This window comes from Lolium perenne, chromosome 2, assembly GCF_019359855.2.
Source record: "Lolium perenne isolate Kyuss_39 chromosome 2, Kyuss_2.0, whole genome shotgun sequence".
Classification (NCBI taxonomy): Eukaryota; Viridiplantae; Streptophyta; class Magnoliopsida; order Poales; family Poaceae; genus Lolium; species Lolium perenne.
In genome coordinates this window covers 75,025,721-75,097,809 of record NC_067245.2, presented here as the reverse complement: position 1 = coordinate 75,097,809, position 72,089 = coordinate 75,025,721, and the positions used below count along the sequence as shown (strand labels likewise).

At 47.1% G+C, this 72,089-nt stretch overlaps 3 protein-coding genes, 1 long non-coding RNA gene and 1 pseudogene across 4 annotated transcripts; 1 reads left to right on the top strand and 4 right to left on the bottom strand.

Moving 5' to 3' along the window:
- Window positions 1–18,430: 18,430 nt before the first annotated feature.
- Window positions 18,431–29,058, bottom strand: LOC127328656 (primary amine oxidase 1-like; annotated as a pseudogene).
- A 1,039-nt stretch (window positions 29,059–30,097) lies between these two features.
- On the bottom strand, window positions 30,098–31,111 carry LOC127330074 (uncharacterized). The gene is made up of 3 exons (XR_007869112.2): window positions 30,970–31,111; window positions 30,684–30,740; window positions 30,098–30,197 (listed from the first exon to the last, which is right to left on the bottom strand). It is a non-coding gene; the product is annotated as an uncharacterized lncRNA (long non-coding RNA).
- Window positions 31,112–44,511: 13,400 nt separating this feature from the next.
- On the top strand, window positions 44,512–45,223 carry LOC139835518 (uncharacterized). Its single transcript, XM_071825375.1, has 3 exons — window positions 44,512–44,618; window positions 44,687–44,882; window positions 44,981–45,223. Exons 1-3 carry the CDS (start codon window positions 44,512–44,514, stop codon window positions 45,221–45,223), a joined length of 546 nt encoding a protein of 181 aa, XP_071681476.1.
- A 3,397-nt stretch (window positions 45,224–48,620) lies between these two features.
- LOC139835517 (uncharacterized) lies at window positions 48,621–50,029 on the bottom strand. Its single transcript, XM_071825374.1, has 2 exons — window positions 49,944–50,029; window positions 48,621–49,860 (listed from the first exon to the last, which is right to left on the bottom strand). The coding sequence occupies exons 1-2, from the start codon at window positions 50,027–50,029 to the stop codon at window positions 48,621–48,623; spliced, it is 1,326 nt and encodes a 441-aa protein (XP_071681475.1).
- Window positions 50,030–51,056: 1,027 nt separating this feature from the next.
- LOC127332975 (MEIOTIC F-BOX protein MOF) lies at window positions 51,057–54,316 on the bottom strand. Its single transcript, XM_051359286.2, has 6 exons — window positions 54,166–54,316; window positions 52,919–54,077; window positions 52,278–52,433; window positions 52,003–52,189; window positions 51,722–51,778; window positions 51,057–51,247 (listed from the first exon to the last, which is right to left on the bottom strand). The coding sequence occupies exons 2-5, from the start codon at window positions 53,543–53,545 to the stop codon at window positions 51,768–51,770; spliced, it is 981 nt and encodes a 326-aa protein (XP_051215246.1). The 5' UTR covers window positions 53,546–54,077; window positions 54,166–54,316; the 3' UTR covers window positions 51,057–51,247; window positions 51,722–51,767.
- Between the last annotated feature and the right edge of the window lie 17,773 nt (window positions 54,317–72,089).

The window sequence follows — 72,089 nt, the reverse complement described above, 5'->3', positions numbered from 1 at the left end:
GAAGTGGGTTTTCCCGATGTCTTTGTGTATATATGCAGAACCCTTGTGCGTCCAACGTGCCCCCATGCGCGTAAAACCAATCCCTTGACCGCTGGTTCCATTTCCGTACCTCTGGCTGGATCCCGTTCTTAATTAGGTCATTCTCCCATTTCTCCCACTTAGGTCTGCCAGCCTTGTAGCCTCCTCGCCCCATGGTATGGAAGTACATCTTATTAGCAGCATTTTTCTTGTTGGTGTCTGACCTTGTCTTTGCCCTCTCCGATGTCTTGTACTTCACAAATGCCTCCCAGTGGTCTTTTATCTTCTCATAGGGGCCCTTGAAATCTGGAGTCTTCTTTTTCTTGACAAAGGAGTTGTCCAATTTCTTCTTGTAGTCGTTGAACTGCGTTGCCATCTTCTTAAGAGCCCACTTCTTGACTCTTCGTTGTATGCTATTCAGCTCGGGATCCTCAGGGTCTGGCCTTTTATTATCACTATCAGAGTCAGCTGGCTCCGGAAATGTGAAATTTACCATGAGTTTCCTAAACATCAGATTTTTGGATCTCGTATCGACGTAAGTAACTCCTTCGTCCTCCTTTGCAGGTTTCTTCCATTCTTGAGTGGTGATCGGGATGGTGTCCCTAACAATAACTCCGCATTGACTTACAAACTTTTTTGCGTGATCCTTGGGAGAAATCGGTTCGCCGTCTATAGCGATTTCCGTGATGATGCACCTTTCATGCTCTTCCATCTTTCTGGCCGCGCCTCGTTTAGTTCTGCCAGTAGAGTGTGTTGATTGGGAGGTCTAAAAGAAGAAACAACGTTAATATATGTATATGCACATATCTGTAGGCTTGGTTAATTAATATATATACACCTCGACGTGGTGAGCTTCTCCCTCGCAGTCGTCACCTTCTCCCTCACCGGAGCCGTCTCCACGGTGGTCTTGATCATCTTCCTCATCGGAGCCGTCTCCTCGGGTTCGCTCGTCTCCCTCGCCGGATTGGTTTAGGTAAAGAGAGGTGATATCGTCATCATCACGGATAATCTCCTCGACGAGGTATTCTTGTTCTAGGTCTCTTTCCATAGTTTCTGCAAAGACTTAAAAGTTATTCTAATGCTATAAACACAACGAAGCTAGATTCTGCAAAGACTTACAAGTTTCTGCAAAGACTTACAAGTAATTAAGAATAATGCTCAATACATGATCAATAATAGTGCTGAAAGCAGATAGTGCAGTTACATGCATACATAGATCGATAATACATCAATCACTACTACAAACACTCAACCACTCAACCGCGCAGACCGGGTCCTAGAGGGCGCCGACCGGGTCCTGAGCCGCGCTGGGTGTACCCCCAAAGCCACGGAACAACAACGGGAGCATAGCTAACATGAGATCCCTGCATAACGCTCCATCCGGTCCTATACATGTTGTCTAACGCATACATGTAACGGCGAACGTGCTGGTCCTCCGCTTCAATGCGCTGAGCTACCTCCTCCGGCGGGGCCGGCTCCCTCTGAAACGAACGTGGCCCATAAGACCTCCACCAGAGAATATCCGGGTCGACGACGGGACCCGGATTCCGCACCAAGGTGCGCGCCCCGGAAGATAACACCTCCCAGTGCCACCCCGGCGGAGCCCAGTCCCGGACTTCCCCCATCTGCTGCATCTCCTCTAAAACTGTCCTAGCTCCAGGACGCGGAGGCCGCGGCATCGTATGCAAACTAACAAATATAATATTGAATTTGAATAAAGTACTTATGAATATGAATCAAAGTAATTAAAAATTTTCTAACACATACTAATATAGTACTGACATATTCCATCTAATTTTTTTCTAACACATCTAAAATAAAGTACTTACATATTTCATCTAATTTTTTCTAACACATACTATTTAAAATCTAACACATACTAAAATTTCCTAACACATCTAACACACTAAATTTTTTCTAACTAAAATTTCCTAACACATGTAACACACTAACTTTTTTCTAACACACTAAATTTTTTCTAACTAAAATTTCTAACAATTTCCTAACTAAAATTTCTAACAATTTACTAACTAAACTTTCTAACAATTTCCTAACTAAAATTTCTAACAATTTCCTAACTAAAATTTCGTAACTAAAATTTCCTAACTAAAATTTTCTAACTAAAATTTCCTAACTAAATTGTTTCTAACTAAAATTTCCTAACTAAAATTTCTAACTAAAATTTCCTAACTAAAAACTAACTAAAACAAAAAAAAAGGAGGGGGCAGGGGCGGGCGGCGCAACTCACCTCGAGGGCGCCGTGCGGCGGCGGACGGCGCGGAGGGAGGAGCAGGGCGGCGCGGGCGGCGGCGGCGCGCGGCGGCAACGCGGAGGAGAGGAAGAGGAGCAGGCCGGCGCGGCGCGGTGTGGAGGAGGAAGAGGAGGAGCAGGGTGCGGCGCGGGAGGGCGGCGGGCGCAGCGGGCGACGGCGCGGGCGGGCGCGGGCGACGGCGGGCGACGGCGCGGGTGGGCGCGGGCGATGGCGTGGACGGCGGGCGACGGTGTGGGCGGGCGGCGGGCGACGGCGGCAGGGCGTGCAAAAATTTGGCAGCCTTCCAGCGTCCAAAATCTCCTCGCGCGAATGGGGAAGAAGGAGGGCGCGGGCAGTTAAGTAGAAGGTCTTTTGCACCGGTTCGTGGCTGGAACCGGTGCAAAGACTCTTTGCACCGGTTCCAGCCACGAACCGGTGCAAAAGACCCGAATTTAGGCTGAAAATTTTGCGATCTTCCCGCCTTTTTTCTCTGTTTCGCGCGGGATTGAGTTCCCGCCACCCGCCACGACGCTGCGCGGGTTTCCGCCTCGACGCCGCGCGGGATATGTTCCCGCCACGACGCCGCGCTGGACATTTCCCGCCACGACGCTGCGCGGGTTTCCGCCAAGACGCCGCGCGGGATATGTTCCCGCCACGACGCCGCGCTGGACATTTTCCCGCCACGACGCTGCGCGGGATATGTTCCCGCCACGACGCCGCACTTGACATTTTCCCACCACGACGCGCAGCGCGGAGATTTCCCGCCTAAACGCCCTCTATAAATAGTACTCCCCCGTGTCTCCCATTTCACTCATCACTGAACCCTAGCCCATTGCACAATGCCTCCAAAGCCGCACCCACCGCCGGTGGAGGACCCGCAGCTCGCGGAGATAGAGGAGTGGGAGGAGCTGCAGCAGCAGCTGCGGCAGGAGGCGGCAGCCAGGAGGGCAGCAGCGGATGAGGTGGACCCGCAGCTCGCAGAGATAGAGGAGTGGGAGGAGGCGGCGCTAGCGGCTACCATAGAAGCGTTTGAGAGGCAGAGTCTCCAGGAGCTGCATAAGCGGCCGCGTGTGGCGGATCTGGATAGTGAGGAGATGCATAAGCGTCATCGTGAGGAGGAGCTGCGGCAGGAGGCGACAGCCAGGAGGGCAGCAGCAGATGCGCGGAAGAACTAGTAGAAGTTGTTATTGTTGAATTTCAATAAAGCAGTGTTGTCGTTGTTTTAGTTTAAGTTTAGTTAACGTATCTTGTTAAATTTCAATAAAGTCGTTGTCGTTTTATCCCGGTTAATGGCTGGAACCGGTGCTAAAGACGGTTGATTAGTTTATATACCCCTTTTATCCCAGTTACTGGCTGGAACCGGTGATAAAGATGGTGGATTAGTTTATATATCCTTTTATCTCGGTTCCTGGCTGGAACCGGTGCTAAAGATGGGGGGGCTAAATCTGGGGGAGGCTTATCTGTTATTTGCCTTATCTGGGGTGGTTTCATCTCGGGGAGGGGATTATCTGGAGGCACACACCGCTATATATAGCCCCCTCCGGGGAGAGTAGAGAGAACAAAGAGAGAAGATGCAACGACCAAGAAGGAAAGAGCCTCTCCGGCGAAGTTTCTCGAAGATGTCTTAGATGGCTGGCCGTCTTAGACATCTTCGGAAACTTCGCCCGAGAACTCTTCCCGCAAGCTGCTAGTATACACCCAACAAATAGTAGCTCAGGGTAAGGAGGGGAGAGCATAGAGAGCTTCCAGGGAGCTGGTATATAACCCGACGATGGCGACCTCGAAGGAAAGAGCCTCTCCGGCGGAGTTTCTCGAAGATGTCTTAGATGGACGGCCGTCTTAGACATCTTCGGAAGCTCCGCCCGAGTAACTCTTCCTGCAAGTCCCGCTCGGAAGCTGCTACTATACACCCAACAACCAGTAGGTGAGGATAAATTTCCAAACATGTGTATCTAGAAAAATAATAAACTTGGATAATTGCATTTAGTTAAAACGACCAATGTTACAGATACATATCACAACAAACGCTTCACAATATGAGCTCAAGGTACATGATAATAATTAATACATTATGATCGCTTCGACCGTAACCATGGAGTATCTTCAGCATTTAACGCGATGGTTGGATCAATGTTCACTGTGAAGGGCGGAATTTCAGCAAACTTATTATAATCTTCTGACATGTCTGTCTTGTCCTCGACTCCCACGATGGTTCTTTTCCCTGAAAGAACTATGTGACGCTTTGGCTCATCGGATGAGCTCGTTTCCTTATGTTTTCTTTTATTCGGTCTAGAGGACATGTCCTTCACATAGAAAACCTGAGCCACATCATTGGCTAGGACGAATGGTTCGTCTCTGTAACCAAGATTGTTGGTATCCACTGTTGTCATTCTGTACAGCTGGTCTACCTTTACCCCTTTTCCATCCAGCTTGAACCATTTGCACCGAAATAAAGGGACCTTAAAAGAAGGTCCATAGTCAAGTTCCCATATCTCCTCTATGTAACCATAATATGTGTCCTTTTTACCACTGCTAGTGTTTGTTGCATCAATGCGCACACCACTGTTTTGGTTGGTGCTCTTTTTATCTTGGGCGAACGTGTAGAAGGTATTTCCATTTATCTCGTACCCCTGGAAAGTCACTATAGTCGAAGATGGTGACCCAGCCAACATGTACAACTGATCTACAATATTGTTGTTATTAATGAGATGTTCTCAGAGCCAACCGCCGAATGTCTGCATATGTTTATGCGTAATCCAGTCTTCAGACTGCCCCAGATGTTCTGAGCGCACAATATTCTTGTGATCAGTGATATACGGGGCCACCAAGGTGGAACTTTGTAGAACTGTGTAGTGTGCTTGAGTGAAAGAAATGCCGTCCCTACATATCATTGATTTCCTTCCTAGCGTGCCTTTTCCACTTAGTCGCCCCTCATGTCGCGATTCAGGAACACCAATCGACTTAAGGTCAGGAATGAAGTCAACATAGAACTCGATGACCTCCTCTGTTCCATAGCCCTTGGAGATGCTTCCTTCTGGCCTAGCACGGTTATGAACATATTTCTTTAAGACCCCCATGAACCTCTCGAAGGGGAACATATTGTGTAGAAAGACAGGACCGAGGATGGCAATCTCTTCGACAAGGTGAACCAGGAGATGTGTCATAATATTGAAGAAAGATGGTGGAAACACCAACTCAAAGCTAACAAGACATTGCACCACATCCTTCTGTAACCTTGGAAGACTAGCTGGATCGATTACCTTCTGAGATATCGCATTAAGGAATGCACATAGCTTCACAATGGGTATTCGAACATTTTCCGGCAGAAGCCCCCTCAGTGCAACCGGAAGCAACTGCGTCATAATAATGTGGCAGTCATGCGACTTCAGGTTCTGGAATGTTTTCTTCTCCATATTTATAATTCCCTTTATATTTGAGGAGAAGCCAGACGGGACCTTGATACTGTAAAGGACTTCAAAAAAGATATCCTTCTCTGCTTTGGTAAGAGCGTAGCTGGCAGGACTTAAGCGACTCCCTGTATCCTTGTAATCCTGTTCTTGCTTGTCTTTTGGGACTTTCATACGATACTGGTCCTCCTGTGCTTCTGGTGTATCTTTTGTCTTCCCATACACGCCTAAGAAACCTAGCAGGTTCACGCAAACATTCTTCGTCACGTGCATCACGTCGATTGAAGAGCGGACCTCTAGGACTTTCCAATAGGGTAGATCCCAAAATATAGATTTTTTCTTCCACATGGGTGCGTGTCCGGTAACGTCGTCATTCGGAACAGATTGACCGCCAGGACCCTTTCCAAAGATTACTTTTAGGTCCTTGACCATATCAAGTAAAGCATCACCGGTACGGAGTTCAGGCTTCACCCGGCGATCTGCCTCACCTCCGAAATGATTGCCTTTCTTTCTGACGGGGTGCCTCTTTGGAAGAAATCGACGATGCCCCAGGTACACAACCTTCTTACATTTATGCAAATAGGCACCTTCGGTCTCATCTAAACAGTGCGTGCATGCATTGTATCCCTTGTTTGTCTGTCCTGAAAGGTTACTAAGAGCAGGCCAATCATTGATGGTCACGAAAAGCAACGCTCGTAGGTTAAATGACTCCTGTTTGTACTCATCCCATGCATGTACACCTGGTTTGCTCCACAACTGTAAGAGTTCTTCAAATAATGGCTGTAGGTACACATCAATATCGTTGCCGGGTTGCTTTGGGCCTTGGATGAGCACTGGCATCATAATGAACTTCCGCTTCATGCACAACCAAGGTGGAAGGTTATAGATACATAGAGTTACAGGCCAAGTGCTATGACTGCAGCTCTGCTCCCCAAAAGGATTCATTCCATCTGTACTTAGGCCAAACCTTAAGTTCCTCGCGTCATCTGCAAAATCCGGGAACTCTCTATCGATTGTCCTCCACTGCGACCCATCAGCGGGGTGTCTCAGCATCTCGTCTTTCTTACGGTCTTCTTTGTGCCATCGCAACAACCTGGCATGCTCTTTATTTCTGAACAGACGTTTCAACCGTGGTATTATAGGAGCATACCACATAACCTTGGCAGGAACCCTCTTCCTAGGGGGCTCGCCCTCAACATCACCAGGGTCATCTCGCCTGATCTTATACCGAAGTGCAGTGCATACCGGACATTTTTCCAAATTTTCATACTCAGCGCGGTAGAGGATGCAGTCATTAATGCATGCATGTATCTTCAGCACCTCTAATCCTAGAGGGCAGAGAACCTTCTTTGCTTCGTACGTACTGTCAGGCAATTCGTTATTCTTTGGAAACCTCCTCTTCATTATTTTCAGTAACTTCTCAAATGGCTTGTCACATATACCAGCCTCTGCCTTCCATTGCAGCAACTCCAGGGTGGCACCGAGCTTTGTGTTGCCATCTTCGCAATTTGGGTATAACTTCTTTTTGTGATCATCTAACATGCCCTTTAACTTTCGCTTCTCGTTTTCTGTTTCTGCATCTCTGTGTGCATCGGCGATGGCCCGACGAAGATCATCATCAACGGGCTCATCTGATGCCTCTTCATCTTGATCACCTCCTCCTGCATCTTCATCTTCATCATGCCCTGTTGCAGTATCACCGTAGTTAGGGTACATATCATCATCCTCTTCTTCTTCTTCGTCGTCTTCCATCATAACCCCTCTTTCTCCATGCTTGGTCCAACAATTATAGCTGGGCATGAAACCTTTCCAAAGCAGGTGTGAGTGAATGACTTGCCATTCAGGGTATTGCTTCAAGTTATGGCAATCAACACATGGACAACACATAAAACCATCCGCCTGTGGGTTTTCCTGAGCCACACGGATAAATTCTTCCAGGCCCGATCTGAACTCGGGTAGACGTCGGTCAACGTACATCCATTGCCGCCGGTTCATCTACATCAAATAATTAATTAAGTTTATCAATAAACAATTACAAAACATCATAATATTTATAAATAGTGGAAATTAGCACCGTACAAATGAAAGGGTTAAGTTGTTGCTTAAACCTTGATCGAGGAGGAAAGAAAGAGGAGAAAGCTTAAGTGTCGCTCCGGCACCTCATCTCATTTTTGTTGGGTGTAAAATCAAGCGGCATCACTCTCTCACACATTTCATCGAGCACCTTATGTGCATGCCAAAGAGAAGCAACTTAGCACTCAACACACACACCTTCTCCTAGCAAAAATGAAGTGAGTGGGCTGTTTGGCCGGTAGCTGAGCTGAAATAGGGCTGGGGACCTTTTAGCACCGGTTCGTGTTACGAACCGGTGCAAATGGTCTATCTTTTGCACCGGTTCGTAACTAAAGGTTCCTCGGCTGACACGTGCCTGGCGACGAACCTTTTGCACCGGTTTGTGTTACGAACCGGTGCAAAAGATAGATCATTTGCACCGGTTCGTAACACGAACCGGTGCAAAAGGTCCCTCGGCCGGCTGCTCCCCACGAACCGGTGCTAATGACCCCTTTTAGCACCGGTTCGTGCCAAATCCGGTGCAAATGACATCTGGGGCAAAAAAACCAAAGCCCTTGTTTCTACTAGTGAGGAGTGAGGACCTCTTAGTTTGGGTTGGCTGTGGGTTTTGCTCTTTGCCCTGCTCTAGCTGCTAGTTCAAGAATTGTTTAACTCTCCTTTTTACTGATTTACGTTTAACAAATAACATATATATCATATTTTTTTAAATGCATCTTAAGTCGTGCTTTCCCTCAAAGGTGTATTTCTGGTGGTGGCACTGAAAATGCGTACCGCACAGCTCATTTCCGTGAAAATCTAATAAAACCCGAAACAAAGAGGTTTGAAGATCTTTTCCACCTTATGAGCAGAAAGACCCTTCATAGTTTCCGCGCTGGGATCTATTTTAAAAGTTACCGACCTTTTGGTAAAGTGTAGCCGATACAATTCGTGTCAAGGGTAACAATTAATGCTACGAAAGAAGATAACAGATTAGTCTTGGACTCTTGGTATATGACTATCTCCTGCTAGGACAATGACCTAGAACATATAACACCTCGGTTGGGCGAACGGCCGCGGGTAGTCGCTACCTAGCGGATCTGGTTCATCCGTATACAAGATTCATTAAGTTACATTGACTCTCGTATCGTACAAGTTACGTGGTACACATCTGAATTTAACAATACAACCAAGAATTTTTTTGGTGTTAGGGTATGTACAATGGTAGAGAAGGCTCACCTTCTTTTAGCAGTCCATATCATTTAGAATAGACACTAAATATAAGTGATACAATGCATTATCTCTTGTTGTCATCTCTAGCAATTAATGAAAAATCAATTAATTTTAGTAAAAAAATTGGATTTATAAAGGAAGACACATGGTACAATGGAGAAAATTGCATTCTCTTATTTTCTAAGGATCATCACTTAGCTAAGAGAAATTAACCTTCTCATTTTCTATTCTTTTTCTTCCAACTAAGCAAAGGTCCGACGTGGCAACCATAAGACAAGGCTGAGGTGACCCTATTGATCATGTCCTTACAATCTAGCTAGTTGATCCACTCATTTCCTATCACCTTTGGATTAGCTTTCCGCTTCCGTGGACTAGCAGCAGGCACCACCGTATGCCTCTGATGAACCTGAGATGTAGCGCCATAAGCACTCCACAATCTTGCCCCCGCTGAAGTCATGTTGGATGCTTCCATCCAGCAGATGGTAGGCATCGATTTTCGGCCAGCCATTAGCCCACGTGCTGCACCTGTAGACTATGTCAGCACTGATGGACGAGGACAGGCCGACATGCACCGAGAGTGCCCGCCCATTGTCGCCTTGGGCGGCGCTGACGAACACGGCACGCCCCCTAAGCCCGTGGGTGGGTACGGTCTTGCACGCGTGCAGATCCACCCGGTGCACCTCATACTTTGTGGGAAGGTCGGTTGCCCCTTTGCTCTTCACCAAAATCAGCTCGCCGTCGTTGTCCACTAGGTTTACGGTTTCTTGGTATGGGCACTTCTCCAAACCTTGCTCCTCCTCGGCCGCCATCACTAGCCGCAAACACTTGCCGGTGACGTCCAACACCATGATGTCTTCCTCTGTGACGCAGTAGAAGCTGCCCGCGAACGACAAGGATGCACGGATCCAAGACTTGATATACCCTAGCGTTCTCCACTCTACAGCTGCTGGCTGGGCGACGGCTATACGGCGGACGCCGAAATGGAGCACCATTGTTGATGAGTCGTCAGCGTGGCCAGCGCCGGTCACTTGTATTTCCTGGAGGCTATTGCGATACATTATCTGGCTCTTCAGCGGATATAGCATGGTGGTCCCATCCGGGAAGATGGTACGCTGGCGTGTCAGCGGGTTCAGGAGACGGACGGTGTACGTCCTCTTGTCGCACATCACGATGAGGCCGTCGGAGGTGGGCCCGAAGACGAAATGGCGCCGGAGCTCCGGAAGGTTCACCCATATGCGCTCTCCGGTGGAGATGTTCAGGAAGTCGCGTCGCTTCCGCGCGGCGCTGGAGGTCTGTGAGAGCATGATCCATCGCCGAGGGTGGAAACGGCGATCCAGAGTGCCGTGCGCGTGCGGGGACTCGGTGGATCGGCGCCACGAGCTGCACACCGCGCGAAAGCGGAGGTAGTTGGCGACGTCGTCCGCCGGCCCGGCCGTGAGGTTGGCCCAGTCCCTCCTACAAACCACATGTAAGGAATGTCAAGTCTAGCGTCGAAGTTGTAGTTCTTTTCATGGAAGATGAAAGATCGACAGGAACACAGAAAACGTAACTGTACATACCAGTTACAGTTTGGGTAGGTGGCATGGGTGGGCATTCGGTTTTAACCGAAATTTCGGTTCGGTTTTTGCGGGTTTTGAACAAATTCGGTTTTCAAAAATGGTAACCGAAATTGGCATGAAAATTTAAGAAACCGAAAATTCGGTTAACCGACAAATTCGGTTCAGTTTTCGGTTAAAACCGAATGAACCTACTCACTTGAACAAATAGTAGGCATCACCGAAGAAAACAAATAGTGATTGACATATCAAGACAAAAAGCATCAACTGCGCAAGAAATCGACAAATGAGCACCAATCATGGAGGGATGCTATTTGGTAGGTTGCGGCACTCGTGGTACAGGTGCATCACTCGTGAGCGATTAAAAGGGGTAGCTAAGACTTCAAGCGACGTGTTCTATTATGCAGGCTACACGCTATATTCAGAAAAAGCAAGTACATCAAAGACCAAAGTCATACATTGAGTGAACAATTTTTGGAACATCAAACGCACTTGGGCTTCTATGGAATGATCAGTTTATGCACCAATTGATGGTAGGTTACTCAATTCGGTCTATTCGGTCTTGTTCGGTTGGTGGGGCTAAAAACCGAATTCTACCAAATTTAATTCGGTTAGTATAAATGGAAACCGAAAAAAATAGCGGTTAATGAAAAAAACCGAGATTTCGGTTAGTTCGGTTTTGGCTTCGGTTCGGTTTTCGGTTTCACGGTTTTTATGCCCACCCTGAGGTGGCAGGCATGCCGAAGGGCGCTCGCGGCGGGTCGGCGATCTTAGTGCACGCCCGCTTTGCGCTGTTGCAGTATGTTTCTACGTTCGTGATGTTAGGCGCCGCAGCCGCCGCCATGTTCTGCAAGTCGTCGGCGTGGCTGGGTTTAAGGTTGTACAATTTGACTATTTGATGTCGTGGTTTCGCGGGTGGGCTGTGATTTCACTTGGGGGCACGGGAACGAGTTTGTCGTGGATTCTTTTTCTTTTTGACATGATGGTGATGAGTCCGTCATGGATACAACTTGGAAACCATACTGCCATGGAAAAAGAGAAGCTGCCACGGACCACTTGAGACATAGTTGGATACTACACCGGTTTGAAACATAATTAAACTCCACATAATACTTCAGAAAGTTAACTACTCCAGGCTGTCTAGTACAAAAGTAAATTAACTAGGTTTTTGCAAAAAAAAAAGTAAATTAACTAGGTGATTGATTCAACATTCTTACTTTTTTCGGCCGACCCAAAGTTCCATGCTGATGCTCGTGTGGGGGTACGAGTATGAAACATGAAAATATATATACACAAATGGTCACATGTACTCATGAACCCGAGTTTTAAAGGTGAAATATCTTATTTGATAGTTTTATTACCAAATTTTCAAATAAAGACATATTGACCTCAAACTTACTCGTGTAGGTTCTCGAGAAAAAAATACTACACTTGTGGCCTCCACGAAATAGGGACTCTTCAACGGTGACAGTTTCCTTCGATTTTTTTTTGAAGTTTGCACAAGTTACATACATTATTTTGTATATATAAGTTTCAAATTTTGCATGCAAATACATGCACACCGTCTCTGAATGATTTTCTCGAACTTGCCGTGGATCAGGAGAACCCATTTCCTAAAAAAATCGCAGATTACATTACAACTACATTCTCTCGGCTCAACCACATTTGCATGCACAAGATTTTATTTTGCAAAATATGTGTGGTGCTCTAGATTTTACCACCGTTTTATTGTTTCTGCAAAGCGGTCCATACTACAGAAAAGATGAAACTTGAAGGCAGCGACCATTGCAACATAATTGAAGGCTTTGATCTTCAGACTTGGCACACAGATGACTAAATATTTTCCGAGGCCCCACAAACCAAAACTCCACTCCACGTACTGACCATACTAGCAGGGAGCCATGGACTGCAAATAAGGGGAAATGTATCTGTTATATATGATATCAATAAAAATAAGCAGTCAGCCAACCTAGCAAGTAAATATCGGCCACATTCCGTAGTCGTGCGATCCACTCGGCCACACTCTCGTCATCGCGCCGGTGCAAGACTCATCGGCACATACTAAAGTCCTAAAGTACGACCTTAGAAATAATATAGACTCCTTTATAAGAGAACTTAGAGTTTAAGTCTCAACTTTTAGGGTCCCAAAATGGGACTTTGTAAATATGTTGTAACTCTTATTATTTTAATTTAAGAGCTGTAGGAGCCTCTCCTGCTGTAGTTTCATCAAAAAAAAAAGTTGTAAAGTCGCAAAGGTAGCCTCACCCTTGTGTCGCGCGCCAGCCATCCACGGACTTGCAAACTTACAACATTGCAACATTGAAAAGGGGCATATGCAGCAAACCAAACCAAAATTAAAAATCATATGCAACAGATGAAGGTCAGAAAAAAATATGTTTGCATATCTTTTTGTATGACATTGTGAGATCATATGTACACTGCAGAATCATGACATCACATTTCCTGGATTGCTACGAACCTTTTGTGATATCAATAAAATACACTTGTGCATTTTGCTAATACGGAGGGGCATGTATTTGTAAGAAAATTAACAAGTGTGTGCACCAATATACAACTATGTGTTTATTACAACAACAAAAAAAAGCCAATGTAAAATAACTATTAATTGTATGTAGAAGATCATGATATTTGCTAGAGAGGCGAATAGGGATCAAGATTACCTTAATGAAACTTTGATAAAAAGCAAATTGCTTACCACAAGTTGGCTACAAACACCTTAGCATGCATTTCTACAAAGATAAACTTGTGGAAAATTGGACTGCATAAAGTATATGAGTTTGGTGTTGAGAGGATCATAAACACAAGGATATGAGGTTTAGATTGTGAGCGGAATCCTAGGCGCCATGTTAATTTCTATCTGTAGAGTTGATGAACTATAGCTTTTTCTTTCACTGGAAAACTAATTCCTTCATATTTGCAGTGGATAATGTATTTCATACACATAGCTAATCAAAATTATGTTGCATTGCTAGCTGAAATCCCCAACAACTGTCTTTTGTAAGTTTATCTTGATGTCGTAGCAACATATATTTTGTATTAACATTTTTTGTTTGTATCATCGCATATATAATCCTTAAAGTTTATTTGATATGGTGGAAAGGGGATGGAGCCAAAGGGCATGTTGAGATAAAGAGTAGAGCAAAATGAGATCTTGTGTTCTTATGGTGCGGAGGTACGTTGAGAATGAGATGCACGGTAATTAGACAAGGGAAATTGTTTACTACTATGTTAATATATCAATCATGCATCATATGTTATATCTATTGCGTACTTCTTATACATGAAACTCTACTAACTACAATTATGATATTCTATCTCTTCATGCAAGTTATCAACATCATCAGTTTGTTTCAGCCCGTTGATTTTATCTTATCCATGGCTCTAATTAATTTGTATGCAACATCAATCTATGACCAATTAAGTATTACGTATGCATGTTAGACAACTTTATGTTTTATGTGTTTTATACTTTTATAGTACCTTTTTACTTACAAAATCGAGTTTGGAAAGAGAATCCTGCTGCAAGGCACATGGCGGCATCCTTCTAGTTACATGGTATTCAAAAATCATACACTGCCAAAGGAAGTAGCGTTTACTACTTTACAACCTGACAACCTGTTGTTGAAGGGCTTACTAGTGAAGTATGTTCTTCGTATATTGTAAAGGCGACTGCTACGCGTCGGTCGGCGGATGGAAAGGCCGAAAATCGGTCGTTCTCCGCGCCGTACGATCATGATCCGACGTCCAAAATCTACCGCGGTGCGAGATTTGCATTTTACCCCCTATTTTTCTGAAACTTAACCCGCTTACAACAAAATATGTACTATTACAACAAAAAAATTACAACAAAATATCTCACTTCGCTTACAAAAAATATGTACTACTACAACAAAAAAATTACAAAAAATACAAACAAAATAGTATTATAAAAAAATGATTAAACAACAATTGTTTTGCTATAGGTTGGTTTACAACAAAAATTGACAACAATTACAATAAAAAAATCAAAAGCTATAACAACAAAAAACATGTGTTCGTGGCTGTGAAAATTTGATTGAAAATAACACATTATATATATATCAAATTACAACAAAAATCACCAGCTATTTTTACCAAAAATTATTAGCGATTACAACAAAATAATTTATAGCAAACGTCCAGGTAAACATTACAACATCTCTGACATGCTTTCTCTATAACTTTTATACGCATTTGTTACAAAACTAACGAACATATACAATATCTCTACGAAAAAAAGTGTCCATGACTAAAACAATTACACCAAAAATCACAAATAATTACAACAAAAAAGTCATCCGTTTACAACATATCAAGAAACACACATTTTCGTAACATATCACTTAGAAAAATCTTACAAATTATGTCGTGTGGGTTTACAATAAATTTTTTATCTAATTGTTACAAATCTGGAAACAACACTGTACATTTCTTTAAAAAAAAAAGCAACACTCCAGTTTAGGCCGAAAAACCAGGCCCATATAGGGCCGCGCAGGAGCGGGGACGACGACCGATCGCTGGCGAGCGATCGGTCGCCGGATGCGAAACGTTTTCCTATTGTAAAATATGACCTCAGGATGGCTGCGTGTTCGTAAGGTACTATATATAGCTCGAGGTTGATGGTTGAGAGTATAATAGATAGAGATGATAGCATGGAGGAAGAAGGGTTCGTGAATAAGTGAGTCGTCCGTCTGTAATACGGTCTAGCCGTCCCGTGGTGATGCCAACTAGTTGACCCACTCATTCCCAATCACCTTTGGATTGGCCTTCCTCTCCCGCTTCATCTGCTTCCGTGGTCCATCAGCAGCAGCTCTGACACTGCGATGTAGCGCATCAGCAGCCTCCACACTGCGATGTAGCGGCGCTGGCACCACAATATCCTGCGACCGACAGACGAACCGTGATAAATAGTCTATAATGCCGCCCGGGGAGACCAAGAAGTCATGTTCGAACCATCGCCCATCCGGCACAAGGAAGACGTCGATTTCGACCATCCCATAATTGTCATAACGGCACCTGTAGATTGCGTCGGCCATGATGGACGAGGATAGCCCGGCGTGCACCGACAACGAGCGGCCTCTGCCTGCGCCATTGTCGCAGACGAAGATGGCACGCCCGCGCAGGCCGCGCATGGGCACCATCTCGCCTGCATCCAGATCGACCCGCTGCACGTCATACGGGGGCTCTATAATGTCTCTCCAGCTCGTGCGGAGCAAAATCAGTTCGCCGTCGTTGTCCACTAGGTTCACGTTCACGATTCCATCATTTCCATGTTGCGACCAGATATCTTGATCCACTTTGACCGCAACCAGCTGCGGCCGCTGGCCGGCGTCGCTGACGTCCACCGCCTTGAGGCCCTTCCTGGTGACACAATAGAAGCGGTTCGCAAACGACGCGGTTGCCGTGACAGAGTTTAGGGTCTCCATAATAGAGCATGGCCGCACACGGCGGCTCCACCGCTTGTCATTGGGCTTGGCAACGGCTAGGTCTCGATCATGGTCGTCAAAATGCAGCGCCACCGTTGAGTTGTCAGCGAGGCCAGCACTGAACCCTTCTAGTTCCTTCAATTTCCTTAACCCAGTGGTCGTCTTCCACCTCTTAATACACAGGTTTTCCACCGAATATAACATCGAGGTTGCATTAGGGAGGGTCGTGAACTGGTGGGTGAGTGGGTTGAGGAGGCCGACTCGGCCGGTGCGCCTTTGGCACAGCACGATGAGGCCTTCGAAGGTGGACCCGATCACGAAGTGGTAACGGAGCTTTGCGATGTCCACCCGGATGCGCTCCCCGGTTGAGACGTTGAGAAAGTCGCGGCGACCGATCTGGCCGGCGAAGACCTCGGGGAGCATAATCCACCTGCGGGGGTGGAACCGGCGGTCTAAGACATCGTGCGCGGTTGGGGACGGGGTGCATCGCCGCCAGGAGCCACAAACTGCGCGGAAGCGGAGGTAGCCGGCGACGTCGTCCGCGAGGACTTCCTCGGCGATCATGCCCGCCGGCCCGTCCGTTAGGTTGGCCCAGTTCCTCCTGCAAGTCACGATGAAAATCTTCAATGTGCCGGACTCGGACATCAATGGGAGAAATATGCATGTGTATGCTTTTCATGGATGATGAACTGATGATGGATCGAGATTATAACAGGAAACCATACGCACGCACCAGTTGCTGGTATGGGCGGCGGCCATGCCGGATAGCGCATCCGGCGGATTGGTGACCTCAGCGCGTGCGCGCTTTGCACGGCGGGAGCGCGATTCTACGACCGCGCTGTTAGGCGCCGCCGCCATGTTCTGCAAGAGGCTTTTCACGTGTTTTCCTCGCGCGGGACGGCGCGGGGTTTGGACTGGTGTGTTTTCGTCGCACGTTTCGGCCGATTAATATGGTGATGATGGGCCTGGTGATCCTGATGATTTTGTTACGGGATTTGGAAGCAACTCCCTGGGGAACTCCGATCTGAAGCCCAGCCGACTCCGGATCCCACACCAAGTACCTGCCAAAAATATAGACGTGCACGGTCTCGTAGAAAAAGAGACGAAAGATCTGCAGAAAACATGACGGAGACCGGCATTGTCCTGTTGTGCTTCTTCTGGTTCCTTTTGTGTTACAAATATTCACTTGAATGATCTCAATAAAACCTGAAACCATTTCAATAACTCCAGAACACTTACGGTACTCATATTAAAGACCTAGAATAATTACGATGATATTTCGAAACTATTCCGTCAACACCGGAAGGACTCCGAATCTCCGATACTTCACCCAGGAGTGTGTCGGGGCACCCTCAACTGACTAAATTTATGGATGTCTGGATCGAAGATGCGCCCTTCAATGACACTAGATATGAAAATCTTTTCAGTTGTCTAAAAAATAGGCGGTACATGGAGTCATGCGGTTTTATTTAGACTTGTACTTGAGCTTCCTCGGCGCCCGAGGTCGCGACACAATTACTGGCGAGATCATCTATGATTCCTCATTGACGATTGGCACCCAAGCCCTGCTGTCAGCCTGGCATCGCTATATTGCTTGGCTGATGCAACACATAACTAGCAGAGTGGAGAGGTGCGCCTTAGTTCCCGGGCGTGACGATGCCGAGAACATTGTTGTATACATATTGTTTGAGGAAGTGATGCAGGGAACAATGTCGAGTGGAAACCATGACCTCCGCATTTGCAATTATCTAGCACCACACGAGGGCTCCCTTGTTTTAACAGACTCAAAATCAACACAATGCATTATGTCTCTCATTGTCTCGCTTAGACCCCTATTAGGGTCCGATGTCGGCTGGTTTTGGAGCCCAATAGAAGCGTCGACAACCCCATGCCACCCCCTATGCACAATGCGCCGAACAGGCGAGCCGGCACCCCATACCACGTTGGATTTCAGGTGTGGGATCGGCATAGCAGCGACTCCGCCGGAGGCTCCATCTTTCATGCGACACATAGGATGCTTGGCGGTGGGTCGCCTTCTTTCACAAACCCGTTGGTTCCCACGCGGAGAAGGCCCAGCGCTGCCGGGAAGCTCCAGCGATGTTGCATTGCTAGATGCATGAAGGGTGGAGAGGCGGGTGCCGAAACATGCGGCGGCCAAGGGAAATAACAATGATGAGGCATGCCTGCCGCGCCCCGACCGACGGCAGTAGAGTAGGGTTTAATTTAGTTTAGTTTAAATTTCATTCAAACTTTTGTAAATAAATCTAAATTTGAATGAAATTTCAAAGTTTGTTTAATCTTGTTTGTTCAAAATATTTTGGGAATTTTCTTATAGGGATTGTCGGTATGGGCAGCCCCTCCCAAAATAGAGGGGACAGGTGTGCCGGCCCGTCAGAGATGCTATTATATTGCGTGGACTCGCTCCAATGAGAGCGTAAATCAAAAAAAAAATTGGCGGGTAACATAAATCAGACTTCAGATTGCCACATCCACGGCTTGGGGAAATCAGTTTGTTGTTCGCTCGGTGCCAATTAATCTGGGTTCGCACGGTTCCCGCGCGTGCATCAGCTGGAATCACCGGCGCATGAGCAGTTAGGGAAAAGCAGCTGGTGACGCATGGGGGGTCTTGTTTTGAGCAACGGGTTCCGCTCGAAGAAGTTTGCCGGCCGGAGCTCGAACCCGCCGCTCACCGTCGGCATCACCGGGAAATCATCCTGGTACGGTATGTGGTGGATGCCCACCGTGTACCACAGCACGATGTCCTCGTTCTGTAATCTGTATCCCCCTGTCCCTCCCGCTCCAGGCGGCCAGGCCGTCGTCGCCGGTGCTCTGGTCAGCGTACAGCCCGGGCGCCCACTTCTCGTCCCTGTTGTACGGCGTCACCCACAGCTGCTTCTTGCTATAGCTCGCTCGCCGCTGCGGGTAGTCGTCGTCGTCCAGCATCGACGCTGCCGTCGCGCCGCCTGGGACGACACGGTAGCCGACCTCGTTGCCCATCCTCGTCCTCTTGTTCGGGTTCACGATCAGCAGGTCCGCGGGCGCCGCGTTCACGTCCACCTGCGCATCCGCCTCTGTCTCGGCCACCTCCCGGGGCACCGTCCAGTAACTTTTCCGTGGCGTGCCGGCGGTGTTGTGCCTGGTGGTGATGATGTTCTTGACGAAAGAGTTGTTGGTGCCGTCGACGTCGAGGTCGAGATGGTAGGTGACGTAGTGGTCGTGGTAGACGGCGAGGGTGTTCTCCGCCACTAGCGTGCCGTGCGCGTCCTGCCTGATCTGATCGACGTGCGTGTAGTCCGTCCCCTTCACCTCTAGGAGACCTGTCAGAGATACCTGCAATGGCAACGTATCAAACACTACACTACACACCGCGAAACTAGTTCTTCTCTTTTATTTATGATTTGCTTCGAAGCATAAAGCGAGGCATGCATACCACGAATTTGATGGAGCCGCTCGTCTTGAACTCCCAATCCAATATATAGTCATAGTTCCCGCACGACACCACCATCCTCACAACCAAGCTCACATCAGGCGATCAGCCGATCCAAGCACATCAGACCATATATCATGCGCGTAGAGCGGAAATGGACAATCGGGCTGATGTGGTTACCAGTCGGTCGGGGAAGCCGGCCTCGGTGTGGCGCCACGCGACGTCGCCGGCGTACCGCTGGAATACGCAGATCATGTTCTTGTTCTCCACGGGCTTGCCGTCCTGGCCGGCGTAGTAGCCGTCGAGGTACGCGGCGTTGGCAGGGCAGTCGGCACCGGGCTGGAGCGGGAATGCCCAGAGCCCCAGGCCGTACTCGCCGGCGTCCAGGAACGTGCGGTAGTACCACTCTTCCGCCGGGTCCATGTACGGCACGAAGACCTCCGACACGAACCCGCGGTAGAGAACCCTCCGCCGTGCGCCGGCCTCGGCGTCGTAGATGGAAGCCAGTGAGATGACCGTGCCGGCGCGCATGTCAAAGCCCACGTGAAACTCCCAGTTGGCCCACCTGTGGTATTTGCAAAATGTATGTGAGCTAGTCGGCTGAGCAGGTCACTTACCGCCAAGGTGCTCATCTTACAGAAAGTTTAAATACTATAGTAGAGTCCGCGGTGGGGCTCCTGCGGCAGACTTATATGTTAAAACTAGCCATATACAATGGGGTGGCGTTACGAGTGTGGCGTTTTCGGGGGTGTAAATGAATCGGATCAGATGGATTTCGCTCATACCATATACTTTATTACATATTTTTCTTAGATTCGAAACGGAGCGGATATTAACCGGTTTCTAATTTGAATGCGGATATACCAAACTGCAAATTCAAATCGGAAACAGGGCGGATTCGGACCGGAAACAAAAAAATATTAGGATGTATGCTCATCGGTTGATAGATATAATTTTTACAAACCTTGAGAGGGATTTGAACTTTTAATCTTACGTAGTTAAGAAAAAAGAGACACAATTTATGCTAAAACTCAAGCATTGATAGAATTTAGAGCTAAACATACTCGCCATATACTCGCCAAATAAATTATGTAACTCAATAGCTACTAACCTTGTCAGATTGGCCTTCGCTCTTGACTCAAAATCGGATTATCCGGTTTAAAATCTTCGAATTATCTTAATTAAATTTCGGATAATTCATATCGGCATGCTATTTGCTATACCATATCCTATACCGTATTCGGAGCACCACTTCAGAATCGAATATCCTTATCCTCCGGATTCTTTAAAATCGGATATGAACACCTTAAAATGGATTCAGGACAGGTTTCGGCACGGAAATTATCCTATCCGTTTACACTCCCAGGCTTTTTGGAGGCCAAGCTACACGTAGCTCTTTATTTTTAAAAACTTAAATTCGTATTTTGAAGTTTTCAAAAAATCTGAAATAAAATTCTAGAGATAGCCAGTGATGCATGCCACAAATGGTGCAAAATCTCAATGCAAACTAATTTGTGTTATAGGCTACACGAAATTGACAAAATCGTACAAAGTTAGTAGTCTTGAAATGTGTACTATTCACTATAAAATTCGTCAGAATTTGTTATTTTTCCAGCCTAGAATGTAAAGTAGTTTTGTATTGAGATTTTACACCATTGTAGTATACATCATTGATTATCTCTAAAATTTTGATTTGGATTTTTCAAAATTTTGAAATACGTATTCTAAGTGTTTGAAAATAAAGGGCTACGTGTAGCTCGGCCTCTGTTTGATGTTTACTGTGACGTTAGGCTTCTCTCATGTCTGGCATGTAGGATTTTTGCTTAATTGGAAGAGAGAAAGAAGAAAGAGAAGGTTTTCTTCCTTTAACTAAGGGATGACCTCTTATTTCATAAGAGATGACTATTTTCTCCATTGTACGACTTGTTTTCTCTTAGCTACACAATTTTCTACTTAAAACAATTAATTTTCAATTATTGTAAGAGATGACAATGAAAAATAATGCATTATACCCCTAATATTTACCGTCTTCTCTAGATGCGTGGACTACTAAGAGAAGACATGTCTTCTCTACTATTGTACATGCTCTAACATGCTAAAACTAACATGTGGTAACTTATTACAAAAGATGTTACTGGCAATAGAAAGGCATGCAATAAATTCGTAGAAACACACACAAGTGAGATCTAGATTTTAAATAATCGCCGATTTATATCCAATTGTCAAACGGATTATGAATCGGCTCATTTTGAGGTACAAAACATTTTCATCTTGAAATTAGATTGCAATGTGTCAATGTTGTTATTTTCCTTTCTACACCTAAACATTTTCATCAAGAAAATTCGAGTTTCTACCAAGATGTAGATTATCTAATTTCAAGAAAAGTCGAGTTTCTGTCAATGTGTCGACATTGCCACCGAGGGTCATAATTCAATCAAGAAAATGCTTCTTTCAATTTGTTCAGTAATGGTCCAATTGGATTGAACGATATTCATATGAATCTATATTTATTCTATTTCATTTTTTCTACATAAGTGCTGTTGGTTAATGTAACTAGCTCATCAAAGTTTCTATGACCTTACATGAGATTCCTAGCAAGTGTTAACTCATGAAAAGTCGAGTTTCTACCAAGATGTGGATTATGTTTCCTTGTATTACAATCACAAGCAAAATTCAGGTGATACATTTAAGGAGTCACGTTTGTATATTTCTATATTTTAAATGTCTTGCATTGCAAAGAGGCCCTCAATTCGATCAAGTGTGCCTTTGGTTGGGACTGCATAGACCCTAAGAGCGCACATCTTCTCAACTTTCTCGCTCACATGTTGTGCTAATCTCTCCGTGGGGCTTCACCGACCACAACTAGGGAAGTAGAAACACACTTTGCAGTTGGATGGAAATTTCTTATGGCATGAATTATGAGGGCAGCTATATGCCATTGCCACACCCCACAAATAAACACAAAGCTAAAAAATGATGAAATATGATGAAATATGATGAAGAAAAATTGCCCAATGCATGCCACTGCCTCATTGGGGCCCATTACCTCTTTGTACAGAGATACCTTTCATTCCCATCTAGTAGCATCTGTATGTTGGAGGTACACAACTCATCACTCTCCGTTCTTTTTTGTTTTCTCTCTCTTTGCTCCCCTTCCCCTCTTTCTTCTACATTTCTCTGCCGAGGATGCGGCCTCCCGTGCAAGAGACTACTTGGTCTGTACGGAAGCGAGTTGCAGGTTCAGGTCTGACATCCAAGCCTAGTGGCTTGCGCGGAAGCGAGTTGAGGATAGGCGTTGGCCATACCCTTTATGTGCAAAGAATGTCCTGTCTTTTGCTTATCCAACAACATACACAGGAAAGTTACTACTGACCATGCATGTTCAGCGGTGACTATCCAAGTACCTGACGCAAAGATTATCAATGACCAACATCTATTAGTTGCCTGCCAGCGATTTGTCACACCACTAACAAGCCCTTGGGACGGCGATGACCAGGCCGGACAACGCATGGCGAAACAGTGCTGATCGGCGATTGCTTGTTAAGCTCCTGTCAGTGATGAAACACCGAGCAATTGTATAATGCCGAAGTGAATCCTTCAGAGTACAAATTGATGGCGCTTAATAAACCCACGAGTGGTGATGCACAACACTTATCGACACCTTAGTGCAAGGGTCGGTAACATGGGGTTGGTTGTGTTTTTTTCGAAATGGGAGCATAGCCCCAGCCTCTGCATCAATTGATGCACACAGCTTTCTTTATTAAATCAAGTTCAAAGTATGCGGTAATTTAAACGATTACAATCATGGATCGGCCAACGTCGATACATGGATCAACCATAAGAAAATGAGACACATAAAGAAACTATCCATTTGATAATCTGTTAATGTGTCGCCATCCAGTAGCCCGGAAAAAGCAGTCCTGAGCAACCATCAACAGCCGGTTGCATCCAGAAGCCATGTGCTCCCGCTGCTCCTCCGGGAGAAGGAACGCCCATAAGTGAATCCAGTGCGCAGCTCGCCGAATAACCTGCAAGAAATTAGTAGATTTTTGTTTATTAAAGACCATGTCATTTCGACTTGTCCAAATGGACCAACATAAAGCTGCAATACCAATACGTATGCGAGCCTTATCACATTTGCTAACTATTTAACCAGTTACCAAACATATTATTAATACTAGTTGGCGCGGGTATATTAAAAGCAAAATACACCATACGCCAAACAATCTTTGCAAACGGACAATTGAGAAACAAATGATCAACGGTCTCGTTCGAGTCACAGAAACAACATTTTAGACAGCCACTCCAATTTCGCTTTGCCAAATTGTCCTTTGTTAATAAGACTTTATTATGAAGGAACCACATAAAAATTTTGATTTTTAACGGGATTTTCATCTTCCACAAATATTTACGAAGAAATCTAGTATGCCCATTCATCAAGTCTAGATACATAGATTTAACCGTAAAAAGTCCTGATTCATTCAGGTTCCATATAAATTTATCCGGTTCCGGTGTTAGAGTCACAGTGATTAATTTTTGGCACAAATCCAGCCATTCAATCCATTTGTGATCATTTAGACCCCGCCTAAAACATACATTAATGGGGGTTTGATTAAGAACCGTCGATACCATTACATTTTTATGTTGAACAATGTTATAAAGGGAGGGATATTGTTGGGCAAGAGGCACATCCCCAAGCCACGTATCCTCCCAAAACCTTGTCGCTAATCCATTTCCGACCTTAAAAACACCTCGCGAAAAGAAATCTTGCTTAACCCTCATTAAACCCTTCCAGAATTGCGAATCTGTAGGTTTAGCTTCTACCTGAGCTAAAGTCTTATTCCGAAGATATTTATTATGTAACAATTGTTGCCATACACCATCTTCGGTAAGTAATTTAAACAGCCATTTGCTAAGTAAACACTTATTTTTTAGCTCAAGTACCTCAATTCCTAAACCCCCTTGATCCTTAGGACGACAAATCATATTCCACTTTGATAGACGATATTTCTTTCAATTTTCATCTGATTGCCAAAAGAAATTAGACCGAAAGAAGTCAAGTCTCTTTCGGACCCCTTTTGGAATCTCTAAAAACGATAACATGAACATCGGTAAACTTGTTAAAACTGAATTAATAAGAACAAGTCTATCACCATAAGATAATAACTTACTTCGCCAGCACCCTAATTTAGCAGTGAATCTATTTTCCAACGGATTCCATTCAGCATTTCGCAGAGTTCTATAGTGAACAGGTATACCAAGATATTTAATCGGTAATGCGCCAGCTTGGCAACCCATAATTTGCATATATAGTTGCTCCATTTCCTTAGCTTTACCGAAACAAAAGAGTTCGCTCTTGTGAAAATTTATTTTTAGGCCTGATAGTTGTTCAAAAACACAAAGAATTAATTTCATATTTTGCGCTTTTAACACGTCATGCTCCATGAACAGAATGGTGTCATCAGCGTATTGTAGAATCGATAAACCTCCGTCAACTAAGTCAGAAAGGAGACTCCCAACGTCCCCTTCTTCTTTAGCACGATTAATAATAATGGCTAATGATGTCTACGCCCCCTCCTTTTCCTGTAGACAGTGTTGGGCCTCCAAGAGCAGAGGTTTGTAAAACAGCAGCAAGTTTCCCTTAAGTGGATCACCCAAGGTTTATCGAACTCAGGGAGGAAGAGGTCAAAGGTATCCCTCTCAATCAACCCTGCAATCACAAAGCAAGAAGTCTCTTGTGTCCCCAACACACCTAATAGGTGCACTAGTTCGGCGAAGAGATAGTGAAATACAGGTGGTATGAATAAGCAGTAGCAACGGCACCAGAAAAGTGCTTTGCCTAGGACACTAAACAAGCAGTAGTAACGCAGCAGTAGTAACGCAGTAAAACAGTAAACAAGCAGCGATAGCAGTATTTAGGAACAAGGCCTAGGGATCAGACTTTCACTAGTGGACACTCTCAACATTCATCACATAACAGAATAGATAAATGCATACTCTACACTCTTGTTGGATGATGAACACATTGCGTAGGATTACACGAACCCTCAATGCCGGAGTTAACAAGCTCCACAATATTCAATGTTCATATTTAAATAACCTTAGAGTGTATGAAAGATCAATTCGACTAAACCAAGTACTAACATAGTATGCACACTGTCACCTTCACACTATGTAGGAGGAATAGATCACATCAATACTATTATAGCAATAGTTAACTTTGTAATCTACAGGAGATCACAATCATAGCATAAACCAAGTACTAACACGGATGCACACACTGTCACCATTACACCGTGTAGGAGGAATAAAACTACTTTAATAACATCACTAGAGTAGCACATAGACAAATTGTGATACAAAACACATTGCAATCATAAAGAGATATAAATAAGCACTTCACTATGCCATTCATAACAGTGAATAAGTATTCTGTGAAATATAGCCTAAGAGACCCACACGGTGCACACACTGTCACCTTTACACACGTGGGACAAGGAGTCTCCGGAGATCACATAAGTAAAATTCACTTGACTAGCATAACGATATCTAGATTACAAGTATCATCATATGAATCTCAATCATGTAAGGCAGCTCATGAGATTATTGTATTGAAGTACATAGGAGAGAGATGAACCACATAGCTACTGGTACAGCCCCGAGTCTCGATGGAGAACTACTCCCTCCTCATGGGAGACAGCAGCGTTGATGAAGATGGCGGTGGAGATGGCAGCGGTGTCGATGGAGGAGCCTTCCGGGGGCACTTCCCCGTCCTGGCGGCGTGCCGGAACAGAGACTCCTGTCCCCCAGATCTTGGCTTCGCGATGGCGGCGGCTCTGGAAGGTTTCTGTGGGTTTCGTTGAACGTGATAGAGTTTTCGCGACGGAGGCTTTAAATAGGCGGAAGGGCAGCCTCGGAGGGGGCCTGGGGCCACCACACCATAGGGCGGCGCGGCCCCCCCTCTGGCCGCGCCAGGGTGTAGTGTGGGGCCCCCAGGGCTTCCCTCTGGCGGCTCTCGGGTGTTCTGGATGCTTCCGGGCAAAATAGGAACCTGGGCGTTGATTTCGTCCGATTCCGAGAATATTTCGTTACTAGAATTTCTGAAACCAAAAACAGCAGAAAACAGCAACTGACACTTCGGCATCTTGTTAATAGGTTAGTTCCAGAAAATGCACGAATATGACATAAAGTGTGCATAAAACATGTAGATAATATCAATAATGTGGCATGGAACATAAGAAATTATCGATACGTCGGAGACGTATCAGCATCCCCAAGCTTAGTTCTGCTCGTCCCGAGCAGGTAAAACGATAACAAAGATAATTTCTGGAGTGACATGCCATCATAACCTTGATCATACTATTTGTAAAGCATATGTAGTGAATGCAGCGATCAAAACAATGTATATGACATGAGTAAACAAGTGAATCATATAGCAAAGACTTTTCATGAATAGTACTTCAAGACAAGCATCAATAAGTCTTGCATAAGAGTTAACCCATAAAGCAATAATTCATAGTAAAAGCATTGAAGCAACACAAAGGAAGATTAAGTTTCAGCGGTTGCTTTCAACTTGTAACATGTATATCTCATGGATATTGTCAACATAGAGTAATATAATAAGTGCAATAAGCAAGTATGTAGGAATCAATGCACAGTTCACACAAGTGTTTGCTTCTTGAGGTGGAGAGAAATAGGTGAACTGGCTCAACAATGAAAGTAAAAGAATGGTCCTCCATAGAGGAAAAGCATCGATTGCTATATTTGTGCTAGAGCTTTGATTTTGAAAACATGAAACAATTTTGTCAACGGTATTAATAAAGCATATGTATCATGTAAATTATATCTTACAAGTTGCAAGCCTTATGTATAGTATACTAATAGTGCCCGCACCTTGTCCTAATTAGTTTGGACTACCGGATCATCACAATGCATATGTTTTAACCAAGTGTCACAAAGGGGTACCTCTATACCGCCTGTACAAAGGTCTAAGGAGAAAGCTCGCATTGGATTTCTCGCTATTGATTATTTTCAACTTAGACATCCATACCGGGACAACATAGACAACAGATAATGGACTCTGAACTTCACATGTGTTGCCGTCCCCACTTTCATACCATTGCTGCGAAGCCCAGAACACCAAGCAAGTCCCTCAACAGCGCGGAGACTTAAATCTCCATTAGCTAGACCTCTGATCCGGCCTTCATGATATTCTCTTCTTCTGACTTCACCATGGACCAAAATGTCACTTGATATCAACACAGAACAGAGCTTCGCGTCGCTCCCTCCAGAACCAAACGGCTGGAATAAAAACATGGGTGCGCACAACCGAATACTACCCGATCCAGCAAACTCCAGGCAAAAGATGCACTGTTACATTCGCCGGGCGCCTTCCGGAACTCAACACTCCGGCCAGATCAAGAAGGGCAGACCTCTGGAAGCTCTCCATCTTAGCGCAAGAGAAACCCTAGGACCACCACCTTCAAACTGCGAAACAGACGAACATGCCCCCTCGCCGCCATCTGCTAGCCAGCGAAAACGAAGGAGGAATCGGTGAACGCACCATCCGAGACCCACGCGACCCAGATCGAAGATCGGGCCTGCTACGCCACGCGGTCTTGGACGCCCGGTACCACACTGTGCACCTGGTAGCCTTCCCGGAGAGTGTTGAGATTGTCATACGGGATTCGGTGGACTAGCATCAGCTCCCCGTCGTTGTCCACTAGCCTCGTGGTCCGATCGTACAGCTTTATTACAGCACGATCGCCTAGCTCAGCCGCCGCCACCAGCTGCGGCGTGTCTGCGCTGGTGTCCACCACCATGACCGCGGTCTCGGTGACGCAGTAGAAGCGGCCGGCGAACGACAAGGATGCAACGACCCCCGTGTTGATGGGGTAGTGGACGATCAGCCGCGTCCAATACTTGTCGCCAGGCTTGGCAGTGACTAGCCAATACTGGTCGAAGTGGAGGGTTACGGTGGAGTCGTCGGCGAGACCGGCGCTATACACTCGACGAAACTTGATTGAATACCCGCTAAGTGGTCGGTCGTGGCTGCCCGTCAGCGTGGTCGCGTTGGGGAGGCTTGTAAGCTGCCGGGTGAGAGGGTTGAGGAGGCGGACGTCGTAGGTGCGCTTGTCACACAGCACGAGGAGACCGCCGGAGGTGGAACCGAAAACGTACTGGTAGCGGAGCTCGGGGAGGTCCACCAGGATGCGCTCCCCGGTTGAGATGTTCATGAATTCGCGGCGCTTCCGAAGGGCACCCAAGGTTCGAGGGAGCATGATCCACCGACGCGGGTGGAACCGGCGGTCCAGGCCACCGTGCGCGTGCGGCGACGCGGTGGATCGCCGCCACGAACCGCATACCGCGCGGAAGCGGAGGTAGTCGGCGATGTCGATCGCCAGGACGCGCTCGGCGATGAGGCTCGCCGGCCCGGCAATCAGGTTCGCCCAGTCCCTCCTGCAAGCCGAATATATAGCAGGTGAGATGAGAAACATCTTCTCGACACAGATCGAGGGGAGGGGAACATGAACTCGACGTACCAGTTGGAGTGGGCGGCGGTCGACCCGGAGTGCTCGCCTAGTAGGTCGGCGATTCGTGCACGCTTTTCTTGCCGGCAAGACGCCAGGGCAGTGGTCGACGGCGACGCCATGTTCGGCAGGACTCGTGCGCCGTCGTGCGCCTGAATTCGCTTTTTTTTACCTCGAGATTGGGGGTTGAATTCCCTGGTAACAGGGCGAAGGGTAAGATGGTGGTTATCATTTTATGGGCCAGGTCCGTGATGCGACCGAGTTCGACAGGAACTCCGTCCCGGAACTCTTGTCGAACAATACAAGGCGGAACATTGTTGAATATTGTCACCGGTTCTGGCCTTCTGGGCTATGAGTACTCACCAATACCCAATGCAAAATTGGGATTGCCTATGATCGCAAATCAATTGTTTTCTTTTTCTTATTTGCATGGAATTTTTTCTGCGTACGTAAGAAATGTTTAACAACTTCAAAGCTGCAATAACTTACGAAAAATTAGGTAACGTCATACCAAGTTGTGCGTCACTATTGTGTTACCATCCTACTTCGACCAGGACCCAAATGAAAGGACAGAATTTGAGAACGAGGAAGACGCCGTCGGAAAATATTAAAAGTAGAAATTAGAGATGGGGCACTATCTTTACCTACTAATAAAAGAAGTAAAATTTCTCTTCTTTTTTCGTCCGTTTTAAACTTGCCCCAATTCAACAACATTGTTGTTTGGTCAAGAGACAATGACCAGGAAGGAATTATGCTGCCAACATGGGAGTAACTCAGATGAGGGTCCATTGAGACGGATGCCAAAAAGAGATGACTACCAAATCTATGGAAAATACTACTGCCTCTGAAAATAGGTGTTTAAACAGAGGAAGTAATTTTATTAATAAATCCACAAATAGATCAGGTTTCCCATCCCGCCCAACGGCAGTGAGGCGAGCCGGTAGAGGGGAAACCGATCTACGAAGGAGGCGGATGTGAAGGCAGCGCTAGGTTTAGGAGGATGCGGCGGTTCTGTTACGAACGAAGAGTTCAATCCATATATTCTAACATCATTTAATAGAACATGTCTAAGGAAGAAACCAAACTTGGTTATATATAATAATGTTAACTCATCACACTAGAGAAAAACAATCTTGACTTTAAGGGTTTCATATAGCCACACATAGTTTAGACTCCAGAGCTACACAAACGAAGCACCCTAAGCACTTTCAAGATCTGCAGCCATGGTCTGTGCCGCGTGAGAGAATATAAGAGTAATCATCTGCATGGAAAACATTTTAATAATATTAAGATAGCCTTCCACTGTTCCAAATGCCATGGTAATAAAAAAAGATCAGAAGCCCTATAAAAGTAATGTGCTGCAGGAAGATTTTACTTTCCTGTTTCAAAATACCTGCATTTTTCACCTTATACAGTAAAATTCAGTTATATTTTACCAATATTTTCTTTTTTGTTGTCAGTTTGGATATATTTAGAATTTTAGATGGTATCGTTAGTTTTTTCATAGTAAACATCATTATAAAACTAAATTTCCATACCTTTCATAGAGGTATTAGTAAACAAAGTGAAAGTACAACTTTAGAGAACATGCACAAACAAAGATGCCAAATATTTTGAGATGTAGGTAGTTTCTTGTCCCTCAAATCCAAGTTAAGTACAAAGTGATGATTTCCCTTATCAAATAAGACTTATAAACCTTACGGGTTACAGTAAATGGATAGCCACGTAATCAGATGTAAGATCTTACCGCCCAAACTGCAGTTCCTACAAGGCATCCTGTCCCCGTCTTAGGCCAAGGATTTGCCTGGTGGAAGTGTGAGGAAGAGAATAAGTTTGCATTGTATAAATTCAGGTCAAGCTTCCAAAAAAAAAAAACTCCAAGTTTCAACAGAAGCATTATCATTTAACCATAATAGTAATAATGTAAGACCAACCTTGCAAATATAATAAAATTTTGTGGCTTTAGTATGATTTAACCAAAATAGTAATAATGAAAAGACTTTGGCAAGATACAGTAAGAATACATGACTCACGAGTTTGGCGAGTCGGACGGTGATCAAAAGATATCTTCTCCATGGCTATGCCATTAGCCACAAAGAACTGTGCTAACACTTGAACTCTTTCATCCTCCTTGGGACATTTTATCTTGACCATTGCAAGGTTTTTGCAAGCAAATGAACTTACACTACGGGAGAAACTCCATGTGCCGACGGCCAGCCCATGTGCCGACGGCCAAATGTCGGGGCCGTCGGCACAGCGGCCCTCGTCGACCGGCGACGGAGCTGACCGTCGGCACAGCACGGCCGTCGGCACAACGCACGGTACACCGACGGCCACCCTCGGCGCAACCGCGGCCGTCGGCACAGCTAGGTGGAGCCCGAAGGTCACCGTCGGCACATCTGGAACCGTCGGTACACGATCTGACAGGAGGGCCGAGCCGTTAACCTGTCACGGCGCCGTGCTTTGTGCCGACGGTAGCCCACGGCGCAACGGCGGCCGTCGGCACGACAATCGTTGCTGGGTCCCCCTTGTGCTGTGCCGACGGTGACCCACGGCACAACGGCGGCCGTCGGCACAGCCAATTATGCACATTTTTTGGTTTTTCCTGTTTTTTTTTTATCAAAGAGATAATTATTACCCATATAATTATTAATCCATATCATTTTTTATTTATTTATTTCTCACTGCTATTTTGGCGAACCCCTTTGCGAGAAACCTATATATATGTATAAGGGCGGTATAGAACCCCTTCGCCAGAAATCGAACCTCGGAGGGGGTGAATGGCCCACACACGATACAAAATACTTAAGACCCACACACGATACAAAATATTTAAATAACTAGACTCACACACATACCAAAGCGCTTACAGAACTAGACCCACACACGAACCGAAACAGTTAAAGAACTACACCCACACAGAGGAAGCAAAACACTTAAAGAAACTACACCCACACACATGAACCAAAACACTTAAAGAACTAGACCCACACACAAACCAAAGCTTTTAAAGAACACTGGGTCGACACATGACCCGCTAGACACACGGACTCGACACACACATATTAATCAGAGAAGTCGAAATCTTCATCCTCGGGGTGTCCTGCGAAGCGGTGGTTGTGAGGTTCCACAACCACCGTTCATCATTCTCCCCCCATGTCGACGCCTCTCCTTTGGCGTACTCTGCTTCAACCTCGGCCTTCCTCTGCCGCTTTCCCGCCCTCCTCTCTCTCCTGTACGTCTGCTTCTCCTTCCAGAATGCGCGCGTTGCCTCGACGTCTCCGGGATGGTCTCTGCGCCACTGTGCCATGAACTGCTCGTCCGCCTCGGTGGTATCAATCCGCCGCTGGCCAGCCCTGTACCGCCGCGCTTCACCCTGTGAGCGAAGTAGTGGCTCAGTAGAGAGACTCTGAGCTTCCGTCAGAGACCTGACCTCCGGGAAGTTCATTTCGTGGCGCGGCCGGCCAAACCTCCAAGCCGCAACGTCGTATGCGCGGGCAGCAGCCTCCTTCGTGTAGAAGGTGCCGAGCCACACACGCGTACCACCGGCGGTGATTTCAGCCGCGAAATGTCCCGCAGGCCGCAGGCGAACGCCGATGAAGCCCGTGTTGCTACGGCGACGAGGAGCCATCTCAGCGGCAGCTCAGCTCAGAGGATTTTGTGGTTCTATTGGATGAGAGAAGTGATGAAGGGAGAAATGTTGCTGGTGCTGTTAGTGGAGAAGCCATGGCTATATATAGGCCGACGAGGGGCTGAAACGGCGGGAAAACATGGCGGGAGAGAATGGGCGGGAAAGGGTGGGCGGGAAAAAAGGGCGGGAGAGAAGCAGCGGGAAAGGGTGGGCGGGAAAAAAGGGCGGGAGAGAAGGAGCGGGAAAGGGTGGGCGGGAAAAAAGGGCGGGAGAGAAGCAGCGGGAAAAGGGTGGGCGGGAAAAAAAGGGCAGGAGAGATTCTGCATGTATAGGGGGGAACTCCCTCGGAGGTGAACCGTAGAGAACCTTGGGATCATATGGGATGATACTTGTTTCCACATGTACCTATGACCTAAGCAAGCTCAAACGTAGGCATACGCCCACCGGGGGACCCCCGATGGGATGCAGTCAAAGGGGTAGACGGCGCGGTTAACAGAACTAGGGTTTCGTCAGAAATCGAGCATCGGACCTAGGGAATGGCCCCAAAAGTTGTGTGTGTCCACATGGCATGCACAAAAGTGATTTGAGATGGTTCTATATCCAATGCTACCCCCTCCGGGTGTGCCCGGCTTCTCGGACATGGGGTTCCTACACTTAGGCGGGTCTGCATGTATAGGGGGAACTCCCTCGGAGGTGAACCGGAGAGAACCTTGAGATCATAGGGGATGGTACTTGTTTCCACATGTACCTATGACCTAACCAAGCTCAAACGTAGGCATACGCCCACCGGGGGAACCCCGATGGGACGCAGTCAAAGGGGTAGACGGCGCGGTCAACAGAACTAGGGTTTCGTCAGAAATCGAGCATCGGACCTAGGGAATGGCCCCAAAAGTTGTGTGTGTCCACATGGCATGCACAAAAGTGATTTGAGATGGTTCTATATCCAATGCTACCCCCTCGGGTGTGCCCGGCTTCTCGGACATGGGGTTCCTACACTTAGGCGGTCTGCATGTATAGGGGGAACTCCCTCGGAGGTGAACCGGAGAGAACCTTGGGATCATAGGGGATGGTACTTGTTTCCACATGTACCTATGACCTAACCAAGCTCAAACGTAGGCATACGCCCACCGGGGAACCCCGATGGGATGCGATCAAAGGGTAGACGGCGCGGTCAACGGAACTAGGGTTTCGTCGAAATCGAGCATCGGACCTAGGGAATGGCCCCAAAAGTTGTGTGTGTCCACATGGCATGCACAAAAGTGATTTGAGATGGTTCTATATCCAATGCTACCCCCTCCGGGTGTGCCCGGCTTCTCGGACATGGGGTTCCTACACTTAGGCGGGTCTGCATGTATAGGGGGAACTCCCTCGGAGGTGAACCGGAGAGAACCTTGGGATCATAGGGGATGGTACTTGTTTCCACATGTACCTATGACCTAACCAAGCTCAAACGTAGGCATACGCCCACCGGGGAACCCCGATGGGATGCGATCAAAGGGGTAGACGGCGCGGTCAACGAACTAGGGTTTCGTCGTAAATCGAGCATCGGACCTAGGGAATGGCCCCAAAAGTTGTGTGTGTCCACATGGCATGCACAAAAGTGATTTGAGATGGTTCTATATCCAATGCTACCCCCTCCGGTGTGCCCGCTTGTCGGACATGGGGTTCCTACACTTAGGCGGGTCTGCATGTATAGGGGGAACTCCCTCGGAGGTGAACCGGAGAGAACCCTGGGATCATAGGGGATGGTACTTGTTTCCACATGTACCTATGACCTAACCAAGCACAAACGTAGGCATACGCCCACCGGGGAACCCCGATGGGACGCGATCAAAGGGGTAGACGGCGCGGTCAACGTAACTAGGGTTTCGTCGAAATCGAGCATCGGACCTAGGGAATGGCCCCAAAAGTTGTGTGTGTCCACATGGCATGCACAAAAGTGATTTGAGATGGTTCTATATCCAATGCTACCCCCTCCGGTGTGCCCGGCTTCTCGGACATGGGGTTCCTACACTTAGGCGGATTCTGCATGTATAGGGGGAACTCCCTCGGAGGTGAACCGGAGAGAACCTTGGGATCATAGGGGATGGTACTTGTTTCCACATGTACCTATGACCTAACCAAGCTCAAACGTAGGCATACGCCCACCGGGGAACCCCGATGGGACGCGATCAAAGGGGTAGACGGCGCGGTCAACGTAACTAGGGTTTCGTCGGAAATCGAGCATCGGACCTAGGGAATGGCCCCAAAAGTTGTGTGTGTCCACATGGCATGCACAAAAGTGATTTGAGATGGTTCTATATCCAATGCTACCCTCCTACGGGTGCGCCCGGCATCTCGGACATGGGGTTCCTACACTTAGGCAGTTTATGCATGTATTGGGGGGACGTGACTCGTCGGAGTACCTGAGAGCACCTGGGGATCATAGGGGATGGTACTTGTTTCCACATGTACCTATGACCTAACCAAGCTCAAACGTAGGCATACGCCCACCGGGGAACCCCGATGGGACGCGATCAAAGGGGTAGGCAGGCGCGGTCAACAGAACTAGGGTTTCGTCGTAAATCGAGCATCGGACCTAGGGAATGGCCCCAAAAGTTGTGTGTGTCCACATGGCATGCACAAAAGTGATTTGAGATGGTTCTATATCCAATGCTACCCCTCCGGGTGTGCCGGCTTCTCGGACATGGGGTTCCTACACTTAGGCGGTCTGCATGTATAGGGGGAACTCCCTCGGAGGTGAACCGGAGAGAACCTTGGGATCATAGGGGATGGTACTTGTTTCCACATGTACCTATGACCTAACCAAGCTCAAACGTAGGCATACGCCCACCGGGGGAACCCCGATGGGACGCAGTCAAAGGGGTAGACGGCGCGGTCCAACGTAACTAGGGTTTCGTCGAAATCGAGCATCGGACCTAGGGAATGGCCCCAAAAGTTGTGTGTGTCCACATGGCATGCACAAAAGTGATTTGAGATGGTTCTATATCCAATGCTACCCCCTCCGGGTGTGCCGGCTTCTCGGACATGGGGTTCCTACACTTAGGCGGTCTGCATGTATAGGGGGAACTCCCTCGGAGGTGAACCGGAGAGAACCTTGGGATCATAGGGGATGGTACTTGTTTCCACATGTACCTATGACCTAACCAAGCTCAAACGTAGGCATACGCCCACCGGGGAACCCCGATGGGACGCGATCAAAGGGGTAGACAGCGCGGTCAACGAGAACTAGGGTTTCGTCGAGAAATCGAGCATCGGACCTAGGGAATGGCCCCAAAAGTTGTGTGTGTCCACATGGCATGCACAAAAGTGATTTGAGATGGTTCTATATCCAATGCTACCCCCTCCGGGTGTGCCGGCTTCTCGGACATGGGGTTCCTACACTTAGGCGGATTACGCATGTATAGGGGGAACTCCCTCGGAGGTGAACCGGAGAGAACCTTGGGATCATAGGGGATGGTACTTGTTTCCACATGTACCTATGACCTAACCAAGCTCAAACGTAGGCATACGCCACAGGGGAACCCCGATGGGACGCGATCAAAGGGGTAGACGGCGCGGTCAACAGAACTAGGGTTTCGTCAGAAATCGAGCATCGGACCTAGGGAATGGCCCCAAAAGTTGTGTGTGTCCACATGGCATGCACAAAAGTGATTTGAGATGGTTCTATATCCAATGCTACCCCCTCCGGGTGTGCCGGCTTCTCGGACATGGGGTTCCTACACTTAGGCGGTCTGCATGTATAGGGGGAACTCCCTCGGAGGTGAACCGGAGAGAACCTTGGGATCATAGGGGATGGTACTTGTTTCCACATGTACCAATGACCTAACCAAGCTCAAACGTAGGCATACGCCCACCGGGGAACCCCGATGGGACGCGATCAAAGGGGTAGACGGCGCGGTCAACGAGAACTAGGGTTTCGTCGAAATCGAGCATCGGACCTAGGGAATGGCCCCAAAAGTTGTGTGTGTCCACATGGCATGCACAAAAGTGATTTGAGATGGTTCTATATCCAATGCTACCCTCCGGGTGTGCCCGCTTCTCGGACATGGGGTTCCTACACTTAGGCGGGTCTGCATGTATAGGGGGAACTCCTCGGAGGTGAACCGGAGAGAACCTTGGGATCATAGGGGATGGTACTTGTTTCCACATGTACCTATGACCTAACCAAGCTCAAACGTAGGCATACGCCCACCGGGGAACCCCGATGGGACGCGATCAAAGGGGTAGACGGCGCGGTCAACGAGAACTAGGGTTTCGTCGGAAATCGAGCATCGGACCTAGGGAATGGCCCCAAAAGTTGTGTGTGTCCACATGGCATGCACAAAAGTGATTTGAGATGGTTCTATATCCAATGCTACCCCCTCCGGGTGTGCCGGCTTCTCGGACATGGGGTTCCTACACTTAGGCGGATTCGCATGTATAGGGGGAACTCCCTCGGAGGTGAACCGGAGAGAACCTTGGGATCATAGGGGATGGTACTTGTTTCCACATGTACCTATGACCTAACCAAGCTCAAACGTAGGCATACGCCCACCGGGGGAACCCCGATGGGACGCAGTCAAAGGGGTAGACGGCGCGGTCAACAGAACTAGGGTTTCGTCAGAAATCGAGCATCGGACCTAGGGAATGGCCCCAAAAGTTGTGTGTGTCCACATGGCATGCACAAAAGTGATTTGAGATGGTTCTATATCCAATGCTACCCCCTCCGGGTGTGCCCGGCTTCTCGGACATGGGGTTCCTACACTTAGGCAGATTCTGCATGTATAGGGGGAACTCCCTCGGAGGTGAACCGGAGAGAACCTTGGGATCATAGGGGATGGTACTTGTTTCCACATGTACCTATGACCTAACCAAGCTCAAACGTAGGCATACGCCCACCAGGGGAACCCCGATGGGACGCAGTCAAAGGGGTAGACGGCGCGGTCAACAGAACTAGGGTTTCGTCAGAAATCGAGCATCGGACCTAGGGAATGGCCCCAAAAGTTGTGTGTGTCCACATGGCATGCACAAAAGTGATTTGAGATGGTTCTATATCCAATGCTACCCCTCCGGGTGTGCCCGGCTTCTCGGACATGGGGTTCCTACACTTAGGCAGATTCTGCATGTATAGGGGGAACTCCCTCGGAGGTGAACCGGAGAGAACCTTGGGATCATAGGGGATGGTACTTGTTTCCACATGTACCTATGACCTAACCAAGCTCAAACGTAGGCATACGCCCACCGGGGGACCCCCGAGGGGATGCAGTCAAAGGGGTAGACGGCGCGGTCAACAGAACTAGGGTTTCGTCAGAAATCGAGCATCGGACCTAGGGAATGGCCCCAAAAGTTGTGTGTGTCCACATGGCATGCACAAAAGTGATTTGAGATGGTTCTATATCCAATGCTACCCCCTCCGGGTGTGCCCGGCTTCTCGGACATGGGGTTCCTACACTTAGGCAGATTCTGCATGTATAGGGGGGAACTCCCTCGGAGGTGAACCGGAGAGAACCTTGGGATCATAGGGGATGGTACTTGTTTCCACATGTACCTATGACCTAACCAAGCTCAAACGTAGGCATACGCCCACCGGGGGAACCCCGATGGGACGCAGTCAAAGGGGTAGACGGCGCGGTCAACAGAACTAGGGTTTCGTCAGAAATCGAGCATCGGACCTAGGGAATGGCCCCAAAAGTTGTGTGTGTCCACATGGCATGCACAAAAGTGATTTGAGATGGTTCTATATCCAATGCTACCCCTCCGGGTGTGCCCGGCTTCTCGGACATGGGGTTCCTACACTTAGGCAGATTCTGCATGTATAGTGGGGAACTCCCTCGGAGGTGAACCGGAGAGAACCTTGGGATCATAGGGGATGGTACTTGTTTCCACATGTACCTATGACCTAACCAAGCTCAAACGTAGGCATACGCCCACCGGGGGAACCCCGATGGGATGCAGTCAAAGGGGTAGACGGCGCGGTCAACAGAACTAGGGTTTCGTCAGAAATCGAGCATCGGACCTAGGGAATGGCCCCAAAATTTGTGTGTGTCCACATGGAATGTAAAAAAGTGATTTGAGATGGTTCTATATCCAATGCTACCCCCTCCGGGTGTGCCCGGCTTCTCGGACAGGCGGGAGAGATGAAGCGGGAAAGGGTGGGCGGGAGAGACGTAGCCGGAAAGGGTTAGTGGGAAAGGGGGGAATATAAAACTTTAAAAAATATTGCCATGTGTGATAATCTATTTTATTATTTGCAGTAAAAAAATGAAAAAAAAAATAAAAAATAAAAAATACTTGTGCCGACGGTGACCCTGGCCGTCGGCACAGCCCGCGCGGCATAACTGCCTGGTCGACACGGCCCGCGCGGCATAACCGCATCTCACCTGCCCTGCCCCCGCGCCCAAGCCCTGCCCCCGCGCCGCCGCCATCGCCCTCCCGACCGCCGCGTCGCCACCACCCGCCGCCACCGCGCCGCCGCCAGATCCCGCCGCCGCGCTACCCCGCGGCGTCGCAGCCCACCGCCACGCCGGATCCGCCGCCGCCCTGCCCCCGCACCTCCCGCCTCCGCCTCCGCCCTGCCCCCGCACCTCCCGCCGCTGCCCTGCCCGACCCGCTGCCGGCCGCCGCGCCGAGCTCCCGCCTCCGCCTCCGCCCTGCCTCCCTCACCCACAGCAGCCCCGGCTCCCCTCACCCGCCGGCCCCCTCGCCCTCGGCCGGCCCTCCTCCTCCCAGCATGGTAAGCCCCTCCTTGCTCCTTTTTTTGTAAATCGAATTTTGTAAATCGAAAGTTGTAGGAATTAGGTTTATGTATTTGTAAATTGAAATATTAATGAAATTGAAAAAAAAATTGAATTAGAAATGCATCCATATTGAGCACCCCGCGTTTTATTAGAAATGTTAATGAAATTGAAATGAAAATTGAATTATAAATGTTAATGCAATTAGGTTTATTCATCTGTCATTGACAAACTTTTATTATTTTAACTAGGTCCCATAGTGAGCATCACGCTTGACGATCCCGGATCTTGCGGCGCATCTCTACGGCCGTCGACATCGCCGGTTGTTCGACTACTTCCTCTACAGCCGAGGGTGAGCTGAATTGCCGACTCCCCCTTCGCATTTTTTATGTCATTAGATTTAATTTCTCCGTCAAGTCGCGTAACCTAGGTGTCAATTCCCGTCCGCAAGCGTTACGCGGATAAATATGCATTAGTGGTCAGCATATTTTGAACCGTAACGCTTGTGGCATTTACGGGACAGTCGCCGGACCCGTAGTTGGGTACGTTTTCCATGTAGCTCGGGTGCGAGACAGGATTTCGTCGCGCCTCCTGTTGTTCTCCGGATGCACATCCTCTCGGTTTTTTGCCGTGAGTTGTATCGGGAGAGCAGGGGGGTGGTGCTGCCTAAATTATGTCTCGCACCCGAGCAGAACGTGGAGAACGTACCCAACTACGGGTCCGGGGGCTGCTAGGAGCCCACCTAGTAGAGATGTAGGTTGATGCACGCGTTTTCGCCGGTAGAAAAATAAAAATATGATGCATTCAATTTCATGCTACTATTTGTTGTTTGTCACGCAATAAAGCAGGATGGCTGATAATGAGTGGATGTACAGTGGCCGTGTTAGTTCGACTCAAGTGACGGATGAATGGAAATGGAAGACCGATTTGTTAGTGAAGGAGTTAGCTCGTGGTTCGAAGGGGATTGTTCGTCCCCGTTGCCCTTGCAATGTCTGCGGGAGGCGTCATCCTAAGGATATTCTAGAGATGACTAAACACCTTTGGTGGAATGGGTATATGCGTGACTACGACCCGCCGGTCGACTTTTCTCGGCACGAACGTGATAGAGGTGAGGTGATGCGGCAGCGGATCGATGGCAATGAGAACGATGGCATCTTAAACTTGCTAGATGATCTTCGGGATGCTGACATGCCAGAGTTACCATGGGACGAACAGTCTGAACCGGAGGAACCGCCTGAACCGGAGGGACCGCCACAACCGGAGGAACTTCCAGAGGAGGAACCTGAGCCAACCGCGAGGGCCTTCATTGATATGATGGCCTCAGCTAGGAGGCCTCTATACCCGGGTGCAAAAATGTCTCAACTTGATGGCATCACGCAGTTGCTAGCCGACAAGTGCATGTTTGAGAGTACTCGAGCATCCTTTGAAAAGACTCTGAGCACGGTAGGTAACATGTTGCTGAAGGTCATTGCTTGCCCAAGACCATGTACGAAACGAAGAAAATCTTGAAAGCATTGAAAATGGATTATGTAACATATGATGTCTGTCCAAAACTTTGCCTTTTGTTTTGGAAAGACTATGCGGATGACAAGTATTGTGCCAAGTGTGGTCACTCTAGGTATCATGAGGTAGATGTAGGCAATGGTCAGAAGAGGCAGACAAAAGTAGCCATAAAGATTCTTCGTTATCTCCCATTCATCAAAAGAATCCAGCGGCTTTACATGTTCGAGGAGACTGCCAAGCAGATGACATGGCATAAGACCGGGATAAGATTGCAAGACGAGAAGAAACGGGTACCCATGGTACATCCATCTGATGGTCAATCATGGAAGCGCTTCGATCAAAAGCACCCAAATGAGGCAAGTGAGGCTCGGAATGTTAGAATTGCGATAGCAACCGATGGATTCAACCCATATGGTATGTCGATTGCCGCGTACAGCTGCTGGCCCGTGTTTGTTATTCCGCTCAATCTCCCTCCGGAGTCGTAATGCAAAGGAAGAACATATTCTTGTCGATGATCCTTCCAGGGCCTGAATATCCAGGGAAGAAATTGAGTGTCTTAATGCAACCACTTGTGGATGATTTGCACCACTCGTGGCATCACGGTACATTGACATACGACCGAGCATCAAAGAGAAACTTCATCATGAAAGTTTGGTTCCACTATTCGATGCATGACCTACCCGGGTACGCCCTATTCTGTGGGCATAGTACAGCTGGTAAGTTTCCATGCCCGGTGTGCGAGCACGAACTAGAATTCAGGCACCTAAAAGCTGGACACAAATATGTTGCCTTTGACAAACACCGCAAGTTCCTCAGTCCAGGGCATCGGTTCAGATCTGACAAGAAAAACTTCACGAAAGGCGTAGTTGTGCTTGAACATAAAGAAATACCAAAGTTCAATGGTGCAACTGTTGATGCTGAGCTACGTGCTCTCCAGCCTAGTAAGGAACCCGGCCACCAATTTGAGGGATATGGTAAAACGCACAACTGGACTCACATAGCAGGCATAACAGAGCTCGAGTATTACAAGGACCTTGAACTTCCCCATAATATCGATATGATGCACACCGAAAAGAATTGTGGGGAGGCATTCCTTAACACCTGCTGCAACATACCAGGCAAGTCAAGGGATAATGTTTCAGCTAGAGTCGATATTGAGGAGATATGTGACAGGGTGGCTCTACACATGCAGCCTCCTGAGGGCAATCGAAAAGGTTGGTTAAAGCCGCATGCCAAGTCCTGTCTTGACAGCGCCGACAAGAAGGAGGCATTTACGTGGCTCAAATATGACGTGATGTTCCCTGATGGTTATTGTTCGAATATGAGTAAGGGAGTCAATCTTGCTACAGGAAAAATAAACGGGCTCAAGAGTCACGACTATCATATATGGATTGAGCGGCTGATGCCGGTGATGCTTCGAGGGTATCTCCCCGATCATGTGCAGCGAGTGCTTGCGGAGGTGAGCCATTTTTCCGCACGGTCTGTGCTAAGCAGATATGTACCGAGGTGATTGAGAAGCTGCAGCAGCAAGTGCCGGACATGCTATGCAAGTTAGAGATGATATTCCCCCCAGGCTTCTTCACTCCGATGTTACATCTCATCGTGCATCTCGCCAACGAGGCACTCTTGGGGGGACCGGTGCAGTATCGTTGGCAGTTTTGTATTGAGAGGGAGTTCAAATATATTCGGTACAAATGTGGAAACAAAAATAAGATTGAAGCATGCATAGCTGAGGCAACTCTCCTCCATGAGATGGCAGACGCCACGACAATGTACTATGCCAATGATGTGCCCACTAAGCATAACCCGGTCGCTCGGTACAATTCCGATGAGCCCAACCGTGACCCAAAGCTCTTGCTCTTCAAATATCCCGGTGGCAAGGCCGGTGCCTCAAAAGTGGAGAACATTTCGCCAGAAGAGAAGGATTGCATAATGCTTTACGTGCTTATGAACATGGAGGAAGTGGTCGATTTCATGAGGTAAAATGATGAACCAATTACTTTGCAACCAATAACTTGGTTTTGGTCTAATACGTATTTTCTCCTTTCAGCCAATTCCATGATGAAATGTGGTCAGGAAGAAATGGTCCCACTCCCACGCAGTGGTACACTCTTACGAAAGAGGGTGCCCCGCCCTTAAATAAAAGCTTCGTGAAGCTGGTTCCATGAAAAAGTAATTTCTCAAATGTTCCTCTTACTTTGCAATCCGTGACTTGTCTTATTACACGTAACTAATGCACAAAATAATCTGAACTGAACTTGTAGGGAGCTGATCCCAACGTTGAGATGACAGATGAGTTGAGATGCGTTTCCCAGGGTTTTAACCGTAGAGTCCATACGCATGAGAAGTATGATGTAAATGGGTATCGCTTCCATACGGAGTTTCACCAGAAGAACCGGCCTAATGCAAAAACAATAAATACTGGGGTCTACACCCGCGGAGCCGATGATCTTGATTACTATGGAAGGTTACAAAAGGTATACGAGTTGACGTTCAACAACGCAAACATAGAACTCAAACTCTTTGTGTTCAAATGCCACTGGTTTGACCCACACGGTGGAATGAGAAGCACCCCTTCCATTGGTTTAGTTGAAGTTAGGCCTACAACCACCTACAGCGGATCCGACGTCTATGTTGTGGCTCACCAAACCAAGCAAGTTTATTATTTGTCCTACCCATGTCAGAATGAGGAACTCATGGGCTGGGAAGTCGTGTTCCAGGTATCGCCACATGGTAAGCTACCCATCCCCTCCGAGGACGATTACAACAACATTGACCCGGTAACATATGAGGGAATTTTCTATCAAGAGGAAGAGCAGTTCGGGGCTCTTCAAATAGACATAGGTCTTCAGGATCTCCACAACGATGTACAAATGCGTGGTGAGACCGTGGTGGACCTGAAGGACATAGCTATGCTCACCAAGCGCCATGCGAGCAAAGACAACATTGTCGAGACTCAACCGGAACCCAATGCCGACCATGAATACTCATATGATACTGATTTTGATAGTGAGGCTGAGAACCCAATGCCTAGAGATGAGAGTGGTGATGAATGGTGAGGGTCTTTTATGCTTAGTACCTACATTATCATTATGCTTAATACATACATTTGTCATTATGCTTAGTACCTACATTATCATTATGCTTAATACATACATTTGTCATTATGCTTAGTACCTACATTATCATTATGCTTAATACATACATTTGTCATTATGCTTAATACCTACATTTTTCATTATGCTTAGTACCTATATTTGTCATTATGCTTATTAATTTTCAACATGCTTATTAATTATTTTCTCTTTTTCTTATGCAGGTAATTGCCCAATATGAGCGGACGGAAGGCATCATCGAGCTCCTTGCTTGATCAGATGCATCAGCGGAAGCCAGGGCCGGGTGCTTCCAGCCGGAGTGCAAGACCCATTATTCCCACCCGGCGTTACGAAGACGCAGACGGAGGACGGGGAGGACGAGGGGGAGGACGAGCTGGAGGACGAGGGGGAGGACGAGCTGGAGGACGAGGGGGAGGACGAGCTGGAGGACGAGGGGGAGGACGAGCTGGAGGACGAGGGGGGAATGCACAGCTCCTTCTAGCTGACATTCCCTCTGCTTCTGGCTCAGTGGCTTCACAGTCGCTGGACGAGGAGGAGGACACTAGGGAGGAGGAGGAGGACACTAGGGAGGAGGAGGAGGAGTCTAGGGACGAGGAGGCTTCGACGGAGATGGCTCCGAAGAAGTTGCGGATTCGTGGGGAAGCGCAGGTTCCCGATGAGAGTAAGGAACGTGCTACGGAGGATGAGAAGTGGCTCCTTGTCCCAGGAAAGATAGAGTAAGTAGTAAGGTGATTTCATTTTCGTTATGACACTTAGCATTTTCTAATGTTTGATAATTGTGCAGGAATTTCACATACACGGGGAAGAATGTCCGCGTGCCAGGGAGTCTGATTGGAGCTGCTATTAGGAAGTACTGGCCGGGGATGTACACTCCGGTCCTTGGGGGCGAGTCCAAGCTAGCCTACACTTGGGAAGACTATGAGATAGCGCCTTACCCTGGCTTTGCTTCCGCCGCCGACGCCGTGATCAAGAAGTTTTGGGTACGTAATGCATACTCTTTGGGTTTCGTTCATATGTAGTTGATAACCCCACCGTGATAACTCATGCCTCTCACACTTTCTGTTATGCTTGATTGCAGCGCAATTATAGGGTGGCGACTGAGCATAAGGATAGGGCGGACGTGGTGCTCCGTAACATGTGTCGGAAGTTGACACGGCAGCAGTGGTACAACCAGAGGATCACGTGCATCGGCCACTTCTATGCTGAGCAGGGCGTAAGGTACACAAAGCCTGAGATTGTGCAGGGACTCGCCCCGGCTATGACGATAGATGAGTTCATGTCGGTAAGTAATTGTCAATGCGATTCTATGTACCGCGGCTAACTTGCAACTATATTGTTTGTTCTTCAAATGAGTTTTGATTTTGCAGGTTGTACCACATTGGGCTGATAATAATAAGAGGGCCGCCTTCATGGAGTTGGTCAAGAATTGGGTCGGCGAAAACCCCGATTTCAAGGCCGTGAGCGACCGGAACAAGGCCAACCGTGGTTCTCAGGGAACACACACTGCGGGGAGCAGCAGCACCGATCGCTATCGGGAGCGTACGAGTACATATAAAAATGGAACAAGCTGCATTTTTGATTTTCGATGATATGCATAACATTTGTTTTGTGATGCGGGGAAGAAGCTCGGGAGGGAACTTGGTGAGATGGAAGCGTGGACGCACATGAAGCTGGTGACGCCCGGTCCGAACGAGCCTCGGCCCGCGCACGAGATGTACTACGGCAAGGCCAAAGAGAACAAGGAAAGATCTGCGAGGAGTACGCGAAGCTCCGTCCAGGGGTGGCGGCCCCTATGACCGAGCCGGTGGACGCGGTGGCGATGAGGCTGGCGGGGGGCGGCCTGCCGCATGGTCGTCCTGGCGGCCGGGCTGGGGGTTTCAAGCCTCAGAGGAACTTCACGCAGATCAAGGCTACCCTCCCCTCCGGCAGCTACGCTACCTCCTCGCGGACTACATGCCGTTCTCGGGTAGAGGTTGATGTAAGTCATCCACACTTTTATCCTCTGTTTTGACTCTTGTTCCTGAATGGCTATGTTGATGAGACGGATTATTTCTGAAATTGTAGACTCAGCTCGAGGAGGCCTATGCAGTAGCTTACGAGGAGTATCTCGAGAAGGTTAAGGAGCATGACCTTGTGAAAGATGCCTATGTCCAGTGGACGAGCAACCAGATGGCGGTAAGTTTCAATCTCTATGGTTGCAAAACATCATAAGTCCCCATGTTTGAATCTGAGCTATCTCTCCCGTTTCTTGCAGAGTTTCACTCGGTTCATGATGGCCCCGGAGGTCACGAGAGGAACCACTCCCAGAGCCACCTCATCCGGGGCCGACGCCAGTGTTCCCGTCCAAGGAGGAGTTCTATATCATGTACAAGCGTCAGCGTCAGTTGACCCCGGTAAGTTGCTAACTTGGCTAAGTTGCTAACTTGGTGTGACATGGCTAAGTTGCTAACTCCCTCCAACATGTAGGGATTGGGAGAATCCGGGAACGACACTCCTTGTGGTACGCCGATGCACCCCGGTCGCCATTCTCCTGGTGCTTCTGCCGAACCTCGGCATTTTTCTGGTTCCGGTGGCTCTCGTCGTGGTTCTACCTCCCCGAGCACCGTCGAGATACAGCGGCCTCACTTCACCGACTCGGAGCTAGCTCGTCACTGTAGCTAGATCGTCACTCGGGTGGTGCACCACCATAGTTTCTACATTGTACTAGCACATGATGACATGCTCCATCTTTGTAGTGGATCCGGTGTATGTACCATGGTCTTGTATGCTATATTTGTGCTATTTGTGAGATTTGATGCTATATTTGTGAGATTTGGTGCTATACGGTGATATCTTTGTGCTATATGGTGCTATATATGTTACTGCATATTCAATCCTATAATATGTGCATTTTGTGCAATTTTTCTGAGCAAATGAGGCCAAATTGGCAAAAAACAGAAAAAACTGGGCCTGGCTGTGCCGACGGTGTCACCGTCGGCACAGGCCCGTAGCTGTGCCAAATGGCAGGGTCTGTGCCGACGGTGACACCGTCGGCACAGCCAAACGATTTAGCGATTTTCCAGTTTGAACAGCCACCGTTTTGCCGCCATTCTGGGAAAAAAAAAAGAAAATTGTGCCGACGGTTACACCGTCGGCACAGCTGGGGACGTTGACGGCGCCGGCGTGACGGCTGGTTGGCTGTGCCGACGATGAGGCGGCCGACGGCCACCGTCCAGCCGTCGGCGTACGGCTGTGCCGACGGTGAAGTTCTGTGCCGACGGTGCACGCGCAGACCCCGACGCCTGCTGTGCCGACGGGGAGACGCCGACGGTGACCGTCGGCAGAGACGGTGCCGACGGTGAACGTTGTTGTGCCGACGGTGCGGGGCCGTCGGTGTAGCTGGTCGTCCCCGTAGTGTTAGCCTTGCACCGGTTTGTTTTAATCTGGGTTCCTCTTGGAAGTTCCTAGTCTCCACGGATGAATTGATCTCCTAATGTCGAGACGTTTTATTTGGTGCCAATGCATGTTGTAAAAGTAGTGTAGAAGAATTGAATCTCTCCGTTCATAAGTTGTAGTGCTCGTTTGCTGATTGGCAGTTCACAAAAGTACTGCAGTGGTATGTGGATAATAGGATGCATGTGTCATTCCACGTGGTAGGGTTAGTAGATAAACATATACATACATCAATATGGTGACTGTACGTCATGTATGAACGGATACTGAATCTAAAGAACTGGGACACTAGTTGCAGGCCACTAATAACAGTGGAGGCTGGGATTTTTATTTTTTTTTGAAACGTGAAAATATATTTCACTAAACCTGGTGCATAGCAAGATTGCTAGCAACCAACCCAGTTACAAAAGCCGGCTCATCATCCAGCCAAAGCAAGTTCTGCACGCCTAAGTCTCTGCCATGCTGAGCTATTGCATTGGCAGCCTTATTACATGATCTACGGCAAAACCTGAAGTCAAAAACATCAAACGCTAAGGCACAAAGGCTGCTCATACTTTCAATGGCTGCCACGCACGCTGAGGCCTCCGCATGAAGGGCACTTGACAGATGATTCATGGAGCCCATGCCAGCCGCTATGAAGCTGCCATCACTTCCTCGTGCAATGAAGCCCCATGCACCTCTGCGTGTCTCCTAGCAGAAAGCGGCATCGACGTTCACCTTGATGAAGTTCGTTTCTGGCGGTTCCCATCTGTCCTCCGTGGCGTGCACCTCCTGTACATGCTCCTCCTTATGGCAGACTTCCAATAGGTGTTTACGGATTTTCGAGCAGACCTCATCCGTCGAGAAAAGCTTTTCTCCGGCGTTTGCTTTGTTTCTCGCTGTCCACCAATTCCAGAGAAGGATGATCACAGTTGATCTTTTTTCCATGGGCAGTGACAGTATATGATCCGTCACCTGTCTTGCATTGGTGCATTCACACAGCGACAGGCGCAGGTCCTCGCAATCAAGGGCCGCCAGACCTGCTTGGAGGCTGGGATCTTTGGTGATAGACAACGAATGCTGCCTAATGGCTATGAAGTAGGCGTGTGGCTAACTTGGTCAAACTTTGATAAACTCAATGTGGGACGACGTCAATATAGATCAAACATGTCTTCATATATGTATCATATATAAATAGAAATATGTCATTAGTATCAGACAACATCACTCTTGGCTACCCATATTACACTGAAGTTTCCTACATGTATCATATATAAATAGTGATCTGTCATTAGTATCAAACAACATCACTCTTGGATACCCATATTATGCTGAAGTGCGCTCAATTGGAGAAGTCGCCGTTGTTCCAGCCGTTGACTGCGACGTGGTTGCTGCTTTACGACGATGTCTGAACCGCAGGCGTAGCGAGATACATATTCAATGATGCTGCAAGAGTCGGCGTCGCCAATGCCGCCTCGGACGCGCCCATAGGGGAGGCGGTAGACGTCAATTATCGGGCGGTCATCAAACTTGCCGTGACGATTTCTGCACCAGTAGTAGTCGCCGCAATGTTTGCACGAGTAGACGGTGTTAGCACGAACGTAAGGGGATAGCCGGGCGGGCAGCAAAACGGCGGGCGCCTTCCCCAAGCGGCCATGGCCGACAAACAAGGCGTGCTCACCGAGCCCTTCCATGGGTAGAGTGGTTCTTGCCTCCAGATCCACACTGTGCACCTGGTAGCCTTCCCGGAGAGTGTTGAGATTTTCATACGGGATCCGGTGGACTAGCATCAGCTCCCCGTCGTTGTCCACTAGCCTCGTGGTCCGATCGTACAGCTTTATTACAGCACGATCGCCTAGCTCAGCCGCCGCCACCAGCTGCGGCGTGTCTGCGCTGGTGTCCACCACCATGACCGCGGTCTCGGTGACGCAGTAGAAGCGGCCGGCGAACGACAAGGATGCAACGACCCCCGTGTTGATGGGGTAGTGGACGATCAGCCGCGTCCAATGCTTGTCGCCGGGCTTGGCAGTGACTAGCCAATACTGGTCGAAGTGGAGGGTTACGGTGGAGTCGTCGGCGAGACCGGCGCTATACACTCGACGAAACTTGATTGAATACCCGCTAAGTCGTCGCTCCAGGCTGCCCGTCAGCGTGGTCGCGTTGGGGAGGCTTGTAAGCTGCCGGGTGAGAGGGTTGAGGAGGCGGACGTCGTAGGTGCGCTTGTCACACAACACGATGAGGCCACCGGAGGTGGCACCGAAGATGTACTGGTAGCGGAGCTCGGGGAGGTCCACCATGATGCGCTTCCCGGTCGAAATGTTCATGAATTCGCGGCGCTTCCGAAGGGCGCCCAAGGTTCGCGGGAGCATGATCCACCGCCGCGGGTGGAACCGGGGGTCCAGGCCGCCGTGCGTGTGCAGGGACGCGGTGGATCGCCGCCACGAGCCGCATACCGCGCGGAAGCGGAGGTAGTCGGCGACGTCGATCGCCAGGACGTGCTCGGCGATCAGGCTCGCCGGTCCGGCAATCAGGTTCGCCCAGTCCCTCCTGCAAGCCGAATATATAGCAGGTGAGATGAGAAACATCTTCTCGACACAGATCGAGGGGAGGGGAACATGAACTCGACGTACCAGTTGGAGTGGGCGGCGGTCGACCCGGAGTGCTCGCCTGGTGGGTCGGCGATTCGTGCACGCTTTTCTTGCCGGCAAGACGCCATGTTCGCCGGTAACTCGTGCGCCGTCGTGCGCCTTTGATCGGGTTGAATTCGCCTTTTTTCCCTTGAGATGGGTACGATCGTGGTTATCATTTTATGGGCCAGGTCAGTGATGCGACCGAGTTCCGCAGGAACTCCTCCGCAACTCGTACCGAACAAGAATACACGTGACGGAACATCGTTTAAATATTGACACTGGTTCTGGCCTTCTGGGCTATGAGTACTCAACAATATCCAATGTAAAATTGGGATTGCCTATGCATGATCTATGCAAATCAATTGTTTTCTTTTTCTTATTTGCATAGATATTTTTTACTGCATACATAAGAAATATTTAACAACTTCAAAGCTGTAATAACTTAAGAATAAATAGGTAACGTCGTACCAAATTGTGCGTCACTATTGTCCTACCATCCTACTTCGACCAGCACCCAAATGAAAGGAGAGAATTTGAGAATGAGGAAGACGCCGTCGAAAACTATTAAAAGTAGAAATTAGAGATGGGGCATTATCTTTACCTACTAATAAAAAAAGTAAGGTTCTCTTTTTTTTTTGTCCATTTTAAACAAGCCCCAATCCAACAACATTGTTGTTTGGTCAAGAGACAATGATCAGGAAGAAATTATCATGTTGTTTGGTCAAGAGACAATGATCAGGAATGAATTATGCTGCCAACGAGGGAGTAAATCAGATGATGGTCCATTGAGACGGATGACAAAAAGAAGATGACTACCAAATCTCTGGAAAGTACTACTACCTTCGTCTAAAAATAGATGTTTACTTTTGTCTAGATACGAACTGTTAAGACAACTATTTTTTAGACAAAGGGAGTAATTTTATTAAAAACTTCACACATAGATCAGGTTCCCCACCCCTCCCAACACTAGCAAGGCAGGCGGTGGAGGGGAAACCGATCTATGAAGGAGGCGGAGGTGAAGGCAGTGCTAGGTTTAGGAGGATGCGGCTGTTCTGCTACGAACGAAGAGTTCAATCCATATATTCTAACATCATCTCATAGCACATATCTAAGGAAGAAACCAAACTTGATTATATATAATAATGTTAACTCGTCATACTAGAGAAAAACAATCTTTACTTTAAGGGTTTCATATAGCCACACATAGTTTAGACTTCAGAGCTACACACACGAAGCACCAGAAACTCCATTCAAGTTCTGCAGCCATGGTTATGTGCCGCGTGAGAGAATATAACAGCAATCATCTGCATGGAAAACATTTTGACATTAAGATAGCTTTCCACTGTTCCAAATGCCATGGTAAAAAAAGATCAGAAGCCCTATAAAAGTAATGTGCTGCACGAAGATTTTACTTTCCCGTTTCAAAATACCTGGCATTTTTCACCTTATACAGTAAAATTCAGTTATTTTTTGCGAATATTTTCTTTCTTGTTGTTCAGTTTTGGTATATTTAGATGGTATCATTAGATTTTTCATAATAACCATCATTATAAAACTAAATTTCCATACCTTTCATAGATGTATTAGTAAACGAACTGAAAGTACAACTTTATAGAACGTGCACAAACCAAGATGCCAAATATTTTTAAATGTAGGTAGTTTCTTGTCCCTCAAATCTAAGTTAAGTACAAAGTGATGATTTCCATTATCAAATAAGACTTGTAAACCTTACAGGTTACAGTAAATGGATAGCTATGTAATCAGATCTAAGATCTTACCGCCCAAACTGCAGTTCCTACAAGGCATCCCATCCGCGTCTCAGGCCTAGGATTTGCCTGGTTGAAGTGTGAGGAAGAGAATAAGTTTGCATTGTATAAATTCAGATCTAGCTCCAAAAACAAACTCCAAGTTTAAACGGAAGCCTTATCATTTAACCATAATAGTAATAATGTAATACTCACCTTGCAAATATAACAACATTTTGTGTCTTTAGTACCATTTAACCAAAATAGTAATAATGTAAAACTTTTGCAAGATGCAGTAAGAATACATGACTCACAAGTTTGGCGAGTCGGACGGTGGTCGACAGATATCTTTTCCATGGCTATGCCATTAGCCACAAAGAACTGTGCTAACACATGAACTCTTTCATCCTCCTTGGGACATTTTATCTTGACCACTGCAAGCTTTTTGCAAGCAAATGAAGTACCCTCTGGATTGATATTGTTTTCTATTTCCGTATGATTCTTGTTGCAGAACAAAATGAATGTCATGAAATAGGTCCAAACTAACTTATCACAGCTCAATATAAAAGCAGTAAAACAATGCTCTTACCATTTTAAGTTTAAGAAAAAGCCTCTCCAGATTTGGAGCATGCTGCAGGAATAAAACTAATGGATGCAAGTCAGCAGCCATACACCATTCACCAAGGGATAACGCCTTGAGGTTGCTAAAGATTGGGCACATTTCCAGTTCCCTATTCAGAATCACCTTCATATGGCACACAGAAGTGGATTCGTTCAGTTCAAAGAAAAGATAAATAACAGAGTGGACCTACAATCAATTAGACATTTCTGTGGAAGTGGTTGTTTGCTTCTGGTTAAGTTGTGTAATAAGTGTTATCGTTATACTGTGGACATGCTGATAAGGATACAACCTTGGGGAAAAAAAAGGACAACAAAAATGCTCCTGGCAAGCTACTCATACTCCATTTGTTTGGCTCATACAATTTTATTACAATAAAGCTACAATTATTTCCCATAACTCATCAGGTCACTTATAGTGATTACGAGTATGTAACCAGCTGTTGGCATTAGAGCGCAAAATGTGCACATAGCACATTGTATGTCCAGTAAAAAAAAAGTTTTGTAAATTACGGAATTTTCCACAAGAGAACTAACCGACAGATCTATATTAGTTGAACAAATATAACATACTGAAAGAGAGATATGAGTAACATATTCATATATATATACCTCTCCGGCATTAGCTATGAGCTCCAAACTTGTAGCATTTGAAAGGCTGCAGATAACATTTTGTCCACCTAAAACATTAGCACCATAGAATCCTTCGCTGGACCTCAAGTCGTCGTTATCAGCATCGCTATCACAGTTATCATGATTTGAGTCACTGGCATCGCACTCAGATACATCTGGCTTGATATCTTTGTACTTGTATTCAAACTTATCATGCAAGAAAGAGTCATTAAGCACGATGGTGCCCCTGGCCAGAGACCCCATGTTTTCAAACGAAGGAGCACGATGGTACGGACTGACACAGCGAAGCGATACGAGGTTAGGAGCAGTGACGGAGAGGTCGGCCATGATCCTGCACTCGACGATGGCCAAACTAGTAAGCGAGGCAGACGATATCTGGGGGCCATCCAGGCAGCACTTGCTGAGCTCCAGGACTTGCAAAGAAGGGCACTGGGAAGAGAGCTGCCTTAAGGTCTTGTCGTGCAACGTTGCGCCCGATAGGTGGAGGTGTTTGAGGTGGCAGGAGATGATGGGCACGCTATCGAGGTCGGCGAAGGCCTTGTCCTTCGGATGTTGGGTGAGCTGGATAGAGCGAGCCCCGGTGTTTACGGCGGCACGGATCCACATCTCGACATCTGAAGAGGAGTAATCCTCCTCGTTGTCGTAGTAGTAGTCTTTGGGTCTGTAGGAGTAGTCCGGGGTGTAGTTAACGGGTGGGGCTGGAGAGGAGCCGGAGCGTGTCCAGCGGCGCGGACACGTCCCGCAGGAGCAAGAGGTGGTTGGCGAACCTGGCGAGCTGCCTGGGGAGCCGGCCGTGGCGGGCTTTGCACCAGACCCGGAGGTCGATGCAGGGCGCGGAGGCCCAGAGGTTGCGCCAGCGGCGCGAGAGCACGCAGGTGCGGGCCACCTCCCATGACCTCAGGAACGAGGTGACCTTGTGGAGGAGGTCGTCCGGGAGGGCGCTGAGACGGTCGTTGGTGGCGGCAGCGGCAGCGGCATCTCCCTCGACGGCGTCGACTTTGGTTTTCTTCCGGGACATTTCGTCGAACAGGTAGCCCGCGCTTCGGCTTCAGCAGATTATCTAGTACGAAGAAATTACTACTACTCGCAGTTAGCATCACATTGCAGGCGAAAAACGCGACGGGGGAATGGATGGGACCTGCACGAGGATCGGTTGAAGTTGCGGTTATTTTCTCGCCGCTTCAAGTACGATAGCGGCGGCGGATACATTGGGCATAAATTGTTACCTCGACGGTGATCTCGCCCAGCGTCAGAGCGTCTTTCGTCCAGCCCAATCGGGTAGTGCTACTTGGGGTAAAAGGGTTGGCGGCGGAGGTCGAAGAAGATGGTGCGGTTGCGCGGCTGTTGTAGAGGCGGAGAGGAGATGGTGCGGTAAAACTTGAGATGATGTTTGCCTCGCGGTTTCGCGGGTGGGCCGGTGATTTTATTGCGTCCATCATGGAGTACTTGGAAACCACTTGAGGCAGGATTGGACCTACACCGGCTTCGAAGATAACTGAACTCTACGTAATACTCTACTTCAGAAAATTAACAAGGCGATTGTCACTACAAGAATGGAAGAAGACGCCGACGGGCAAACTGTACGCCGACGGCCAAATGTCGGGGCCGTCGGCGTACGGCCTCGCCGGGGCAGCTCAGGAAGCCGACACTTACCGTCGGCGTAGAGGTGGCTACGTCGAGGGCAGCCGTTGGTGTCAACCTGGCCCTCGGCGTAGCACCGGCATCGCCTGCCCTCGCACCCGCGCCGTCACCGCCCGCTCACGGCGTCAGACAGACGCCGAGGGCTACCCTCGGCATAGGGCATGGCCCCCCTACGCCGACGGCCACCCTCGGCATATAGGTTTTTTTTCTTTTTTTCTCTCTCTCATATTACTTTATATTATGTTTCTATTATTTATTTAGTTATGTAAACAAGGTTATATTTTTTAAGAATTCGTAGATGGCATATGTAGGTCCCACGGGTGACGCTTTTCGCAGACGGGTCAACCGGAGCCACTAGACCCAACTTCTGCTATCGATGTACATATGTCCTAAAACATTTAGGAAAAATTCCATTGCTAACCCTAACTCCAACCCTAACCCTAACCGAGGCCATTCCCGCCCTAGGGTTTCCCGCTTCTGCGGGCTAACTTTCTATTTTGCGAACATTTTGGTAACCCTAAACCTCACCCGGATCCTAACCCTAACCCTAACCCTAGGGGTAGATCCGCGGGGTCCCCGTCCTAGGGTTTCCCAAGATACAGACCATTGGAGCATCGGAATCGCATACATGGGCTAGCACTTGGTGTGTCCGACTTCTCGGACAGGGGGTTCCTACACTTAGGGCAGATTCCGGATGTATAGGGGGGAACTCCCTCGGAGGTGAACCGGAGAGAAACTTGGGATCATATGGGATGATCCTTGTTACCACATGTACCTATGACCTAACCAAGCTTAAATGGAGGCATATGCCCACCGGGGGGCCCCCGATGGGATGCAGTCAAAGGGGTAGACCGTGTGGTCAACAGATCTAGGGTTTCGTCAGAAATCGAGTCTCGGAGGGGGTGAAGGGCCCCAAAACTTGTGTGTGTCCACATGGCATGCACAAAAGTGATACATTTAAGAACTTAAGACCTAGACACGATACAAAACACTTAAATAACTAGACCCACACACATACCAAAGCGCTTAAAGAACTAGACCCACACACGAACCGAAACACTTAAAGAACTACACCCACACAGGAACCAAAACACTTAAAGAACTACACCCACACAAGAACCAAAACACTTAAAGAACTAGACCCACACACGAACCAAAACATTTAAAGAACTACACCCACACACGAATAAAACACTTAACACCGGGTCGACGCATGACCCGCTAGACACACGGACTCGACACACACACATATTAATCAGAAGTCGAAATCTTCATCCTCGCTGGGGGTGTCCTCTGAAGCGGTACTTGAGAGGTTCCACAACCACCGTTCATCATCCTCCCCCCCATGTCGACACCTCTCCTTTGGCGTACTCTGCTTCATATTCGGCCCTCCTCTGCCGCTTTCCCACCCTCCTCTCTCTCATGTACGTCTGCTTCTCCTTCCAGAATGCGCGCTCTGCCTCGATGGCTCCAGGATGGTCTCTGCGCCACTGTGCCATGAACCGCTCGTCCGCCCGCCTCGGTGGTATCAATCCGCCGCTGGCCAGACCTGTACTGCCGCGCTTCACCCTGTGAGCGAAGTAGCGCCTCAGTAGAGAGACTTTGAGCTTCCGTCAGAGACCTGACCTCCGGGAAGTTCATTACGTGGCGCGGACGGCCAAACCTCCAAGCCGCAACGTCGTATGCGCGGGCAGCAGCCTCCTTCGTGTAGAAGGTGCCGAGCCACACACGCGTACCACCGGCGGTGATTTCAGCCGCGAAATGTCCCGCAGGCCGCAGGCGAACGCCGATGAAGCCCGTGTTGCTACGGCGACGAGGAGCCATCTCAGCGGTAGCTCAGCTCAGAGGATTTTGTGGTGCTGTTGGATGAGAGAAGTGATGAGGGGAGAAATGTTGCTGGTGCTGTTAGTGGAGAAGACATGGCTATATATAGGGCGACGAGGGGCTGAAACGGCGGGAAAACTTGGCGGGACAGAATGGGCGGGAAAGGGTGGGCGGGAAAACTTGGCGGGAAATCATGGCGGGAAAAAAAGGGCGGGAGAGAAGCAGCGGGAAAAGGTGGGCGGGAAAAAAAGGGCGGGAGCGAAGTAGCAGGGTGGGAGTGAACCGGAGAGAACCTTGGGATCATATGGGATGATCCTTGTTACCACATGTACCTATGACCTAACCAAGCTCAAATGGAGGCATATGCCCACCGGGGGACCCCTGATGGGATGCAATCAAAGGGGTAGACCGCGCGGTCAACAGAACTAGGATTTCGTCAGAAATCGAGCATCGAATCTAGGGAATGGCCCAAAAACTTGTGTGTGTCGACATGGCATGCACAAAAGTCATTTTATATGGTTTTATATCCAAGGCTACCCCCAGGTGTGTCCGGCTTCTCGGACAGGGGGTTCCTACACTTAGGCAGATTCTGCATGTATAGGGGGAAACTCACTCGGAGGTGAATCGGAGAGAAACTTGAGATCATATGGGATGATCCTTGTTTCCATATGTACCTATGACCTAACCAAGCTCAAATGGAGGCATATGCCCATCGGGGGACCCCCGATGGGCTGCAGTCAAAGGGGTAGACCGCACGGTTAACAGAACTAGGGTTTCGTCAGAAATCGAGCATCAGATCTAGGGAATGGCCCCAAAATTTGTGTGTGTCCACATGGAATGCACAAAAATGATTTGGGATGGTTTTATATCCAAGGCTACCCCCCAGGTGTGGCCGGCTTCTCTGACAGGGGGTTCCTACACTTAGCAGATTCTGCATGTATAGGGGGGAACTCCCTCGGAGGTGAACCGGAGAGAAACTTGAGATCATATGGGATGATCCTTGTTTCCACATGTACCTATGACCTAATGATACGTCCAAAACGTATCTACTTTCCCGAACACTTTTGCTATTGTTTTGCCTCTAATTTGTGTATTTTGGATACAACTAACACGGACTAACGCTGTTTTCAGCAGAATTGCCCTGGTGTCTCGTTTTTGTGCAGAAATTCAGCTTTCAGGAAAATCCCCGAAATTTATGTCAAAGGGCCTATTTTTCCAAAAGAATCACGGAGCCAGAAGGGCAAGCCTGGGGGAGGCCCAGGGCCCCCAGACACCAGGCCGGCGCGGCCTGTAGGGGGGCGCGCCGCCCTAGCGTGTGGCCGCCTCGGCCAGCCTCTGATGCCCCCCTCTGGACTACTTAAGGGTTTCGATCTAAAAACGCGAGAGGGGAAGTCGAAGTCGCCAGAAACCATCCAGTACGCCGCCACCCTCGCGAAACTCCGTCTCGGGACCAGAAACTCCATTCTGGCACTCCGCCGGGACGGGGAATTGGAGGAGATCATCGCCATCATCACCACCGACACTTCTTCATCGACCAGCAATGTTTCCCCCATCCATGTGTGAGTAATTACCCCGCTGTAGGCTGAAGGGGATGGTAGGGATTGGATGAGATTGGTCATGTAATAGCATAAGATTGTTAGGGCATAGTGCCTAGTGTCCGTAATTGGTACTTTGATGATATTGTTGCAACTTGTTATGCTTAATGCTTGTCACTAGGGCCCGAGTGCCATGATCTCAGATCTGAACATGTTATTGTTTCATGATGATATGTATTGTTTTATGATCTTACCTGCAAGTTGTATACACATGTCGCTGTCCGGAACCCGAGGCCCCAAAGTGACAGAAATTGGGACAACCGGAGGGGAAGGCGGTGATGTGAGGATCACATGTGTTCACGGAGTGTTAATTCTTTGCTCCGGTACTCTATTAAAAGGAGTACCTTAATTTCCAGTAGATTCCTTAGAGGCCCGGCTGCCACCGGCTGGTAGGACAAAAGATGTTGTGCAAGTTTCTCATTGCGAGCACGTACGAATATATACGGAACACATGCCTATGGATTGATTAGTACTTGGATACCGTTTTATTATTATCTGCAAATGCCCTGCTTTGATTGTTACATGAGTTTCTCTCATCCATGCAACGCCCGTCATCCATCCATGTGCCTACAGTATTTTAATCCTGCTGTTTACTATAATCACTACTGCTGTCTTTGTTACTCTGCTGCTGTTATTTCACTACTGCTACTACTATAAACTGTTACTACTGATAAACTCTTCCGAGCAAGTCTGTTTCCAGGTGCAGCTGAATTGACAACTCCGCTGTTAAGGCTTTCAAGTATTCTTTGTCCCCCCTTGTGTCGAATCAATAAATTGGGTTTTACTTCCCGCGAAGACTGTTGCGATCCCCTATACTTGTGGGTCATCAAGACTATTTTCTGGCGCCGTTGCCGGGGAGCATAGCTTTATTTGGAAGTTCACTTGAATTGATATTGTTCGCTGCAAATTCTCCATCATGGGTAAATCTCGCGATCCTAAAGTCGCCATATTACTATCCACTACAAGAAAAGGCACAACTCTGAGTACCTCTGCTGCTCTTGATTCACCATCTATGATAAGTCAACTTGTTTCACCAACGCAAGCTTCACTTGCGGGTACTTCTGCTGAATCTGAAAATTCTTATAATTTTGATGATGCTTCTGATGTGCTTGATGATAATGGTTCATTGGGATCCTTTCTAGATGCTACAATTGCTAGGTCTAGACAAATTGAAAATACTGAAACTCCTAATGAAAATGCTGCTACACCTGTTAATTCACCTGAGTCTGTTGAATACTCTAGTGATGATCCTGATGAGGATTATGTGGAACTTGATGATGATTTTATTGATAAATGCAATGCTACTACTGATGCAAGAAAAATTAAAAAGTTGCTTGCACAACATACTGTTAGATATAAGCTGTCTCCTGATCCTAAATTTGCCACATCTCTTATAAACATTAAGGATAAAGATTATGATTTTTCTCTTGATCTATCTCATATAGCTATTGTTGAGAAAACACCCTTTTGTGGTACTGAAAAAGAAAGTGTTGTAGAACACATGAATGAGCTTTCTACTTTGAGTAGCTTGTTTTCTGATGATGTCAAGATGCGTACTTATTTTGTTGCTAAAAATTTCCCTTTCTCATTAAAGGATGATGCTAAAACTTGGTATAATAGTTTGCCTCCTGGTTCTATTGATAGTCCAAGTTGTTTGCTTGATGTTTTCTTTCGGAAATACTTTCCTGCTAGTGCTCAACATGTTGCTTTGCAGAAAATTTATAGCTTTGACCAGGGAGATGGAGAGAAATTGCCTGAGGCATGGGCAAGATTTTGCTCTCTTATCAGAGCTCGACCTGGACATGATCTGGAAAATCATGATTTACTTGATATATTTTATAGTGGACTAACCATTGAATCTAGAGCATATTTGGATAGTTGTGCTGGTTGTGTTTTCAGGAAAAGAACTCCATACGAAGCTGAAGAATTATTGGCTAAAATAGGCCGGAATCATGATGATTGGGCTACACCTGAACCAACTCCGACGCCGATATTGAAGAAGGGGGGTTTAATTAAATTAAATGATGAAGATATGAGGGAAGCCAAGAAATCTCTTAAGGAGAAAGGTATTAAATTTGAAGATGTGAAGAACTTACCTCCCATAGAAGATTTATGTAAGATAATTCCCCTTCATCCGTGATTGAGGTAAACTCTCTTCAACGCTTTACTAGGGAAGATATTCCGTATTCAAAACCTCCTGCTCAATGCTTAGATGAGTTTGATAATTATATTGTTAAGCAAGAAAATTTTAATATGAGAGTAGAGAATCATTTAATGGAAAATTCTCAAGCTATTAGCAATTTGCATGATATTGTGGAGAGAACCTCCAATGATGTTAAGATGCTTGTTAAAAAAATTCATATGGTTCAAACTCAAATTGATCAACTCACTAAAGTGCAAAATGACTTGTTAAAAAATAATTCTAAAGAGAAACATGCTTATGAAGTAACAACTAGAGGCGGTGTTTCCACTCATGATCCTCTATATCCTGAAGGGCATCCCAAAAGAGTTGAACAAGATTCTCAACGAATTGAACATAGTGCTTCTTCTAAGAAAAAGAAGAAGAAACATAAAAATATTGTAGAATCCTCTGAACCTGTTAATGATCCTAATAGTATTTCTATTTCTGATGCTGAAACTGAAAGTGGTAATGAACATGATAAAGATAATGATAGGAATGATGCTTCTGATAAAGAAGAGGTTGAAGATGAACCTGAAAAGCATGCTAAAAATAAAAAGTATACTAAAGAAGATTTCATTGCTAAGAAACATGGTAATGAAAGAGAACCTTGGGTTCAAAAGCAAATGCCTTTTCCTGTTAAGAAACTGAAATCAAAGGAGGAAGAACACTATAATAAATTTTGTGATTGGATGAAACCTTTGTTCTTGCAAATCCCTTTGACTGATGCTATTAAATTGCCTCCTTATTCAAAGTATATGAAAGATATTGTCTCTAACAAAAGGAAAATTCCTAATGAGGAGATTTCCATTATGCTTGCTAATTACTCTTTCAATGGCAAGGTTCCAAAGAAGCTGGGAGACCCAGGTATACCAACTATCCCTTGTTCCATCAAGAATAATTATGTTAGAACTGCTCTATGTGATTTGGGAGCAGGAGTTAGTGTTATGCCTTTTTCTCTTTACAAGCGACTTTATTTAGATAAGTTGATACCAACTGATATATCTTTGCAAATGGCTGATAAATCTACTGCTGTTCCTGTTGGTATATGTGAGGATGTTCCTGTTCAAGTTGCTAATAATTGCTTAATATTAACTGATTTTGTTGTGTTGGAAATGCCTGAAGATGATAATATGTCTATTATTCTTGGAAGACCTTTTCTTAACACTGCAGGTGCTGTTATTGATTGCAATAAAGGAAAGGTTACTTTTAATGTTGATGACAAAGAGCATACTGTTTATTTTCCCAAGAAGATTGATAAAGTATATGGAGTTAATACAATTTCTAATTTGAGAACTATCAAAGTGGGAGTTATTGATTGTCCTATACATGAGCCTATAGAAGGATATCAAAATATTATGATTGGGTCCATATCAATACAATATAAGGTAACATGATTGATTTGAAGTTTATTTCTTCTTATGTCATGTAAAATTTATTTGGTGGCAAGACTTGATCAACCTTGTTAACAAGTACATTTTAAATGCATGGAAGAGCTAAACAACATTTCTTTCTTCCTCCACTTGTTCTACTTGCTGTAGCACTTTTGTTTTGCAAAGTTCTTTAGTCAATTAGAGATTTCAAAATCTTTTTCTGCCCAGTAATAATAAATTTAATACCCAGAAATGTGCATTTTTCAAAGTTTTCAAAAATTTACAAAAATTATACCGTTGGTCTTATTTTTCGAAGAGGCACCTGGGAGCACCTGGGGATGACCAGTGGGGCACCCCAGGGTGGCACCCCACAGGCCACTTCATCTCTTTCTCCCATTCTCTTCTCTCTCCCGAAAAAACTCGCACCAGCTTTCTCTCACTCGTGTTTCTGCTCAAGAGCTCAAGATTTCTCGATCTCTTTGCTCAGCCCAGATTTCTGTCTGAAATTTGGCACATTTGCTCTCCGGTATGTGACTCCTCCGATTATCCAAGTAGAATTTTGTTTGGTTGAGTATATCTTGAATATTTTGCTGTTGTAGGTAACATGTTTAGTGAGCTTGCATGCTTGTTCTAAGTTGTAGAAACTAGTTTTGATGCATGATTAGTACTCTAGCAAGTTCCTATAGTAGTTTCCCTCAATTATATGTCACCAAATCAAATTTTATAATGTTTGTTGAAAAATTTCAGAAAATGGAGTGGAATAGTCATCAACTAAACCAACAAGAATTGGAGGTGCAACAAGTCATGAGAGTTCGCCGCGAAGAGGGAGTATCCCCCTCTTACTACCTGTGCACAGGTTTTATGAGAAGTGCAGGAATCTTGCGAGATGTTCAAAATCTAATTTCCAGTGCAGGGTTGGATGATTTTGTTGTTGGTGAATCATGCCAATATGCAAAACTGACTATGTCTATAGTGCAGGATTTTGAATTCAATTGGTCTCAATCTAACCCCATGGTTCGGTACAAAATTTATAATAAAACTATCAACTTGCCTTTCGATGATTTTTGTGCAGCAATTAGAGTGCCGCAATGGGGATCATGCGAGAAGATAAGGGGACTACCGCAGGAGCTCTTGAGTCTCTACAAGATGATTTGTCAAGGAAGAAGCTTCTCAGAGAATGGTGGTAAAATCAGTAGTATTCAACTCCTAGCTATTCGTTACTTTGCTTATTTCATCACCAAGTGTGTTCTTGCTAGAAAGAATGCAAGTAAGTTATCTATCCAGGATTTAGCTTTTCTAGCTGCTGCATTACAAGGAGATAGGACTTATAATTTGGGAGCTTTGATAGCCTATAGAGTTGCTACTAACCGTGAGAAGGGAGGAATTTGCGGAGGTCTCATCGCATCTCGTTTATTAGCTATGCATGGTGTAGAACCTCACCATCTTGATATTCAGCTTTCCATAGAGAAACTTGACATAGTCTCCATGATTAAACATGAATTTGTTTCTGATTCGTCTAATTTGAGTAACCTGTCTTACAAGATAACATTTTATAAGAAAACTTGGAGAACAACTAAGAAAACTGAAAGACTAGTAGGATTGCCTGCACCTGTTCTATTTAACCTTGATTCCAGGGAGGATTGATCAGTCACGGAAGGTGAACTGAATGCATACTTAGAGGGAGATGGCCATCATGCAAGAGACGGCACGGAGGAGGCCGAGGAACACCTCGACTCGTCATCCGATGCAGCAAGTTCTTCGCATCAACATTTTAGGCATGTTGAGGCTTCACCCTTTTCTTCTGCACCGGGACCTTATTATGACTACGCCATGTATGATCCACCGGCGTGGAACCCTGACCCTCGCTGGGATTGAACTCCACTTAGGCCAAAAGCCTAAGCTTGGGGGGAGGTATACCGGCATCACTCATTCTTTGCATATTATAGTTGCTGGATACGTGTACATACTTGTTTAGTTTCTTTAAGTGGTTTTCTAATAAGAGGGAGATGATATTCGGGGAAGTGCTGCCTGAAAATAGATTCTGGACTGATACCAAAAAAATTCTCAAAAACCTCCAGAACGTTATTTCGCGAAGCCAATTTTTGTGCATGTTCCCCAGGTTGTTATCTAACTTTCATTAGTTGAACACTTTTCGAGCTGGGCAGCGGAAGAATTTCTTCAAAATCGATCACTGTACTGCTGTCAAGTTTGACGAATTCCTGCTGCTTTGTGTTTATGTGACTCTTCTAGTTTTCATTTTCTTGTTTTTTGCTTTGTTTCTTTCCTAAAACACAAAAAGACCAAAAATATTTCTGTTGTTTCTCTTCACCATTTTCTTATTTTGGTTTCTTGCTTTTATTTTGCTTTATTTGCTATCGTTGGTTTGCTATGAGAAAATCCAAAAAGATTTTACTTTCGTTCGGTGACTCCAATTCGAAAACACCAAAAATATTTGTTGTTCTTCTTCGGTTTTGTAAAGTTCATTTTGGAGTTCAATGGTCTTCGGTGGCTGGAGCGTGGTTTTCATTTCATATTATTCAAGCTACACAAGTGAAAGGCAATAATGACGATCTACGACAATTCGACTGTGGTGAGAGGCTGGTATGAACTCTACTTGTTTTCATTTTTGTACATATACTCATCCATGTGAGCATGCTTAGTTGGTTCATGTGAGGTATATGTCATTTAAGAAAGTCTAGTAGTTCATGATCTCTCATGTTTAGCTCCAGTTTATTAATATGAGTAGCATGTCATGGATGTTTGCTTGCATTGTTTTATTCATAAATAGGTATGACATTGTGGTATCCTCCTCTGAATAATTCATTTGAATCGACTTGCACATGCTCACGCATGCATATGACTGAACAAAAGTCAATTAAGCCTCGATGATTTACTTTGCCTCAGAGTTCTTGTATCACTTTTATGCCTCCGTTAATTTATTTTGCCGCAAGCATGATTATGACAGTTACTGCTCTCTTGATTGTCGCTCCCCAGTCTATTGCTAGCCTTCACTTGTACTAAGCGGGAACGCTGCTCGTGCTTCCAAACCCCTGAAAACCAAGTTGTTCCAAAGTGTCCACCATAAATACCTATGCATAGCATTTCAAACCATTCCAAGTAAATTCTCATGTGCTACCTTAAATCTTCAAAATGCTTCTCAATTTGTGTTAATGTTTTATAGCTCATGAGGAAGTATGTGGTGTTTATCTTTCAACCTTGTCATTTACTTTTGATGGACTTTCATAATAAGAGCTGGCAACGGGGTGCCCAGCCCCAACTAATAACTTCATTAATAATTATCTTCACATGTTTTGCCCTGATTCATCAGTAAGCAACTTAATTTTGCAAATAGACACTCCTCCATGGTATGAGATTGATGGAAGGCACCCGAGGATTCGGTTAGCCATGGCTTGTGTAAGCAAAGGTTGGGGGGAGTGTCACCCATAATAAAACTAAAGTACGTGTGTAAACAAAAGAGAAGAGGGATGATCTATCTTGCTGGTAGAAATAACGTCCTTCATGGGAGCCGCTCTTGAAAGTCTGGTTGGCGAGGTAGTTGGTGTACCCATTACCATTCGTTGACAACAACAAACACCTCTCAAAATAATTTTACTCCTGTTTTAAAAATGAAAAGCTCTAGCGCATGTTAATCCCTACTTCCCTCTGCGAAGGGTCAATCTTTTACTTTTACATTGAGTCACCATCCTTTCTTTGAGCACTTTCTTGAGAGCACAACTATCATTCTTAGTATAATATGCTTGTCCCAAAATGTGATTGACTGTGGTATAACTTTGACGCTTTTATCTTTGACAATCTCTATTTCTAGTCTTTCCATGAACTTCAGAGGTGCTCGAGCATTTATGTTTTGCTGTACAAATACGAGCAAGCGAGATACCACTTTATCATATCCTTTTATGAACATTGCAATCCTGCTGATAGACATGATTCATGATGCTTATTATTAATTTGTTGGTACCTTTCCATGATTGACATAACTATTAGATGATCTTATTTGCATGTATCTTATTATGAATTGCCTAAGTACTTGTCCATATCATGAGAATATTTACATCATATGAACAAATGTGTTCGTGAAAGTTCTTTTATCGCACTCAGTTGTTAACTGAATTGCTTGAGGACAAGCAATAAGCTAAGCTTGGGGGAGTTGATACGTCCAAAACGTATCTACTTTCCCGAACACTTTTGCTATTGTTTTGCCTCTAATTTGTGTATTTTGGATACAACTAACACGGACTAACGCTGTTTTCAGCAGAATTGCCCTGGTGTCTCGTTTTTGTGCAGAAATTCAACTTTCAGGAAAATCGCCGGAATTTATGTCAAAGGGCCTATTTTTCAAAAAGAATCACGGAGCCAGAAGGGCAAGCCTGGGGGAGGCCCAGGGCCCCCAGACACCAGGCCGGCGCGGCCTGTAGGGGGGGCACGCCGCCCTAGCGTGTGGCCGCCTCGGCCAGCCTCTGACACCCCCCTCTGGACTACTTAAGGGTTTCGATCTAAAAACGTGAGAGGGGAAGTTGAAGTCGCCAGAAACCATCCAGTATGCCGCCACCGTTGCGAAACTCCGTCTCGGGACCAGAAACTCTGTTCTGGCACTCCGCCGGGACGGGGAATCGGAGGAGATCATCGCCATCATCACCACCGACACTTCTTCATCGACCAGCAATGTTTCCCCCATCCATGTGTGAGTAATTTCCCCGCTGTAGGATGAAGGGGGTGGTAGGTATTGGATGAGATTGGTCATGTAATAGCATAAGATTGTTAGGGCATAGTGCCTAGTGTCCGGAATTGGTACTTTGATGATATTGTTGCAACTTGTTATGCTTAATGCTTGTCACTAGGGCCCGAGTGCCATGACCTCAGATCTGAACATGTTATTGTTTCATGATGATATGCATTGTTTTATGATCTTACCTGCAAGTTGTATACACATGTCGCTGTACGGAACCCGAGGCCCCAAAGTGACAGAAATTGGGACAACCGGAGGGGAAGGCGGTGCTCTGAGGATCACATGTGTTCACGGAGTGTTAATGCTTTGCTCCGGTACCCTATTAAAAGGAGTACCTTAATTTCCAGTAGATTCCCTAGAGGCCCGGCTGCCACCGGCTGGTAGGACAAAAGATGTTGTGCAAGTTTCTCATTGCGAGCACGTACGACTATATACGGAACACATGCCTATGGATTGCTTAGTACTTGGATACCGTTTTATTATTATCTGCAAATACCCTGCTTTGATTGTTACATGAGTTTCTCTCATCCATGCAACGCCCGTCATCCATCTCTGTGCCTACAGTATTTTAATCCTGCTGTTTACTATAATCACTACTGCTGTCTTTGTTACTCTGCTGCTGTTATTTCACTACTACTACTACTATAAACTGTTACTACTGATAAACACTTGCGAGCAAGTCTGTTTCCAGGTGCAGCTGAAATGACAACTCCGCTGTTAAGGCTTTCAAGTATTCTTTGTCTCCCCTTGTGTCGAATCAATAAATTGGGTTTTACTTCCCGCGAAGACTGTTGCGATCCCCTATACTTGTGGGTCATCACCTAACCAAGCTCAAATGGAGGCATATGTCCACCGGGGGACCCCCGATGGGATGCAGTCAAAGGGGTAGACCGCGCGGTTAACAGAACTAGGGTTTCGTTAGAAATCGAACATCGGATCTAGGGAATGGCCCAAAAACTTGTGTGTGTCCACATGGCATGCACAAAAGTGGTTTTATATGGTTTTATATCCAAGACTACCCCCCAGGTGTGTCCGGCTTCTCGGACAGGGGGTTCCTACAATTAGGCAGATTCTGCATGTATAGGGGGGAACTCCCTCGGAGGTGAACCGGAGAGAAACTTGAGATCATATGGGATGATCCTTGTTTCCACATGTACCTATGACCTAACCAAGCTCAAATGGAGTCATATGCCCACCGGGGGACCCCCGATGGGATGCAGTCAAAGGGGTAGACCGCACGGTCAACAGAACTAGGGTTACATCAGAAATCGAGCATCGGATCTAGGGAATGTCCCCAAAACTTGTGTGTCCACATGGCATGCACAAAAGTGATTTGATATGGTTTTATATCCAAGGCTAGCCCCCCCAGGTGTGGCCGGCTTCTCGGACAGGGGGTTCCTACACTTAGGCAGATTCTGCATGTATAGGGGGGAACTCCCTCGGAGGTGAACCGGAGAGAAACTTGAGATCATATGGGATGATCCTTGTTTCCACATGTACCTATGACCTAACCAAGCTCAAATGGAGGTGTATGCCCACCGGGGGACCCCCGATGGGATGCAGTCAAAGGGGTAGACCGCACGGTCAACAAAACTAGGGTTTCGTCAGAAATCGAGCATCGGATCTAGGGAATGGCCCAAAAACTTGTGTGTGTCCACATGGCATGCACAAAAGTGATTTGATATGGTTTTATATCCAAGGCTACCCCCAAGGTGTGGCCGGCTTCTCGGACATAGGGTTCCTACACTTAGGCAGATTCTGCATGTATAGGGGGGACTCCCTCGGAGGTGAACCGGAGAGAAACTTCAGATCATATGGGATGATACTTGTTTCCACATGTACCTATGACCTAACCAAGCTCAAATGGAGGCATATGCCCACCGGGGGACCCCCGATGGGATGCAGTCAAAGGGGTAGACCGCGCGGTCAACATAACTAAGGTTTCGTCAGAAATCGAGCATCGGATCTAGGGAATGGCCCCAAAACTTGTGTGTGTCTACATGGAATGCACAAAAGTGATTTGAGATGGTTTTCTATCCATGGCTACCCCCAGGTGTGGCCGGCTTCTCGGACAGGGGGCTCCTATACTTAGGCACATTCTGCATGTATAGGGGGGGGGACTCCCTCGGACGTGAACCGGAGAGAAACTTGAGATAATATGGGATGATCCTTGTTTCCACATGTAACTATGAACTAACCAAGCTCAAATGGAGGCATATGCCCACCGGGGGACCCCCAATGGGTTGCAGCCAAAGGGGTAGACCGCACGGTCAACAGAACTAGGGTTTCGTCAGAAATCGAGCATCGGATTTAGGGAATGGCCCAAAAACTTGTGTGTGTCCACATGGCATGCACAAAAGTGATTTGATATTGTTTTATATCCAAGGATACCCCCAGGTGTGTCCGGCTTCTCGGACAGGGGGTTCCTACACTTAGGCTGATTCTGCATGTATATAGGGGGGAACTCCCTTAGAGGTGAACCAGAGAGAAACTTGAGATCATATGGGATGATTCTTGTTTCCACATGTACCTATGACCTAACCAAGATAAAATGGAGGCATATGCCCACCGGGCACCCCCCGATGGTATGCAGTCAAAGGGGTAGACCGCACTGTCAACAGAACTAGGGTTTCATCAGAAATCGAGCATCGGATCAAGAGAATGGCCACAAAACTTGTGTGTGTCCACATGGCATGCACAAAAGTGATTTGATATGGTTTTATATCCAAGGCTACCCCCAGGTGTGTTCGGCTTCTCGGACAGGGGGTTCCTACACTTAGGCAGATTCTGCATATACAGGGGGGAACACCCTCGGAGGTGAACCGGAGAGAAACTTGAGATCATATGGGATGATCCTTGTTTCCACATATACCTATGACCCAACCAAGCTCAAATGGAGGCATATGCCCACCGGGGGACCCCCGATGGGATGCAGTCAAAGGGGTAGACCGCGCGGTCAACAGAACTAGGTTTTCGTCAGAAATCGAGCATCGGATCTAGGGAATGGCCGCAAAACTTGTGTGTGTCCACATGGCATGCACAAAAGTGATTTTATATGGTTTTATATCCAAGGCTACCCCCAGGTGTGTCCGGCTTCTCGGATAGGGGGTTCCTACACTTAGTCAGATTCTGCATGTATAGGGGGGAACTCCCTCGGAGGTGAACCGGAGAGAAACTTGAGATCATATGGGATGATACTTGTTTCCACATGTACCTATGACCTAACCAAGCTCAAATGGAGGCATATGCCCACCGGGGGACCCCTGATGGGATACAGTCAAAGGGGTAGTAGACCGCGCGGTCAACAGAACTAGGGTTTCGTTAGAAATCGAGCATCGGATCTAGGGAATGGCCCAAAACTTGTGTGTGTCCACATGGAATGAACAAAAGTGCTTTGAGATGGTTTTATATCCAAGGCTACCCCCCAGGTGTGGTTGGCTTCTCGGACAGGGGGTTCCTACACTTGGGTAGATTCTGCATGTATAGGGAGGAACTCCCTCGGAGGTGAACCAGAGAGAAACTTGAGATCATATGGGATGATCCTTGTTTCCACATGTACCTATGACCTAACCAATCTCAAATGGAGGCATATGCCCACCGGGGGACCCCCGATGGGATGCAGTCAAAGGGGTAGACCACGCGGTCAACAGAACTAGGGTTTCGTCAGAAATCGAGCATCGGATCTAGGGAATGCCCCCAAAACTTGTGTGTGTCCACATGGAATGCACAAAAGTGATTTGAGATGGTTTTATATCCAAGGATACCCCCCAGGTGTGGCCGGCTTCTCGGACAGGGGGTTCCTACACTTAGGCAGATTCTGCATGTATAGGTGGAACTCCCTTGGAGGTGAACGAGAGAGAAACTTGGGATCATATGGTATGATCCTTGTTACCACATGTATCTATGACCTAACCAAGGTCAAATGGAGGCATATGCCCATCGGGGGTCCCACGATGGGATGCAGTCAAAGGGGTAGACCGCGCGGTCAACAGAACTAGGGTTTCTTCTACCGGAGGGAATATTGATGTAAGATAGGGTAATTATTGATAGTACATGTTCCGATGACCAAACACAACACAAAGGAAGAGAAAAGCCCATGGGTCAGCTGTCATCGGTCATCGGAGGTCGGTCAAAGGGGTAGATCTGCGGGGCTACCGGATTAGGGTTTTGTATACGGGAGAAAATATTAAGTCAAGATGCTAATTTTTTTTATGCGCATAGCTTGGGAATGTAGAAGATTAAAACAAATTTATATGGACCTATATTAATATATTTTATAATATAAATGACATTAAGAAAATTTAAATAAAAAATAAATTGAAAAAGAAAAAAATGGCTATGTCGAGGGCAGCCGTCGGCATATGCCTGGCCATCGGCATAGCTAGGGCACGGCCGGGTCATGTCTGCTAGTCGAGCCGGACCACGCACACACGCCCGCACCCATCTCCAACCTGCCCGTCCGCCTCCAAATCCTCTGCTCCTCCCCCCGCCCGCCGCCACGATACCCGCCGCCGGCAACCACCGTCGTCGCGCCGCCCGCGCCTCACCTCACCGCGCCGCAGCCCACAGCGGCACCCGCCGCCTCACCTCACCACGCCTCCCCGGCCCCTCGCCCGGCCGCAGCACACCGTGCCGCGCCGCCCCTCCTACCGCAGTCGCGCCGCCCAGGCCCCCTCCTCCCGCAGAAGACCGTCCCGGCTCCCTCCTCCCGCAACTGCGCCGCCCGGGCCTCTCCTCCCCTCACTACCGGCTCCATGGGGAGCTCCAAAGTTATGCATTTTTTATTTGTTAGTTAATTTTAATTGTTAGTTAGTTAGGGTTCTTTGCTAGTTGTTAGTTAGGGTAAATTGCTAGTTGTTAGTGCTACTTATAAATAAAATTGTTACTTAGGGTAAATTGTTTGTTGCAAATTTATTGACTATTTTTTTATTGTTTCAAATAGGCACCGGTGTGAGCACCCCGACGTGACGACCCGGAATCTTGACGCGATTCGCTCCAGCTGCCGACATCGCCACGCGATTCTCTCCAGCCGCCGAGGGTGAGCTAAAACATCGCCTGCCCTTCTCCGTATTTTCTTATGTCACTAGATTCATTTTCCAAGTAAAGTTGCGTAACCTAGGTGTCACTTCCCGTCCGCGAGCGTTATGCGGATAAATATGCATTAGTGGTCAGCCTATTTTGAACCGTAACTCTTGCGGCATTTACGGGACAGTCGGCGGATGTGTAGTTGTCTACGTTTTCCATGTTCTACTCCGGTCCGAGTCAGGATTTCGGCGGCGCCTCCCCGTTGTTCTCCGGATGCACATCCTCTCAGCTTTTTGCCGAGATGTGTATCGGGAGAGCAGCGGGGAGGTGCTACCGAAATTCTGACTTGGACCAGGGTAGAGCATGGAGAACGTAGCCAACTACAGATCCGACGGCTGCTAGGAGCCCACCTAGTAGAGATGTAGGTTGATGCATGCGTTTCTCCCGGTAAAATAAATAAAAATATGATGCATTTAATTTCCTATTTGATATAAATGCTACGTATGTGGTTTGGCTCCCAATAAAGCAGATGCTGGCTGATAATGGATGGATGTACAATGAGCGTGTTAGTGCGACTGAGAAAACAACTGAGTGGACAAGGAAGACCCATTTTCTAGTGAATGAGTTAGCGCGTGGTACAAAGGGGATGGTTCGGGCACTTTGCCCTTGTGTTCGCTGCGTGAAGCGTCAACGTCGTGGAAAGGATGAAATGTATAGACACCTTCTGCAATATGGGTATATGCATGGGTACGTCACGGAAATCGACTTT

Coding starts and splice junctions, on each gene's coding strand:
- LOC139835518 (XM_071825375.1), top strand. CDS start 44,512: ATGGCTCCGAAGAAGTTGCGGATTCGTGGGGAAGCGCAGGTTCCCGAT. Junction 44,619..44,686: donor CTTGTCCCAGGAAAGATAGA/GTAAGTAGTAAG, acceptor ATAATTGTGCAG/GAATTTCACATACACGGGGA. Junction 44,883..44,980: donor CCGTGATCAAGAAGTTTTGG/GTACGTAATGCA, acceptor GCTTGATTGCAG/CGCAATTATAGGGTGGCGAC.
- LOC127332975 (XM_051359286.2), bottom strand. CDS start 53,545: ATGTGGATCCGTGCCGCCGTAAACACCGGGGCTCGCTCTATCCAGCTC. Junction 52,434..52,918: donor TCATAGCTAATGCCGGAGAG/GTATATATATAT, acceptor TGCCATATGAAG/GTGATTCTGAATAGGGAACT. Junction 52,190..52,277: donor TTTTTCTTAAACTTAAAATG/GTAAGAGCATTG, acceptor TTCTGCAACAAG/AATCATACGGAAATAGAAAA.
- LOC139835517 (XM_071825374.1), bottom strand. CDS start 50,029: ATGGCGTCTTGCCGGCAAGAAAAGCGTGCACGAATCGCCGACCCACCA. Junction 49,861..49,943: donor ACCGCCGCCCACTCCAACTG/GTACGTCGAGTT, acceptor TTCGGCTTGCAG/GAGGGACTGGGCGAACCTGA.